We start from the raw sequence: 61078 nt of genomic DNA on the forward strand, positions 1-61078 counted from the left end.
TTCTATGCTGGGAAGCAGATGTGTTTCTAAACTGTTCTTCAACTGGCTTATGAATATGACCTTTATCTTAAAACCTGTTTATTCTATGAATTCTACAGCTTTTTGTGACTATTTACAATATGTATTGCACATTAATGGCTTCATCCAACATACAGTGAAATCAAAGCAAAGACTTCCCATTGACCTTAACAATTGTTAGACTAAGCCTTATGGTCCAAATAAAAGTAGCTGTAATGAATGACACAAAAATGTAATAAAGAACTCATTTATTGGCTTATTAAACTTATTAAAATAACCTAGTGTAGATTACTCTGTTTTCATTTACAAATTCAGATTCAAACAGTATCTACGTGAAGCTCCAGTACACTGATTGCTGTCATTTTTAAATACATTGTGGTACAAACGTATTATTTCTCTTCTTCTGCTTGTCCATTCAGGTCTTCATGCGCTGCTGTATATTTTCCATAATTTGCTGAAGACTGAGTTGCTCACTGGCAAGTTGCTCATCAATGAATCTTTGCATTTCTTCCCATTTCCTGGAGCCTTGTTCAATGCCTTGCTGAATCAGTGTGCGTGTTAGTTCCACTTTTTTTCTGAGTGCCTCTCTGCTTTTTTGGGGCATTTGGTAGATGGTCTGCCAGTCAAGTGGCTTGGGCACATCTATTCTAAGCTCTCCTTGGCGAACAGCTATATATGGCTTTATGTTCTCAGCTGTTATTTGCTCAAACCAACGAAGCAGCTCTGAGATGTACTGCAGGAATGCAGAGTAATTTTCTATAGTTAGATCAATTAACCTTTTGGCCTCACTGATTAGCTTTTCTTGGGAATGACTGAGCTGCTCATAGATCTCCTGGAGTTTTTCTTTGACCTGCTTGTTATGTTCATCGATTTTCCTCTTAGCAACTGCAGACCAATATCGGATTTTTTCCTGAGCAGCAGACGAGAGCTCCATGATCTTCTGTTTTCCTTTTCCTTCAATATCAGTTACGAGGTCATAATATTCCTGACGATAGTTTTCCACCAGTTCTCTTACTTGGTCTGTCAGGCGTTTAACTGAGTCAGCAATATCTCCAGCATACTTGTTGTGCCAGTCCACTAGTGTATCTATTAGATTCTTCAGCCATCCTAGAACCTTCTCTTCTACCTCGTAGTATTTCACTGACCATCCAAGTGTAGTTGGATCAAAATATTCCTCCCGTAACGCCTTTACATAGAGGAGCAGCTGGCGCAGCTTTTCTGACAGGTCCTGGAATGCCTTCTGGCTCAAATCTTTAAACTGAGAAATGTACTTTTTAACGTCTTCTGCCAAGGATCTCAGTTTCTGTGCATAGTCTGAAGCCATTGCATCTTTGTACAGCTGTTGTGTTTGGACTTTGATGTCTTCAAAATTTTTGGACTGCAAGCTTCTCACCACATCTTCTGCCTTCTGAAAAACTTGTTGCACTACTTGTTTCAGTTGCTTAAGCCTTCCTGCAAAGTCAGCTTCCTGGAGAGTAGCAAATGTCTTCCTGACTTTTTCCTGCAAACGTTTCAGCATTTCTTTAATTTGATCAAGGACATTACGACCCCTAAGAATTGTTTCAGAAGCAGGAACTCTGACTTCCAGCTCATTGATAGCTGCAATCAAGGCATCAAAGTATTCCTGAAGTTTGGAAAGGCATAAATCAGCATTTTTTGCCACCTTCTCTGTAGTCATAAAGTATATTTCTTCACCAGTGTACTTTTCAGACAGTCCAGGGACCTGGAATTTGGTGGTCTTCAGGAATTCGATGGCTGAGTCAATTAGGTGTTTTATTCTCATGTGATACTCGTCTATCACTTTAATTGTAACATCCAAAAGCTTTGCTTTTATACTTTCATAGTCAAACTGTCCAGCTTGATCTGCTGCTTCTTGATATACTTGTTTAGCTTTGCCCTTCATCTCCAGATATTTGTCAGAGGCCTCATTTGCCGCTGTGCGAAGCCGAGCATCTATTTGATCTATTTGCTTTACAGCAAATGTGTACGCTTTGTCAGCTTTATTCTGCATGATATTCTTCATCTTCAAGGTGGCAGCACTGATTTCCAGTCCCATATACTCCTTATAATACCGATTAGCGTACCTATAGACTGCATTTGTCATTTTAGGAACTTTTTCTTTTAGGCTAAACAGCAAGTCTTTGGCAGCATCCTCTTTCCAGTTGAATTTCATTTGAATACGGTCAGCTTTCTGGAAGGATAGCTCACTTTTTAATATGTCAATGTCTTTCTGAGGAGCAGACTGAAAATATAGAACAGAATAAGAAATATTAGGTTGTATATAAAAATTCCATTATTCTTTATGAGTGTAATTCAACATTCTCATTTTGCATTTTTAATTTTATCATATATTACACATACACTACACATTTTTGTCTACTGTGTGTTTGATCTCTTCTTGAAAGATTGCTTTGGAAAAAAATATATTGTATCAGGCTACTTTCTGCCTCTTCAAACAGCAGAACCAGAACATTATTTACTCTGGTGTTCTTAAAAATCTGACTGCAAATAAGGTTTTTCCTTCCTTTTTATTAAATGCCTATCATGTCTCATAAAACATGTGAATTAGTTTGGAAAATAAGCCTTCTACTGATTCCTGAAATAATTTAAAGTGAATTCAAAAAGAATTTTCTTCATGTGAAAATATTAGAGGATTTAATTTTCTAATAATTTAAATCAATGAGACAATTTAGCGAATTACTTCCAGTAATTACAAATCTTGGAATGAGAATTTGTTTACATAAGAAAATTCTCCAGTAAATAGTGAATTATTAATTGCTTGTGAATCCTGAATTAGTATATGATTTTGGAAGGTTAAGTTTTGAAGTTGGAAATTGTTATGGCATACCAATAATACTAATAGTAATGTGGTTTTTTTGCAAATCTAACAAGGTTTTTAATTCTCATAATGTATTGTGATAAATTAATGGACTAAAAAAAACCATTCTGCACATGGTCTCACCTCTTCAAGTGGTCTGATTCCTGTAACAGCCATAATAATAATTATAAGTAGCCAGATGGGTATATATTAAACCTGATGGGTGACTTATCTAAAAGTGACTTCATACTCCCTTCACTTTCAGTACATGTGTCTTCCTGGCAAAATTAACTGTGCAAAGGAGCTAAAACAACCATTTCACACAGAAGCTACTTTTAGTATTGGAAAGGACGGCATAGGAAACAAAAACTTTAATTACTGATTACATATGTTTTCTTTGGACATCTTGACATAAACATACACAAACTTTAAAAGGAAACTTTTGCTCTGTCTATACACAGGTTTGTTTGTTTGTTTGTTTGTTTTTTCTTTTTATTGTTCACGCCAAGCTTACCCGAGTTCGGTAGTAAACTTTTGCTGTGAGAATGTCAGTGTCTACTTCGACGATGTAGCCCAAGGTCCCAGCAGAGGGTGAAGACACTGAGACAGAGGAGCTCCTGTCAGTCTCGCGGTAACGCACGTGAACATCTGTAAAAGTTGGGCTGATGATGTCTAGTGATGCAGTGTTCTCCATGGTTCTACAACAACAGCAAATACACAGTCATGAAGGAATTCACAAAGTACAAGCCCAATGCAGTATGTCTATGTACAATTGACCTATTATTTTATAGATATATATGTCTGTAAACATTGCCTTTGGCATCAAAAGAAAATGTAGGGTTTTACTGTCCACTTCTTTTAGGATTTAGCCTATCATATTCAAAACTTCACATCACTCCAGTTTTCCTGTTTTAGATAAAACTCTGTTGAGAATTTTCATTAAATTAGGGCAGCAAAAAAACCCCCGTCGCTGTACCACTGTCAGCTTTCTACAGACTTCTAACAAGCTGACTGCAACTTTTTCCACTTACACAAGTATAGACAATATTTTTATCTGCTTTTGTACTTGCCTTCCTAGACTCTGTGGATATATCAACACAACACTTGTAGATCAAAAAAGGCAGTTAGAAGACCAAGACTGCAATCCCTAGTACTGCTGCTCGTGAATAAAAACTATTCTTTGATGGATTGTGGTGATAGAGGGATTCAGTGAAAAAACAACACAACTGTGCTGATGGTCAGATCTAGAACTGCTCTGGTTATAAAGTACTGGGTTTATATCTCAGCAGTTTTCTGAAACGGGGCTGCTGAGGAAAGCTATTCCAGAAATGCTGAGAGGGAACAGCTTTCCAGCTATCTCGAGAGGTAAAAGTCACTGCTGAAAATGATAGGGTAGCTACATAAGTTCTTACTAATTGCATCAAAGCGTTCTGGGGCATAACAGATTGAAACAACAATAAATAAGTAGCAATTTTGTCTATTATAACCTGTATTATTCGAGCAAGTCTTTACCTAATTCCTGAAACAGTAAAGTCTTCTTTGTAGTTTGCACTCATGTCACGATGTGAAAAGCTGCCAGTTGTCTTCATAACAAACACGCCGTCTTCATATTTGTAGTTTGAAACAACTGTGAAGAAGATTTCAGATGTGGGTATTTCCAGAACTTAACAGCAAACGTTACAAAATACATATCCAGTTGTATGTTAGATGTCCAGTTGAGGAGTGTTTCAGTCGTATGTAAAATTATGCATCAAGAAACTGAATGCTGATAATACCCCAAATAAAATACGAAAACATTTGTTCAGCTGGAGCATATTAAAATTCAGTTTTTCTCTGGCTTTAGAACAGCATCAATATAACATTTTGCATTCATGCAATCATAAATGGGGAATCTATTTTCTTGAGAGTTTAGAGTTTTATTCTGTTATATATTTTTAGTAGTATTTTAAAGTCTAGAACTCAATGCTATATGGTACTCCCTACTTTTCTGAGTAAAAAAAGAAACTCCTATTTCTGAGTTGAAATAATTTTTTAAGTCAAATATCTTTAGTTCTTAATGAAAAAGAAAGATATTTCTTTATCTGAACTATATCAGATAAAAAGTCATCCTGCATTCTCTCCTGTACATGTATTATCATAAAGAATGGGGGGAATGTTATGCTGTTCACAATTTGAAGTATGAAACTTCTACACAGAAAAGAGACATTTTCCTTTTTTTTTGTAGTATTCCATTAGTTACGCATGCATCTAGTCATTAGGCTTCAGGGTGACTGACTGAGAATCATAATAATTTATGAAAAAATGACGCTGATGATAAAAGATGTCTAATCTAATGTCAATGCTAACCAGACAGCAATGCTTTCTTATGCAAAGTCCTGGGGGCGGGAGGAAAATCTGGATAAAAATCAGCACACATTATTGCCTGCAAAACATATAGAGTTTTAATGTCTTACCATTCAAGTCATATTCCAGGAACTGCAATGTTGAGCTGCAGGTAGAGTCAATGGACTGTTCGAAAGAGTCTTTTTTGTTTGTTAAGTCTGTTTTCCAGGTGACATTGTACAAAGGGGAAGCAACTTTGAAAGATCCAGCCAAAGCACCAAACGATGGGATGTAAATTCCAGCAGGTAAGGATACTTTGAGAGAGGGGATTTCAATTTTCTGTTCAGGGATTGTAATTGTAGGCAGCTCAAAATCCGCAATCTTATTAGCTAGTCCATCCAGATCTATATGGAAACTGTCAAAAGAGATAGTCTTTGGAAGAATGAATTGAGACACGGTTATTTTGTATTCAGGTATTGTCACCTCAAAATATGGCATTTTATATTCCTCTAATGTAATATAGTTGGCTCCTACATCCACTTTGGGGAATCTCAGTTTTGGCAGTGCTGGTAAATTGACATCAAATGGCATTATGTTCAGCGTTTGTGGAATTTTTATGTTGCGCAAATCAATGGTGTATGCTGGGACCTGAAGAGTGGTGAAAGGAACTCTGAACTCTGGAGTGCTGAGAACAGGGCTTGGAGCCTGTAGGTGTAACTCGGGAACACTGATAGTGAAGCCATCAGTCAGCTTATTTACAGGGATGGGGAAAAAGTAACCATCTTCACTCTTTGTGTACACAAGGGATACTGAACCATTTAAGTACTGCTTTCTGTCAGCACTGGTAGTGACGTCCAGCTTCAAGATATCCCATAGGCTCTTCTCAGAAATGGGACACTTTATGTTTTTGAGGAAACCCACGTATCCTTCCAAAGATCCAGAAATATCAAACTTTGCCTTTGATTTTTCATTTGACAACTTCATATCGTGACTGAGAGATATTGATTGAATTTGGCCTTCACCCTTCCAGCCAACATTCTGGTTTGCAGGATTGATTTTCACTATGACAACTTGATTAACTGACGCTATGTCCAGGAAGGAATTTGGCTGAGTGGCTTGAATCTGAAGATCTGCTGATATACTCCAAGGAGCCAGCTCTAAGGTTGCTTTGCATCTCTGAGCCCCTGTAGTTGTAAAACGAGGTGTATATCGTGCATAGTTCTTCCCATCATGCTCCCAGACTGCATAAACACGACGGGTAGATGCTTCAACTGCCAGTATTTCTTTCATTTCGTTGTTCCAGAGTCCATCTGCTTTGGAGTGGGTCTCAAGCTTGAGAAATGACCGAGCTCCATTAGCATTCAGATAGGTGTTTGCCTCATGGTCTAGATTTCCAGAAAATGCAAGTCCGGTGTAAAATCCATCAATATCCCCATTTGTAGAACTTTCTACTGACAGGTAAGATGTAAGGCTCTCTAAAGCAAGTTTGTGAGTAATTCCTCCCTTGGCACTGGTGCTATATTTAGGAGTATTAAAATCGTACATTAATTGTATCCCTGAAGAAAGAGTGGGTTTAGACTTAGTATTTCCAGAAAGTTCTTGGCTGAAATTTACTTTTAAAACTGGTGTGCTGAATTCTACATTTGTTGCCACTAAAGCTTCCATGTTCCTCTTTGTGAGACTAATAGTGCTGTCATGATTTCCCCCTAGAAATTTGTTATTAGTCAGGGACAGTGCCGTGGCCAGCTTCAATCCCCTTTTTCTTACCAAACTGGTTGAACCATCCAGCTTAAACTGCAGTGCGTCAATGACAGAAGAGGATGAGACACTGAGTTGCCCAGCAATATCAGACTGATTGAACAGCCCAGCATTTGCAGTTAAAGTGATCACGCTGGATTTAAATGAGAAGTCACAGGTAATGTTTCCCATGGCAGGAATTAAGATGTGGTTTGATGGACTGTTGATTCTGAATCTAGGAAGCTTTAGAGTGCGTAGATCCTGTGGGACATGAAGGACTGGAAGCTCCAGAGAAGGTAAGACTAGTGTGTAAGATGGTACTGAAAAGCCAATAAATGGGACGGTGAATCCTGTTGTACTTATTTCTTTTGGGAGCATGTAACCAAAGGCTGGCATCTCAGCAGTGAAAGGAGAAACCTCAATATTCAAAATCGGAATAGTGTATCCTGGAATCCTGAATGTCCGTGGTAGTTTGTTCAGTGATGTCTGTATTTTGTATTTGTCAAATTTTGTTTTGGCTTCATTATACGATCTTGTGAGAAAATCTAAAGCGGTGTGTCTTCCTCTCTCAAAATGCTTGTTGAAGGAAGTGATGTATTTATTAAGTGTTTCGTGCACTGTTGCTAAAGGAAGCGGGATTACGTGCATGTCTTTGTTTTTGTCATACTGAGCATTCAAATTCAAATCAAAAGATTGTCTTGTCGTCTTCAATAAATCCTTCAAGCCTACCTGTTCCCACAGTGAATAATCTTTCAGCTGAGGAGTTTTGATTGCAGTGTAGGGAACCTGATACTGAGGGATGGTTAGAGGAATATTTAGGAAGTCCAGGTTGGCATCTCCATTCATTTCGATATGAGCTTCAATTCTGTCATCATTGTTGCCAGCAGACATATTATGGGAATATCTATACTGATTGAACCTGCCAGTAGCTTGCCAGCTGACCTGCTGAACTGAGGAACTGAGTGCAAGCCCATAGTTATTCAGGAAGTCAATTTTGCCAGTCAGTTTCATTGGGAAGCTGGCTTTCAAATTTCCGTCGTTGTTAGTTAATAGATGAATTTTAAAAGGCTGTGCCAGGAAGGAAAACTCATTATTTACAGTTCCAGAAATCCGTCCATTGAGCCGTGCATTGTGAGAGCCTGTTAGTTCTACTTTCATTCCTCCAAGCTCTCCTGTACCTTTTACATTCAGAATGCTACGTCCCACACGCTGTGACTCTATTTCGGACTGAATCTGAAGCATTGCATAATTTAGGAAACCACATTCATATTTCATTGCTTGGTTGACTTTCAGGTACTTATCGTTTATTCTGTTGTTGGCAGCAAATGTAATAACGGGGCCCTCAACCCTGAAAGAGGCGTGTGAATCATGAGTGCCTTCATCAGAGAAATTAGGAGAAGCCCATTTCCAGTTTCCTTTGCCAGTGGAGGTAACTGATATGTGTCCTGCTTCCACTTCTGTTGTCATATTATTGATCAGAGCAGCCTGACTGGAGAAATCAGCTCGTGGAATATTCAGTCTGTGGGAATACGTTGTTCCACTCTGCATCCAAATTTTTCTTTGCAGCTTGATCATTAAATTATTCTGTAGCTCTATCGAATTTTTCATTGCGTATAAGTTTGCTCTAGTTTCAGCTTCACTTTCTACTGAAGTCCCTAAAAATACCACTTCACTGGTGTGATCAACTTTAAGGAACCTGTGGTTGACCTTCATGGAATTTCTAAGGTTCAGCTGCTTCATCTCCGGCGCCAAGAGACGTGAATCTGCAATAATACTGAAAACTAGGAAGTCTAATTTGGATGTTGTTTGAGCTGAAAGGGTGGTCACAAATTCTGGACTGTTTGCAGATGTTGTAGTATTCTGAACCCCAGCTTGTGTAGACAGTGTAAAGAATGGAGAGGTGACTCTGAAGGCACCAGACAATTTGCCAAAAGTAGGGACAGTCACAGTATGTGGGATAGGTGGAAGCTGGAACTCTGGTATCTTCAAGTTAGGAATCTGGAGCTCATTTAGATTTAGCTTTGGAACCAACAGTTCCGGTATTTGAAACCGAGGCATTTGTATTTCTGGGAAAGAAATGTCAGAAAAAAGCGTATCTCTCATCTTCAGATCTTTAAAATACAAATCAGTTGCTGGCCACTGAAATTCACCAGACATGAGTCTGTCTATTGTTCTCACAATCTGTCGTTTGATTTCATTCAAATCAATTGTATAGGAAGGGACTTTAAAGGTATTTAGAACTGTAAATTCTGGAGTAGTAAATTTCATTGGGATTTTCATGTCCTTTAGTCTCTTAATATTTATCTCATAGGAAGGAATATGCAGATCAGTCAGTGGAACAATAAAGTCTGGTGTTTGAAATGTTGCTTCCCGAAGACTTCGGAGACTAACCTCAAAGGCAGGTATAGTGATTATAATAACGTTGATTTCAGGGACTTTAAATCCTGTTTCAACAAACTGGTTTAAATTTTCAACCCAATTTTTTAGATCATACTCTTCAGCCAAAGCAACAATTTTCTTAAAAGCTACGCTCCACTGGTCAGAAATGTATATTACAACAGAATTGTAGACTTCGCTTATCTTCTGAAGGAACAAGTGGAGTTCCTGGGAAATATCCATTTCAGAAATCCTATCTCGTATGTCTTCCAGATGTTCATTTACCTTGGCTTTCAGAGCAGCAAATGTTGTGGAGTTTATGAGGTCTTTGAACCAGTTAATTATTGCAGCAAGCTTGGTGTCCTTTAGTTGCTCCATGAATTTTAAAATCACAGCTCTAAAATCTTTCATATACTGTTTCAGTGCCTCTGCTTTCTGTGGGAGTTCCAAATTTCGGAGTTCCTCATTAATTTTCTGGGTCACTTCTCGGATTTTTTTATTTGTGTCATCAACAAACTGGTTATAGTCAAAAGATTTGAGCTTTTTAATAATCATGTCAAGGAACTTGTTGACTTTCTTTATCATCATTTCATAATCAAAGGTTTGCACTTTCTTGACAGAATCATCAATAAAAGCAACAACTTTATCAAAACATGACTTCACATCAATATTTTTCAGGTACATCATCAGTTTCTGGACAGTTTCTTTTATTTTGTACTGGTTAAGCAGGTCTATCATTCTGTCCATTAAAAAATATGCCTGCTTATCAATTTCATATTTTACAATCAGTTTATGTACATGACCTTGGAAAGCACTGATCTTCTCAGACACTTCATACTCCTCCATCCAATTCAGTATAAAGTCTTTGATTTGTTCAAGAACCTCAGTAATTTTTTCAATTGGTAATGAATGCTTCAGTTTGTCTAAAAATTCTTTAGCATCAAATATTTTAATCTGCTGTTTCAATTTTTCTGCAATACGCCTGACATCAATACTCTGAATTTGAATCTTGAGTTGTTCAAGGTTTTCCTGTATCCTAGCTGTAATCCTGTACTCATCATCTACATTTTTAATCCAAGCCAAAGTGTTGCTTCCAATTTTGCTGGGATAATATTGGCGAAAAAAAAATTGCACCTTTTGAATAGTGTCAACTATAGTCATTCTTATCTTATATTTGTTATCTAGATCTGTCATTGTTTCGACTATTTTGTCAAGAAGCTGTGCAATCAGTGTCTTAATGTCATACTGCTCATAATGATCTTTGATGTACTGCTCAATTTGTATCAGGTAGACCTGCAGCTGAGAGAGTGTTTCTCGAAGATTGTCCATGGCTTTTTCCAGCATGAGTTGGAGTTCATCAGAGGTTATTCTGTAGTCCTTCGTGAAAGCAACCAAATTATTTTTCATGCTGCTTATTCTGCTTTTCATATCTAATTTGTCCATGTAATCATTAATGCGCTGTGGGAGCTCATCCAAAGTTGCCTTGTATTTTCTCATGTGTTGTTCTATGTCAATGTTCTTCAGGTAAGTTTGTATGGCCTGCAGCGTGGATAGAATGGTGCCTCTGATTTGTTCAAAGTAAACTGGCAAGCGTTCCAAGAATGGTAGATTAATAACATGCATATCTTTGTTTTTGTCATACTTCACAGAGCCAGAGATGCTGAATTCTTGAGGCTCTGACACACTGTCCCTTAGTCCTAATACATCTATTAAGTTAACTTCTTCAGACATGAATGGAAGTATGACTGATGTATCCATTACAGAGAGGTCTGCTAAAGCTTTTCCACTAAGTTCCATACCGGTCTTTTCTGCATCATTGTAGGCAATGAGATCTTGTGAATACACATTATTGTTTAGCTGACTTTTCAATTTCCAGGCACTTGACTGCTCCGGTGGAGTAAAAAGCATATGAACTTTATTATCAAGCAGGGTAGTGTATCTTCCTCTAGACTTCAAGCTATGACTGGTAGATCCTCTGTAATCATGGGAGAAAGTGAAAGCAAGAGGCTCTGCTTTGAAGAGGAATTTGCTGTAAAGGTCTCCTGTGTGTTCACCCATAGCAATCAGCTTTCCATTACCGTTGGTATGTATGTCGGCAGTGATAGTAAATGGGGCCATAGTGGAACGCAAGGTATTGCTGAAACGGAGAGATCTGGAATCACAGTTTGTGTTCACAGTAAGTGAGGAAGCCAGTCCTGCCACATTCAGGTTTATTCTGTGACTCACTGCTGCTCCTTGGATATTTGCGACTGTATCCGTTTTAAAGTTTGCAGCCAAGTAATCGTACGTGATGGTGTAGGTATGCCTTATTTCATCTGCTCCATAGGCTCCTCTGACATTGCCACCCAAATTCAGCTTCAGAGGTTCAAGAAGCAGTTCTGCTTTGTTGGAAACTTCTGTTTTAGTGTATTTAATATTATTGCTTAGTTTAGCTGCAAGTGAGCCAGGCTGCAGTTGTAGGTCAAAAACATGCTTGTGAAACTTGTCAAAGTTGAAGCTGTTGTCCAGCTTGGAAGAAAACGTTAAGGACAAGCCAGGAATATTCAAGTCATTTGTGTACTCCAGCTTGATGTCTTTGAATGATCCTTGCAAATTATTTGAAAACTTGAGTCCTTCTTTATTAACTCTGAAGTTCAAAACATGCTTGTTGTCCATGCCCAGAACTGTACTCTGATATTCACTTCCCAGGGTAATTTCTGTCAGGCTCACTCTTCCACCTAGATTGAATTTTGCATTGTTTTTACTGTAGCGCCCAGAAGAGGACAGGGACATGGAGCCTCCAGCAGTATCGAGTTTGGCATTCATTTCACTCTGCATTGTCAAAGGACTAAACTGCACAGTTGTGGTTGCGCTGCTGGCTACACCGTATTGATTTACATTGAGCGATGACTTGTGTGCAGCTCGATTCCTTTGATCAGTCATAGAGATATCAGTGTTGAAAACAAAATCCTGGGAATTGAGAGAACTTGCGAACAAGGCATAAAACTGGGTTTGCTTGTAAGAGGCTTGGTACTCAGATCGAAGAGCTGCCATCTTCTTTGACAAGATTAATTCAAGCTCATTGACGCCTGCAAGAGCTTGATACTTCCCATTTGTTTCAGATGTCATTTTCAGCTGGCTGTTTTCATACTTCAGTGAAGCTGTGTTCTTTAATAGACCACTTTGTACATCAGAAACTGAAGTAATGGAAAATAAATCATCACTGTATTTGCCAGATATCTGATTGGTAGCCTGAAGGTAAGAAGAATCCAACTTCAGATTTGATTTTCCTTCTAAAACCCGTCTCTTTTCATTGTACGTGCTTGACAGAGTATAAATGCTTCTTGCAAAGACAGAAGCTGCTTCCAGTTGTCCTTCCATCTTGATGTTATTGATATTCATGTTATTTGTCTTCTCAGAAACAATGTCACCTGAAAGCGAAAGCTGAGGGCCCAGAGTGCTCGATGCTGTAAGCGATATGGTGTAGTTTGCAACTGGACTGGGTTCATAACTCTTTATCCTCGCCAGCTTAAAATCTGATGTTAAGAGTCTGTGCTTCAGGTGATTTTCATATGCACAAGTGAATCCATTTCTATTGTATGACGCTTCTCCAGAACCTGAAATAGGAAAAGGGAGACAAAATATAATGATGTAATTTATACCTTTTTGCCTTTAAGACTTTGTCTGATGCCACTAAGCTTTTATGTTACTGCCTCAGTTGCAGTTACTATTATTATACCATTTTGCTTTCAAGGCCAAAATGTTTTCACGAATCCTGAATATTTCTATATAAATTGTAATTATTTTGATATTTGGGGCCAAAGTTTTGAACCATGAATAGATTAAACGCTACACTACTCCACTAGATATAATTACACGAGATGGCACGAAGTTATGGCATCATTTAAACTTAAACTGAGAAGATGGACTCTCAAGAATAATCCATAATTAGCATTCACATATTTTAATGTTTCCTTTGTCATGCTTCGTTCACAGTGGAAAGTTTAGAAAAGACTGGGCACCTTGTCCTTTTGCAATCTGAGGATTCAAATTGCAATTTGAAAGCAACTAACTTAAAAATATCAGTTTTAAGACCTGTCTAGTCTGAATCCAGGATAATCGCTATGTTGTAATGACAGCATAAAGACATATATAAATGATAATATATATATATAAAATGTATATATAAAATATATATAAAATTTATATATAAAATATATAAAATGATAATATATAAATATATATATTTTTATATATATATATGCATATTTATAAGAAATACAGAGAGAAATAAACTACCTTCATACCTACACATACAACTGCACACTTTATTTTGAAAACAGTCAACTTGTCTGGAACACAAGTGTTTATAGAATCATGGGTTCAGTTTTGAAGGATTTTGTCTTTAGTAGAGAATATCTGGGGAATTATGTACCTTAAAAGTCTTTATTGAATTAATCTGAGCTGACCTTTAGTGCCTGAACAAACAGATTTATGTAATATCTTTAAAAAATAAAGAGGAAGTGGTCTGAGATTATACAACAACTTTCTTTAAACAAAGCAACAGGAAAATGAATGTGCGGTACCTGAGACGTGGAAAATAAAGTCATTAAAGTGGTTTTGCACCATTGCAGTATTAGCACACATTCTTACCTTTCACACTGTAGGAAAGTAGCTCAAAAACTGAATCGGCGTTGGTGGTATAAGTAGTTCTTATGCTGGATGATTTCTCTGTGGTGCTGTTAGCCAAAGTATACGCTGCTGACCAGTTGTAATAGTTGCTGTACACGTTAGCAGAGAGCTCCAAAGTGCCAAGTAAAGGCACACGAACAGGATAGGATTCTGGAACAGTGAACGTTGGGATTCTGTACTCCTGAGATGGCACACTTATTCCCATTGATTCCATTACCAGAGGAGGTGTTTTAACAGTCTGTGGCACCCTTATGTCACGGGATGATCTTCCACCAAATGGCAATGGGATATCAATTACAAAACTGTTTTTATTCAAGTAGTATCTGATTCGGCCTTCACTAGAAAAGAAAAGTGACTCTGTTAAAACCTGTAAGTCCATGAATGCACATACAGAAAATTCCATGATTCCTACTATTCCTGTGATACTGAGCTTATCTATATGCTTATATCAGCGTCTCAACTTTAGGTTTCGAGAGAAATGTACTGATCATAATTCATTACCAGAATTTTTGAAGTGCTCATCTATCAGAGTTCACTGAAAGCACTTCTGATATCAGTGAATTCTGTCAGTTTTTTTCCCTTTATTTCATAGTCAAGGAGAATGATAGGTCAAGTAGTCCAGAAACTCATTCTTTCAGTAAGACCTTGCATTAGAATTCAAAGGTTCTTGATCTTTTGTTCAGAGCTTAACTAATTTTCGCTCACAGGTGGGGAGCGTCATTCAAGGAGTTAAATATACAACTGTTATGAGTCTTGCGTTTGATTTTCTACTCTGAGAATCCAAATCTTCTTTATAAACATTCATGAAAAGATGTATTGGCATGAAAATGATTCTCAAAATGAAGGAATCTGAATGAAAATAGTTGACATATAGGAAAAATAATTCCTCCAAAACCACTTGTGCAATGTGTCATGTTGAGTACCAGAAAAAGGCAATTATATCCTAAAAAAAAAGTGATGTGTTCTTATAGAAATGCATGAAAGGTCTCATTAGTATTACAAGTTATAAGAACCCAAATTATCAATAATTTATCTTTTTGATTATAAGTGTTTCAAAAGTTTCATCCGAATATTCAGCATTTGTTTTATTCTGGATAAAAATAAACACAAATAACCATTTGAGTGGGAGCTAGGGCTGAAAAACATGGATCATCAGCTGACAAGTTTGTGGGAAAAAAGACTAATTATGAAAGGGCAAAACAGGAGGAAACTCTGCCTTAATTTTGGCATGAACAATAAGCTGGCAAAAAATGATTTTCTTTTTTGCCTAACTGGTCTTTTATATTTCGAAATCTGCTTTTTGCACTTAGAGCTACATGCTAAGGTGAAAATTAAGGAAACATTTAAAAACCCTGTGCCTTTACATCAAATGGTTAAAAAACCAACATCACAGAGCAGTAGAAATTCCTGTTATTTTAATTTGCACTGCTGAGAAGTTAGGAGAAAAACCAGTTTTTTCCTTGCTTATACACCATGGAACACCAGGGAAGCAATAGACGTGTGTGTCATTAACATACAGTTTCATGTTACTATAGCGAGAGATAGTACAAGGAAAAACCGTGCTGAGGGAGATAAAATGCAAGACTATTCTCCATCTGGTTTTGTAATCCAAACTTACAGTAGCTTCTGTTGTCCTTCACATTCATTTCAGCCATCAATATTTCCTTCGCTCATGGGAACACTATAGAGACATGTTTCTATTTATCACAGTAGGAGCTGTGGGTGTATTCTGAAGATACCACCAAGCAACACTGTTCCTTGAATTCTTATGCACAGGCAGAGCAGCAGTGTGATATGAACTCTAATTGGCAAGCACAATACGTGCTGGGAACTGTAGTGAGAGCAAAACCTGGCAGGTGCATGAGCATTTAAAGTCTAGATCCTCCCTGGCTGACTTATAGCCTATTTTCCTAGAAACAGAAGAAATACACTATTTATCTGCCTTCCAGCCTCTCTTTTTGTTTATCAAATCTTACATTTTAGTAATTTTTAATGTGTTGAAAGGTTTCTATCAAGTTGGACAGAAGGGTAAGAGTGTCAGGGGTAATTTCACTCATGCATGTTTTGTGAAACTCCTTATTAGGTGGAGGAGATGGGCCCAAACTAACACAAACATCCAGTCTACATGTGTACAACCATGGCATGTGCTGCTTCTGAGCAAGAGACTGATGGAGTCAGGCAGAAAGAGGTCAGGGTGCTATATAAGTGGAGGTTAACCAGTGCGTGTAGAGGAATGGGAAGAACTGTCCAGTAGGGCTACACAAGAAAAAATAGAGATATTAGGGTTATGGCCAAAGACAAAATGTCAGTAGGGATACAGGGCACAAATCTATGGGAAGCGTGGCTTCATTAGTTCTGTGGATCAGAGTAAAGATTGATCAACACTGTATTTTTGTTCAGTTCTCATTACTGTATAACACAATACTTCAGGATCTATTCATATGCTGCTGGGGTGACTGCTGCAGAGTCAAATCTGTGTTAAACCATGCATTGTTTCCTCCATATAATTTAATCTCTTTGTCTTAAAATTCTTTGTTAGGATTCCAAATTTATGCAATTCCATGTTGTTTTATAAAATAAAGTAAAATAAACTAAAATAACACAAAAATAAGAACAAATATCTATTTTCAGTTTCCTGTGCGGCTATCCTAATTTCTCTCCTTACCTTTTCAGGAAAAGTTCTTCTGGAATGGTGATAACAGGCAGGTTAATTTTCTGAATGTTCAGTTCCTGCAGGCCACTTAGTTTGTCTTGCAGAGCCTGGGCATAGGGAACATCTTTTGATGCCTTTTGTAGCCAAGTGTTGGCTGCCTGCAATGAGGAGACAAGTTTTTCAAAGTTAGTAACGAGTTTTAATACTTCCTAGTAAATTATCTGAAAGGCATTGCAAATATCCATACACTGAGCCTCAGGAATCTGACAAAGTGACTGGCTCGATCAAAAGTGGAAATGCACATCTCATCCAAGTCAGTGCTTTTACAAGTAGTTCCCATTTTGGCTTCCATGGGGGAGGCAAGAATTCACCAGGGCTATGTGGCCAAGCTGTAATATCTACTGTACGTTGGAACATACCACAATAAATTGTGACACGATGTGTCGCAGTGTCATATCTGTATGAGCCACTTTCCGATCCAGCAGTTCATTGGCACGCTTCTGTAAAGCTTTTGGGTAGTCTGAAAAGTCAACTGGGAAGCCAGAAGATATTTTTTTCACAGCAGCACTGGCACCTGAATTCCATTCTAGCTCCACTTTCTCAGAATCTGAAAATCATTCATTTAAAATAAAAGGGTAAAATTAGTAATATTCTGTTCAAGGATACACTATGAAATATTGTAATGTGATGTTTAAATTTATGCCTTCTACATGTGGATGGTGTTTTTTCTCTTACCATATCTGAGATGAACTCTTTCTGAAATTGAGTTTCCATGAGATGTTGTGCCTGCACTTATCTGAATATATCCTTTGGATGGTGAATAATTAACTAAAGCTTCACTTCTAAGTTCGGTTTGCAGGCGAGGAATAGAAATGATGCCTCTTAACATTGCCTCTTCTATTCCAGCATACCTGCAAAAACAAAAAGCAAATGTGAACATAAAACATTTCACTTTATTTTTTCACTTATGTTTCGGGAGCAATTTCCAGATTTAAAATCTATAGAAAAGGCACAATAGGTGCCACAAAAACCAGACTGGATCAAACTTGTAAACTTTGTTCCAATTCAATGAGCGTTTATAGCTTGTGCTAGTTGCTTTGGGAAATCAATGGTAAATCATTATAACGCTACTGTGCAGATACACACAATAATTCCCTATTAATTCCATAATACCGAAAAGGATGGAAATATGTACCTATCTTGGTAAAGTTGCACCCGAACCAAATTCTGAACTCTTTACTCAAGCTGAATTCTCTACTAAAGAGACTGTGGCCATGAATCACATAGAAACAAAATACTTGACAAAATATATTATGCTACTGGGCTTCATTTTCCTTTACTCACATTTATTTTATATCTCTGTAACTTTGTTGACTTAAGCAAACTTCTAATATTATGTTAGTGCAAATGAAAGGGAATTGAGGTCCCTGACATCCGTCCAAAGCTCCCACTGATATCAGAGGCAATTCTGCATGAACAGCAAAGACAAAGACTCCCTGGGGCACCATCAAGATCACAGAATTCCATGGAAGATTGAGGTTTATTAAAGAATGTGATCAGCTCATTTCACTATGGGCTTGTCAGGCAGACAATTTTAGACACCCTGGCAGGCTGAACATTTTTGTTAGCTCCCCTGTAGATGTTCCCGGAAATATTCTCATCATGAAGCGTGGGAATTTTTACAGGAAGCTCTCAGTTATTTTTGGTTTTGTTGCCCATTGAGTGCCCGTGGATTTCTTCACAGGGAGATGCAATAACTTTTTTTAGAGCTGAACATATCCAGTAAAAGGTAATACCTCTCTGGACAAGCCTTGCCTTGTTTATGTCCTTGGATTATCACACCTGTAATAACACTAGTACAATGTCATTCTTGTAGTTATGTGTGTGCATGCAGGGAAGAACCAGCTCAAGGAACTTGTACTACAAATTATATATATAAATATACAGTAGGAAAGATCAGTTAGCGTATTATATTTACTTACTTGATGTATAAGTGATGGATTACAAATAAAATATCTCAAGCTTTTTAAGGAGGGTTTGAATGACAAGTTTTATGTCTTTCTATAGAAGCAATTTCTCCAAAATGGAATAAAATTTCCCCAAATATTCTACCTTCCATAAAATCTTCAGCTATTGTATTCAAACATGTCTGTAAAAGTCTGGGTGGTTTTCTGAGTTACCTTATCTGGCCAGTAAGAGTAACTTCAGGAACCTTCTTGTTGTTAAAGTCTAAGACAAAAGTATACGCCTTCTTCCCATAAGTGGATTCGTCAGTAATTCTGAAGTTTGTACCAAAGTCAACATCAATATCTGGAATGTGGACATCACTGGTCAAAATCTTTCTGTGTCTGTTGTACCTGAAGGTCAATGTAGCCTCATGCTGCTTTTCACCTGGAAGATATGATGTACTTTGGTTATTCACGACTATGGAATCTGTTTGGACTTTCATTAAAAGGATAATAAGGATCAACTGGAAATTATAATATGTCACCTTGAAGGTCTAACACAACTTTTGATGACTCTGATTCAGAAACCGGGTCACCTTTTTTGTCCTCATCTTCTAAACCCACCATGGGCTCATCCACTAATCCTGTTACTACTTTTATTACATAAACTTCCTATCCCACAGATTATCCATTTGAAAAAATTGGCTGTTTATGCAGTTCTTCTCAACTTGTATGCTTTACTTCCATATTTCATCAGGGATTTTTCTCTTGCTTATATAGAACTCATTAATTTCTCCTTTCCTTGCATCCATTCACCAACATCACACTTCTATTTAAATCACAGGGGAGCATTTTGGAGATAAAATGATCAGCCTCTAATGATCAAAATCTTGCACAAATATTGTATATATGAAATGAAATGCGAATTAAAGCGTTGCCTTGTTTGGGTGTGAAACTGATATTGTATATTATACTGCAGAGAATTCTATTATGATTTATTCATACATATCCTTTTCCCATTAAATGACAAAGTTCAAAACTGAGCTAAAGCATACTGCTTTTCCAGACTCATACCTTCTGCCTGGACAGCAAACGTTAAGGTGTCTATCAGGTCATTTCCCTCTCTCTGCAGGTCATAGTTGGCACTTGCAGAGTATTCCTTCACTTCACCTGTGGATACTATTTCAACTTCAAATCTAAAAAAAGGAGTAAACACATCTTGTAAATAACTATTTCGTACATGACCACAAACGGGAGAAATCATACAGTTCTCAAAAGCTCTTTCTGACCCGCTCCCCATTTTTAAAGGTTTTTAAAGGTGAGCTTTATGTGAAAGAGGAGAGTGGACACTGAGCTCTAAGAGGGAAGTTTAGTTAACACAAAATAAACATAATTAAAGCTGATATAACGATATGACTTACCTAGATTCTCCAGTCAAGGGATAATATGGAGCTGCCTCTGTGGCACTGGCATTAGAGTACAGTAATTTGGTGCAGAAATTTAGACCAGCAATGAAAGGCTTGCAGGAAGTCCAGGTTTCTCGGTTCTCGATCAGAGGTGGAATCTCTTCAGTCTTGGCTGGAGACACCAAATGTAAGGTATTGCTGGAACAGAAAAGTAGAATCATTTATTCCCAGGACAGGTGTTCAGACACTGACCTATTAAAAAAGCTACTTTCTGAATAAAATATCCTTTTAAAGTAGGGGCTTAATGGAATAACACTTGGTGGTTAAATGATCAAAGGGTTCATTATTATAAGATTATTCTTGACAATTATATTTCTGTGTATTGAGTCATTTACCCTCTCTAAAATTAATGTACATAGTTCATGTAAACAAAATCTAAACAGTAGACATTGCTATTATAATAATTTTATGTGAAAGAAAACAAAATAACAGAAATGGTAAGAGTCTTGTCAAAAATTTCTTGAAATAGTGTCAAATTAAAGAATCTGTAAGCCTTGACTCACAGTCACCACTTACCTGGGTTATTTGCTTACCTTATGAAAGAATTTACCCCAGTTTTACAATGTCTGGGATTTTCTTAACTGAAAATTTCTCCATGCCTGCCCTAACCTCTCCATTCCATCACAATAAAAAAACAAGAAGAGAAGGGAAGGACACAGCCATGAAAGTTCTCAATCAGTTTTCATTACCTGATACTGAGGAGCTTTGTTGGAGTCCTTGGAGCAGGAATGCTGAACTTCAGATGCCCAGCTTTCATACTAACATGTGCTTCAATTCCAGACTCATGGAATATATTGGAGTTCATCTCCACGCCGCTTCTAGCGAATTCAGGCATGTTTATTCCCAGGTGTGTCACAAACTCAATCGCTACTGAAGGTTTAGCCATGAGATCTGCTTGCATCTATTTAATAAAAATACAATGACGTATTTATTTGCCCAATACTTATATAAAACTTAAAGGTTTTATAAACCAAACATAATATTCTTGATAATCTAGAGGTAGGCTTTATATAATTGAATTTGCTATTAAAAAAATTGATTCCCCAGTCACTCAAGCCAAGGGACCACATAAATGGTGAATGTAATATAGCAAATACAGTAAGACGATAACACTAAGGAACCTTACCTACTTCCTTTAATGTAAAAATACTCACGCTTCATAAAGATTTTGTACATGGAGCTACTTGCAAGTATTTCTAAATCAGAACACAAGAGCCAGTTTTCCATTGTAAAAAATCTTAGCAGTTTTCAAAAACAATGAGTATTTGACAAAAAAGAAATAGATCCAAGATTTGAGTTTCTCTAAACAAAGCCCAGCTTATTTTCAAGCTTTTGGTTTGGCCCTTGCAGAAAGAAGGGATAGAATGCAAAATTCTGGAATAGATTGCAAAGCTAACTAAAAGGCAAGCAGTACTAAATTTGAGGATTTTTTAAATATTTTTACTTAAATCCTGTATACGGTAAAAAATTAAGACTTCAGACAAACTGAAACTATTGAGAAATTTATACAAAATGTTGACTAAATTAGAGAAAAATAGTTACTCAAACTGGAAAAAAGGATGGAAATATTTTACTTTTTTAATTTTAACTGGACAATTAATTTTGTGTCACATGCTCCGTAATTGTTGCAGTTTTAAAATGTTTCCTGTCAGATCAAAAAATGTTTCATTTAACTCAATTTTCAATATTTCTTGTAACTGAAAATCACAATTTTCAGTCTCTATTTGCCACATCAAAATTTTTTATTAAGTGTTTTGAATAGCAAATTCACACGCTGTCGCTTTTGTACTGTTCTCATGTGAAAGCTGGGAGAGACAAATAATCAGAGATTAAAGGGATTATTTTTGAAAGGGTGATTAAAATACTTTTAGTTCTTAAATTTTATTGTGTCTCATACTTAATTTATTATATGCATTACTTCTTATGTTAATGTAAATGTAATCCTCAAATTTACTGGAGAACTCTAATAAAGTAAGTTGGGGTTTTTTTCCATTTCAGGCTTATTTCATAATCTTTAAAATTCTTCTGGTGTTACATTTTTAACCCGAAATGAGATTATAGATTATTAAGAAGAGACAAAATAAAGACAGTTGTTGAGACTTACACTTTTTTGATTAAGCTTCAAAGCTACTTTGGCTCCAGGTGTTGCTATTCCAGACAAAGCGAACTTCAGTTGCAAACCTGCTCCAGTTGGAAGCTCAAACTCATTGTCCATGAAGATGTAGTGGACAAATAAATCTCTGTCAACACCTTTTGAGATGGCTTGTGCAATCTGTGAATCAAGCATGGAAATGAACACTAACAAATCCACATGTAGGAAAACATACATTTTATGCTTGAAAAACTGATCAGGAAATGATTCTAACTGTATAACCCTGAAATTAATTTCATATAGAGTAAAGAAACTAATTTCTATGGATTCCTTGCTTCAAAAAATATACTAAAGACTGTTTATCAAAATCTCAGCTTTAAACAAATATGAAGTTTTGTCACCCGCCTTGATACACGTAGGTCATCTGCCTCGATATACACATACAAAGGGGAATTGTTTTAGATAGTACGTAATATTCTGGCTTCCCCAAAGTTAATGGCGAAACATTTTTTTTTACTTCAATGAAAGAAGGGTTTTACCAATTTTTCCTAAAATGCACTACATCTTCTTTTCTTTTTAGCATAATGAATTATTGCTTACTATTAGTGTACATCTTTATAATTAGAAATTTAGCAGTATAACATAATGGCCAATATTAAGATCTTGGGCATTGTTCCAAGAGATATCTCAATCATACAATAAGATCTGAGCCTTCTCTTTTTCCTTTCCCTCTACCACCTTCCTTCCAGGAGGACTCCACTTGTTTATTCAAGAGCCTTCACAGGTTTCTCAGAGTCTGTCAGAGTAAATATTTTATTTTAAATAGTTTTATTTTCATGCTGGTATCAAACACCCATTCCTTACATAGACAAACAACATAAAAAGATATTGTAGAAAACCCCCAAATTAATAATACGCATTGATGCATCCGAAACATACCATCTCAGGCACAGTCTGAAGAGTTTTAATGCTCTTTAAAATCATGCTTCCCAGCAATTTGAAATCATTGAGTTTCATGTACCCAAGTTCTTCTCCCAGGATTCTCAGATATGCTCTTCCTTCAGGAGCTTCTTTGTTGCGCAATTCTTTCAGCATTTTTTCAAAGTTAAGCATTATTCCTTTCACGACATCCTGAAAATTCAGTCAGAAAGTAGCAAAAGAGATTTATGAGAAATTTGTAAGATTATATATGTAAAACGGTCATTTAGTGAATGTCAGCTAATCTGCACATGCACCTCCTACAGATTTGTCTTCAGACAAAGGTCCCTCCCACATACGATTAAGTAAAAAAAACATTGTTGAATAGGACTAAGGATTTCTATTTTGGTTTATCGAGGAGGAGAAAGGTTATATACAATAAAAAGGGTGGTGCTATAACTAGTATGTATAAAGATAGGAATGCCATGCTGTGCAGAGAAGGTTTTCAAGCTGTACCTGATCCTGCTTGCCATCCTGGGAGTAACCAAAATAGTCAGAAAGCATCTTGGAAACCTGCTTTGGCACTTTGCCGTCAACCCAGTACAAGGCCCTGCTTGCGGTGTCTGGGAAAAATCCCTTCTCTCCAAATAAAGCTTCCAGTGTTGGTTCAAATCCTTTTCCATCCAAGCCAAGCTGAAATGAACAGAACAACGCAATAATTGAGACAGTTTCCTAATTTCTTTGGAGCTTTACAACAGACTTTTTAGGGAACAAACAATGCATTTAAAGTTTAGCCTACAAGTCCGTGCTTCTTAAGGGGATATACAGAATACTAGGTCTTACAATTAACTTTATCTCTGTAGTGAGGTCTAACAAAAACCCTACACATAGGCTGTAGCTCACTTGAAATCTACTACAACTACTTCAGTATGTCAGTAATGATTCATTAGCATGAAGTCAATTTGTTACAGATGGGTTCATTTTACTCTAGCTGAGACCTTTAATAACTCCAACAGAGTCGTCCATCCAGTCAGTGGCAAGTGACATCACATAACGCATGGCTTGCTCTAAAGCCTATTGAGATCAAATGAAAGTCCCCTTGTAAGCATAGTAGTCTTTAGATTTCTCCCAAAGCTTGTAAAAACAATATATTATTCAGAGAAAGTTGTTATAAGCAAACAGAAATGAGAAAGAAAACAACTGAATACTAGCAAAAGTTTTTGATAATTTTCATACCTCAAAGATATCGCTTGGGCCAAATCCATACACATCCAGTGTCGTTTTTAGCATTGACTCTTTAGGAACATAGCTGGCTGGATCAAATATCACATTTCCCTCTACTTTAGCAGAGACAGGATCAAGTCCAGGTAGAGAAACTCTTTTGGAGATCTGATAATTTTGTGAGAATTTTCTGAAATCTTTGGCTGTTGGAAGCTGGTTTCCTTTCAGAGCTTCTTCAACTCGTCTTTTTAGACTAGGAAAGAGGACAACAATCCAGATGTTACGACTATAAATGCCAAAGACACATTTAGTCTTAGTTGAGAGGTTTCTTGCGTCACTTGCTCACATTCATACAACTGCGGTGATCGTAAATGGCTACTTCTCTGCCCATATTAAAAATAAACATAAGACTGAAGGGAAAGACTGTAAGTTGGCACTGCTCTGACAAAGCCATAAATTTGGTCAGCTGATGTTATTGTTCAAACAAAGAAAACAAAAAAGCAAACGAGAAAAAAAAAAAGGTGAAAAATGCACTGCTAAATGACTACCACTGAAGTTCGGGTCAGAACTTTGCTCTTCCTAGGAGATCAGTATATATTAAATTTTACGTACTTTTCAATGCCTACTTCTTCAGAGTCTAGGATGTTGGCGATGTGTGAGGCCATAAAGCTTTTCACTTGCTCATTCCTTTCCTTTGTGAGGACTCTCAAAATCTTTGTGAGGTCAGCTGGGGAAGGATTTTTCATCAGTATGAGATAAGATGCAAGGCGCTTCTCTGTAGGTGCATCCCCTTCTTGGAAAGCTTTCAGAAGTGCTGAACTGTCCTGTACAAAGAGAGAAACATTCACACTGATGAGCTGGGTAGTCAATGATACTGCTAAACCCTTTTGGGAATATATAGGATGAAATGATTTCTAGGATGTATATTTTTCAGGACTGCATAACTATTTCTATACCTTATTTCTTTAACTGACCAAAAATGTTTCATTTAAGCTGTTTTGATCAAGTTTCTTTTGATAGAAAATGTCACAGAAATTATGGTTTTATTAAAAGTGATTTTTTTATCCTATATCTAACAGGTTACTTTTTTTGATTAAAATACTGAGTTTTGACTGTTGGTAATTAGAAGTGTTCTGGTCTGCAGACCAATTCTCAGACTTTGGTATGAAGATCACGCAATTTAGGAAAAAAAGGCAACTGAAATTTTCTGCTACAGGAAAATTAAATACATAGAAAGTAAAAAAAAATTGAAAAACTTAAATGCTTGAAATTAAACTGAATGTGAGGATGTGAGCTCCAGCAGTTTCCAGGCTCCCAGACTTGTTCAGCCTTGTCTGGAAACAAGTGCGTGTCTCTTAGAGCAGAAATTTGTTGATATTGAAAGTGTTTGACTGTGTTAAGCTGAAGTGCTCTGTGTGATAACACTAAATCTTTAGGAAATGCTTGATGTCACTATAATGTAAATATAGATCTAACCAGTACTACTAACAACGACAACAAAATGCCACTATAAAATAGAGACCTGATTTTTTTCTTAGTTAAAACAATTAAAATCTGGAGTAATTCATTAGTAAAAAACACCTTTAAATAAGTAGAATTCCATTTAAGACTCTCTAACAGGAGCAGATCGAAACTTTCCATTTAAATTGAGACTATCTATACAAAGCAACTGTATCTCAAAGGAGAACCACCCACTGAGTCAGAAGTCTGCAGAAATTCTCAGATATGTGGATGGACACTGAACTAGCTAAAGGAGTTCAGCTAAAAGGAAGAAAGCAAGACTATGAAATAATGGGAATGTTTTCACATATTCAATAACTTCTGTAAACAGTCAAGGCGAACTGGAGACAATTTATGCTGGTTATTGTGACCCATTTTACCTCTTCAGTAACTGTCATTTTCCTGAATGCCTGGATGGCTGCTTTCTGAACTGAAAGTGATGCAGCTTCATTTCTGATACATGTCTTAAGAAAAGATTTCACGTTGGGTTTAGCTTTCTCCATTACTGCACCCATGTTTCCAATAGCCTGTTAGTGATGAAAACATAGAAAGATGATAAGCATTTTTTCTCTACCAAGAGAAGCAGAGTAATAGATGTGCTACAGGCTAAAATAACAGCCTGCCTAAGGAAAGAAGGAAATAAAAATACCCGAAGGGTGAGGTATGTGAGTTCATCTTCACCAGAACAATCAGTGCCAAGCAGTGATACCATGAAGTCTGCAACATCTGTTATTTCCTCTGTCACAATCGGCTTCTCATTGTAGAACCTAAACAGAGAAACGCATTAGAAGCGAATAGAGAAAATGGGAAATATCTATTTATTTTTTATTCTCAAAGACCAAATTCCTGACAATAATAATAAAAAATCCTTAGAAAATGACTACTCTTAGGGTTTATCCTAAGCATTGTAATGTTTTGTTGAGATTATTATGTACTGCTTAATACTGTCATCACTTACTTAGTAACCGAATGACTCAAGCCATAAAGAGAAGCTCGACTTGGCTGATACTGGGCCATGTTAAGAATTTCCCGGATTCTTTTTGGAGTTGGAGAAGGTAATAGTCCCAGGGTATATGTGACCAGGTCTACCACAAGTGGATTCACGTTTCCAGTTCTCAGTATTTGAAGGACTGCACCATAGCACTCTGGAGTCCCACACTGAGTCAGGGCCTGAACTGTGATGGAACTGAAAGAAAAACAGATGAGTTTGTTTAATTGATTCCCTGTTTGCATTATCACTGCAAGCTGCATGATTGAAACAAACATTTGACAGGTGTATTAAGGTGTTTTGATGTACATGATGTATGCTTTCTGTGCGACTGGAAGCAAATAACACAATTGCTTATCAAAAAGAAGCTTTTTAGTTTTACAAGTTATGTCACTTATATGACGAGGTAGGTGTTAACGCTATCATTACGGTCACATATTTTTGTTCTCTACAACAGACTTTCCCACAACCTTAAGTACTATAATGTAATATATTGAACCAGACTGAGGCTCTTTTCCCACTATAGATTGAGGAAATAAAGTATGCGAAGATTGACTCAAATCCAGCTAGGACAAAAGAGTGAGAGCGGGGACTGGAGGGCAGAGTCAGACCAAAGAACTTCGCTTTTTCATGTTGCCAAAAATCTCACTTTCAAAACTGTATTGTTTTGGATAAGTCAGGCTCGGGAGTTTGGAATTACAGTCACTGTCCTTTGGTGAAACTGCACAAAAGATATTTGGCTATAATAACATATCCATATGATTACACCTGGCATACGTGGTTGGGATAGTGGTGGTGAGAAAACTCCTGTGCTGGGCTGTGTCATCCTCTAAGTTCTAGCTCAGCTTCTCCTATAAGATTCTATTGGGGAATGACCATAAGCGTATTAGCTCTTCACAGACAGCCAGAACCTTCATATCTATTTGAATGTTTAAGCTGTTCGCTTATATTTAATGTTCAGATTCCAATTAACAACTGAGCATTTCTGATGGAAAAATGTGAAATCCACAGGTTTTACTCTCTCTTCCTTATTTCTCTCTCTAGATCATTCTGATGATACTTATCTTGCTGAAGGACATCTAAATAACCTCTAATTTAAAACCATTTGCAGCAAATCATCAACTTTAGAATGGATTTACTACAGCATGGATATGTGGTATGCTTGCATAATGATCCGTTGTAACATACCTTGAAGTTTCCACCATCTTTGGTAGAAGAGAGTGGAGAGTTGTGTTATGTAAACTCCTAAGTCCAGAAACAAATTTGTAAAAGAGTTTCGCTCTCTGCTGATTCTGCTGAGAGGCTGCAAGTTTCTGTAGTTCCTGAAGGATTTTCAGAACAGCATCCCCCTGCCTGGGAAATCTGGCATCTGCACTTTCTAGTGCAAGTCCTTTCTCTCCCAGTTCATCTAGCAATTAAAAAAAAAATGCATTCTTTATGTCATTATCAAGGAACAATGTTAATTTTTATCTTCTGTCATACACTCAGTATAAATATAAATTCTGTAGATTGTTTTATATGAAAATTGTTGAATTTTAAGAGCTCAACAGTTTCTACTGGAATTTAAATAGACATTTAAAAAATATTAATAGTACCTATTTGCATAAATTGCTTTGAATTTTTATGAAGATGATTTCTTACCAACTTTTATATTAGCACAGTTTGGTTTTTGGCTTTTGATGAATATATCTTAGGATAAGTATGCTATGAGTAGGAATAACAACTGCATATCAAAAAAGGGCGTTTCAGAACCAAACGTGATCACAGACTGTTTATATTTGCCAGTTGAAGCTTCAAGTTGCACAAGAAGTGTTTTACCCCTAAAAAGGGATCACTAAAGTAATTTCCAATAAGATTAAACTTGCTTTCCAAATAAATCATAACTTTTTAATTGTAAAGAATAATTTCAAAATAAAAATGAAAGATAAAAGTATTTAAAATTACAGAGTGGTTTTAAACTGCACAATTTCCCACTTCCTACACAAACCTATTGATCAAATTTCATTAAAAGTTCTCGATTGTTTTGGTCCCCTCAACTTCATTGTCAGTGAATTCAGTATTTAAAAAAAAAATAAAAAATTGTTCCTGCATTTGACCTGTTTTTATATTTTGTCCCTGTATTGATATGACTGAGAATTGCAGCTATACCTCCATCAAAATTTTTGTTGCTGATTTTCGGGGTATCTTCAAGCTTCAGTGTCTGGTTGACCTCTGTCATCATGCCATAGCGATTTCTGGCAAACAAAGGAAAAATTAAAAAAATTAGTTCTTCAGTTGAGTTAAGGTACCTTTGAGGTGTCTTGCCATGACTTCCACCTCCTTGAAAACACAGGGAATATTTGGGTATGAAGTCAGGGCACAATGTGCTACACCACCACTAAAAATGAAAGTTTATGAAGAAAGAGTCTTGCTAAACAGCGAGCAACCTACTTGTATGAAGAAGGCAGAAACAGGTGTTTTTCACTGCAGACAGCATCTCTTATGTGCCTTTTCTTTGCATCAATATTGTAATGACAGAATTGAGTGCTTCTTAGAAGGGTAGATAATGGGATGTTCTGTAAAATAAATAGTTTGGCAGTGATTTTACTGATTAGTATAAGTAACAAACACCGTTATAAAGGCTCCTACAGTTTTCCTGTAATATTAATAACTACAATATACGGGAAACAAAGGTACGTAACTGGAATGATTCTCACACAAAGACAAAATTATGCCAGCATCAATCTCCAGTCTTAAGTCTTCACAGGCAAAAATCCCACTGAATTTTCCCTCAGGCCTTACTGAGGTGTTTGGCTTAGTAGTTACTTCATGACTGATCCCCTGCTGCCTACAACAAAGGACTCCTTCATAGAAGCCAGTCTGTAATTTTTAGAGTAGTTCAGGCCCCCCATAATAGCTGGTGCTCTTTTTAATTTCACTGTTATTATATGCATTTTAAAGATCTCTAAAACAAGCTGTAAAAATGGCAGAAATTACAAAATGTGGGTTTTTAGCATAATATGAAATCCTTGGGTTTTTTTTCTTTTCAGAGAAAACACTCAAAAGTACAGATACCAGGAAAAAATCTGCCAATATTCATGTAAAAACTGCACTTAGTCTTTCTGGATTCACAGGCCGCCTGAACAGCATGTCAAACCATTTACTTTGGGCCATTTTGAACCCCCACCCCTCCTGCACATCATATATACATTATGGTTTTGATGATATTTTACACGAATAGGGACCAACTCCATCTATGAAAAGCTCTTGTTTAAAAATTCAAGAGAAGAACATGAAAGAAGGTAATTACTCTGTCTGCATCTGCTTTTGTCTATTGACTGCCAACAAAACCACAGTCTGATCTAATGCAAAGGTGCAGAAAACCTATTTAAGCTTTTGGAAAATATATACAAAATTTACTTGGTGTAGTAGTTCTGGATGATTTTAAGTGATATGGTGAAGAATGTTTGATCCTAAAATTTTTAATGCTATACTTACTAATCCTTTTACAACAGCAATGGGGCTGACAAAATCTCTGATGGGACTGAAGTTGTCACAGGCTTTCAGGTCTCTGTTAATTGAAATTTCTTCTGCAACAATTCCTTTTCTAGATTTGAATTCAACTTCACTGTCACACTTCCCATATGCAGTATCCTGGAAAGAAGAAATAAGTCAGTGTATTTGTTCATGCTGCCAGGCATTTTCTGATCTATCTGAAAGGCACCTTTTCTCATCTGAATTTTCAGGTCTTTTGCAAATTTCATTCAGGATTAACTCTATTATGTGAGTTTTCTTCTATTTCTTAAGGAAATAAGGTGAATGCTTTTCAAAATACTTACCATGGAAATTGTTTTCACATTTTCTACTGTTTCTGTTGGCACAAGTAGAGCTGAGATGATGCCTCTCTTGAGATTCAGTACATTCAAAGGTTCATCCTTCTCTGGGTACAGCTTGACTTTTGTTCCATCCTGAATGCTGAATTTTAGCTCATGTCTGTCCAAAAAATCCCCAACATTAGTATGAAATCATGTTAAAGGCAGCCAGTAAAGAACATTATCAATAAACTGCTGGGCTACAGCTAAAGCATCGTATTTGTCTTGGTCTATCATTATTTACTATTCACTGTTGTTACTGTTACAGAATACTACTACTGAAGCCGCAAAATTCTAACCAAGGACACCCTGATATCAGCAGACTACGTCATTTAAGGACAAGCAAATATCAAGAGCAATTGCTGGAAGTCAGAATTGCACAAATTCATAGAATCATAGAATCACCAGGTTGGAAAGGAACCACTGGATCATCGAGTCCAACCATTCCTAACACTCCCTTAAACCATGTCCCTCAGCACTTCATCCACCCGTTCCTTAAACACCTCCAGGGAAGGTGACTCGACCCCCTCCCTGGGCAGCCTTTCCAGTGCCCAATGACTCTTTCCATGAAGAATTTTTTTCTGATATCCAGCCTGAACCTCCCCTGATGGAGCTTCAGGCCATTCCCCCTTGTCCTGTCCCCTGTCACCTGGGAGAAGAGCCCAGCTCCCTCTTCTCCACACCCTCCTTTCAGGTAGTTGTAGAGAGTAATAAGGTCTCCCCTCAGCCTCCTCTTCTCCAGGCTAAACAACCCCAGCTCTCTCAGCCACTCCTTGCAAGACTTGTTCTCCAGCCCCTTCACCAGCTTCATTGCTCAACAGCTCCAGCTTCGTTCAGAGAGGAGAAAAGCAAATTTTTGGAGTAAGGTAATTATTAACAACTGAAATAGGCTAAAAAATATAAAATATTGGGAATGATTCTCTACTAGTTGCAGTTTTTTAATAAAACCTTGATTATTTTCTGAAAAATACATTGTCTCTAGCTTTTTTGAGATCTATGGCTTGAAACAAGTTGGAGTGGATACTGTGGTATTGAAACGAGCGTGAAGGCGCATGAGTAAAACATGCATGCACAAGCACTGGAAACTAGTTGGGCGGAGGGAGCACTAGCAAAAACTCAGGAAAGCAGATAAGTAAGGAAAAGATAAGTTGCATAGGTCATTAAAGACTATGATAGGAAACCTGGACTTCAGTCTCAAATGCCCTTCTATTGCACAGTCTTTGTACCACGTCAGCAAAGAAAAATTATCTTAAAATGGCTGCAGATAGCTGTTTGAGAATTTGCTTACAAGAAGGAATATTCTGCTTGCAATAATCTTCTAGGGAACTACACAACAGTTTCCTGATGTAGGTGATATAAATGAAAAAGACATTCCAGGTGAAAATTCTGGATGGAAAAAAGCCTTAGAATCATAGAATTATAGGATGGTTAATGTTGGAAAAGACTTTTAAAGGTCATCTAGTCCAACCTCCTGGCAGTAATCAGGGACAATTTCAACTAGGTCAGAGTTCATCCAACCTGACCTTGATTGTTTCCAGGGTTGGGGCTTCCATCACCTCTCTGGGCAACCTGTGCCAATGTTTCACCATCCTCCTTGCAAAAAAGAAAACCATTTCCCTACTAGCAACTGAGAACTGTGCCAGGTTAGCCCTAAATTACAACAGGGAGAGTTTTGCTGTGCAACCAACTTATAAATTTGCCATTTATCATGAAATGTGTTCTATGTCTGGAAAAAACATGGTCAGGGCAGACACTAATATTAGAGCCTATTCAATGTTAAGGCTGCAAATACTGATGAATTTGATATTGATAAATGATATTGCTTACTTGGACATGGCACTTGCAAAGTCCTCTGAGTTCTTTGACTTTTTCAGCATGGCCCTTCCCTCAGTGTCAACACCCAATGTCTCCCTCAGGGAGCAATGCATTGTCCTCAGGATGAAGTGGCATAGCTGTGGTACCTCCAGTTCAACCTGAAACCACAAATACAGTCTCTTTATCCTTTATTTCCTTATTATGTTCCCGGAATCATCCCGTTGCAGGTTTGGTAAAGTGTCAGAATTGCTCGGCTAGCAGCTGTTGGGAAAAATTCCAAGATACCCTAAATAGGTAAAGATAACTTGAGGGAGAAGATACGAAAGCAGATATTTGCTTGGCTAATGGCATGGAGTAGAGAAGAGTATAGTAAAGAAGCAACTTGAAAATCTATAATAGAAGATTTATTGTAGAACTGAATGACAACTTTAGTCATTACACTGATCAGGGTTTAGATTCTATCAGGATAGCATGTGCTAAATAAAAAAATAATTTTCCCAGTTATTGCACTTAAGAAAACAAATTGCTATGGGAACATTTTTGGGCAAGATTGTGGGACATCGGGTAATCAGGTAGACATCCTACAGTCCTGATTGTGGCTTGACTTCTATCACCAGCAGGCTATCAAGTGGTCTTCATGGCATCAGTGAATGGCTTAGTTCAGCTCTAGAATTGTTTGATCGACATTGGTAGACTCAGCCTGGAAGCAAAAAAAAACTGAACTACCAGCAGCTCTTCTCCCTCTCCCATGTAAAAGTATAGCCAGATGAGGATTGAATTGCAGTGATGCAGTGGTATGGAGGACTTCTGCCTCCTTAGTGCCTTCTGTCTAGGACAGGGAGGCCTTACCCTTCAGGACTCTCAACATGAGCCTTTCAATAGAATGATCTTCCAAAAAACACCGAAGGAGGCTCCCCGGTTGCTCCCATGTATTCAGTATACAGTTCCAATGGTTGGTATTTATTTCTCTTTCCCTACCTTGCAAGTGATCTTTGAACCGCTTCGAGAATCTGCTGTTCCCGTGATCCCACTTGACGTTTCCACTTCATATGAGTAAACGTATTTTCTGAGGTGTTTAAATCTGGTTGCATCTTCTGCAATTAGTAAAACAAGAGTACTTTCATAACTTGGGCAGGATGTGAATACTTAGAACTTTACAATTAACACATTATTGTGTAACTAAAATGAATGCCACATATAAAGGAAGCATCAGGACCCTACCACTATTTCTTTTTATATTAGCTACAGAAGAATTTTCAGACAAAGAAGCAACGAATTCATGTCAGCTGGATACTTCCTTAAGCATAAATTATAGCTAAGAGAAAACTTCTATGGAGAAGCATAAGTTTTTGTGTCCACTGCGCTCTTTGATGAGATCTGACAATACGACCTTATCTGACCTTCAAACCATGCCCCATCGAACTTAATGACAAAACCAGGAGAAAACACACGATGTGGAAGTGGTTTAAAAATTACCCTACTTGTTCTAAATTAAACCAGTCAAATGTTGGTCTTCATTTTGGCTCTGATTTTTTCATCGTGATTCAAATGCAAGGAGTTACTTTATCTGAGTCACACGACTGAGACTGAAAGAAAATAAACCCAGAAAGAGACAGAACTCCAAAATTAGCATTCCTTAATACCATTTCACCTGAATCTACAGAGTACCTTTCTGTCCCAGGCCCTCCTGAAACATGATCTGCTCTAATACACTAATTAGATTTGCAAATTTTACTAGCATAGACTCTTTTTAAAGGACATCAATTTAGTTCTGTGAAGAGCACCCAGAACAAGGCAAAAGCCCTAATTTATGAGTAAGAATAAGGCAGGAAGGTGTATTGATAGAGATGTTTCTCCTTTTATCAAAGGAAGCCCCAAAACCTAATGGGCTTCCTCAAAGGGATTAATTTCACCTGTGTTTAATCTGTCTCTGTTGTTTTTCAAGGCAATTCGTCTGTAATTTTAAATCCTACAAGCAGGAATAAATGGGGTAATAGAGATATAAAGAAAAAAATATTTTTGTTCAGTGTGAAATACAGGGATATAAGATCTTCTTTTAGTGTCTGGAATGCATAATGCAGGCCAAAGAATGTCTTCAATTACAATTCACTCCCATTATAACTGCAGGCATCATTTTAAAATAAATATACGTTCAGGCATTTTAAGTGACCATATTAGAGCAGTTTAGGTCTGTCTGAACCAGAAGAATGGTTCCTCTCTGTTTAGGCTGAGCATCTCCCTGGGACTGTGACATTGTTGTGATGCTGAGTGAAAAGCAATTTCCTCTGTGGTTATTCATGACTATCTGAAAACATTATTATAAAAACTTTATCTACTTTTATAGAAAAAAAAATGGTAAAGTCATCCCAATGTAAACCCACATCTACCATCAAAGCTGTATCATTTTGCCTGCCTATACCTGTCATGAATGTAGTTTACTCTTCCTCTTATATAAAATATTTGTCATGTCACAGGCCAATGATCTTGCCATTTATGCCATGGAACTGCATACTTAGAAAGGAGAATAGAAAATTACTATAAATCTCGAATTTCCTCCCTGGACTATCACTTTTATAAGCTTTAGATGCTTTAGTAGTGTTTTAACAGAGATTACTTTCATGTAATGGCTGAACAGAATTGATATAATTAATACTGGCTATCATAAAGTAATAAGTGTCTTACAAAAACTTGTGAACCGAATTAAGTTATCTAACTAACAATAAAACTAAGTGCCATAAAAAAAAATTCAACACTCTTCCTGTCACTTCTGCCTATTCTGGACTATAGTGCTGCTTAATAATTCCTCAAATTTTTGCCACAACAGCATCTACTATGCTAAAGCCAAAAGTATAATTATTGCTTTATTTCCTGCTTTTAAATGGAAATAAATTGAAAAGCAATAGGGAAATGATAAGATTAGAAATGCAAATACCAAATAATTTATTATATCAACAAGACAGAAGCCAGCAGTGAAGCCCACAAGTCTTTGAATTGGTTTGAGCAGCTGAAATAAGCCAAATCGCCTGGAGATGGTGCTAAAGCACCCAACAAGTGAAAAAAAAAAACACCCTGAAGTTCCAAGGGATAAAGAACAAAACAACTAATTTGTTACTTTGACCCCATGGTGGAACATTGTGTATCTAACCAAGCAGTCAGGGCCAGTCAGAGTTCATTACAAAGATAGGGCAAAAAGTCAGCATTTCCTGAGTCTCCTATTTAAAGAAATTGCTGTCTTTGCTCACGGAGTTGATGATTTATTCCACAGGTATTTAGTTAGATAGCGAACTGCAATTCCGTGGGTTTAGAACCAACCACGAAGGGTAAACGAGAAGTGAGATTCAGCCCATGGTAAAGTGTAAGGTACATAACCTCACAGCTAAAGCTGCACATCTGATAAACAGAGAATTCTGGATTAAGGAATTTGTACCCTGGCAACTAAGAAAGCAGAAGAATAGTGGAAAGTAGTTTCTTAAAGGGAGCTTTCTAAAAGTTTAGAAATGTAATCTCAGCTTCTCTGATCTTAGGAAAGTTTTTAAATTCTTTGAGCCTCAGCCTTATAGATAATTAAATACCTAAAATAAATGGCAATACAGGCTTCAGAATACCACCATCACTTTTCTTTCAGTTATTTCATGGGAAGAGATTCACAGAATAGGAAAAGTTCAAGCTTTGAAAAGTCTATTCAGTTAATACAGTGACATAAGATAACAAAGGCAAATGCAAGGAAACACTTACTTGAACATCCTGGATTTCCACTTTCAGGCATTTCTTCTTCTGCAAAGAGTGAAAACAAGAATTAAAAGCTGGAAAAACACTTTATAGCTATAAAATAATGGATATGGAAACAAAAGCAGAAACACTACCTTTTCGTCCTAAGACCTTTCTAATCCATACCAACTTTTGAGTTAGTTTGGTACACTTACTTAAATAATAATGCTATTGTTAACATTGACAGTACAGTCAAATCTTAAGAGAGCTACAGTAGTTGCCTTGATATTGTGAAATAAGGCTTCAGAAAAGGATCTTTAAGTCAATGAATTAAATTATTTTGATTTAAACTGAGGAGGATCAGCTTCAAGGTTAACAAGTATTTTTAAAAGCCCTATGTAATGTGAAATAGAGAGTTTATGGGCACAAAGTGTAGAGGCAGACAGATGAAACGTACCATATAACATGGCTTACTTTAAAATTTTAGTCTGTTTGAGCACACAAAAATATTGCATAATGGATCAATGGCTCTATTTTGCTTTTTGTGCATTTGAAAAAGTACAACTTTTATCATTAATAGTATAATTCCCTGCTTTTAGATCCTTTCTTAATATTGACAGTTCATTCTTTGGAGGAAAATAGTACTGATTAGAAGCCTAGACAACTGTTTGCTCCAGTCTGTCTGTAGTATGTCCCATATGACTCTATTTAAAATGAAATAAAATAGAATATAATCTAGTAAATTTGCCACATTCATTCTATTGTATGTCATTCTTTAGGCATCACACATAAATGTCAGTACTTTTTGCAACATTCTTTGCCATTTCCAAGTTGTCATTCTGAGAATTCTAAGGTTGATCACTCTATAGATACAGAGTGTTATATTAGTTATAGTAACAGTAATAGCAATTGTAATACTGCTATTGCTTTTCCAGTAGTAACAACATTATTAATAGCCATTAGAAAAAGATGGAGCCTTTAAAATTGTGTACTATCATTTAACAACAGAATATTAGTTCAAAAAAGGTATGTCTATGATTATTTCAACCTGCAAATAAAACCAAACCTGCATAACTGGCCCCAGACTCACTTCACTCCTTAAGGTACCTGAAGTCTTAAGTAACACTACAGTATCATATGCTAAAAATCCACTTATAGGGAGGCAAGGATAGCTCACAATCCACAGCATCATATTGATCTAAGGTCTTTGCTGATCTTTGGAGAAAAACTCTACTGACCTACTTCTTTTACTACTAAGACTGATGACTATGTCACTTTTACACAAAATAGTTGTTCAGACACCAGTACTGCCTGCCAAATACATTTTGCTTTATTGCTCCATCATCACATTTGCTGCAAAATAGTTTGGCAAGAGATGGAATATATCTGTATGATATCTTCAAGCTACAATAAACGTGATCGAAAGACACCAAGCCACAATCGCGGCTTTCTTCTATGATGGGATTGTCCTGTGATGGTGCAGTCCTACAAAAGGAAGAGATTATTGCCACATTTACCCTCTCTAATTCTAACAGCCACTGTCCTGTTGGTTTTTGCGTTACTGTTGTTTTAATGGGTTCATAAAGAAAGCAGCAAAAAGCACTAAGGTAAAAGGCAGTACTTACGTGTGAGAACACCGCTGCTGAGCAGCAGCAAGAGCAGCAAGAGCTGCGCAGGGCCCATGGTGAGCCCCGAACCCTCTTGTTGCTCTTGCTTTTCCTCTGTTTTTCCTTTCCTCCCCCCTTCACCTCTCCTCTACCACCTCTGAGGGAGAATGAGCCTTCTGACTTGGACTTCCATTTATATAGTCTGTAGCAAGCAGCTGAGGCGTACGGTTTAGAAAGCTCGGAGCAAATTGCCAAAGGTCCAAAGGTGAGAGTCCCAGATCCTCACTGCGCTCCAGACAATGTTCGGCAGTCCCCGACGGCAGAAAACAGAGTATATACTGGAGATAAGTCTCTGCTCCAGTCCATTGGATTTTTTTCTTTAACTGAGTTTGAAAAGTAAAATCCCACAGATGGACTCTACCAATGTACTCAAATAAACTTCCCACGTCTACATAGGAATGATTACAATGCATAAATTAAAGCTGGAAGAAAGTCACTGCAGCATAGCTTCAGTATAGATGCTGAGAGGCTTAAGGGTATGAGTACCTGAGAAATGCAATTGTGATCTCTTCCCTTTACAGACAGGAAAATGGAAGTTTAAGATGTTTTCCTTTGTTGTACCAAAATTTGTCATAGACCTTTCTAAATACAATTTGACACTTACTTGCAATATTCTGGTAAACCAGATCATGTTCACATTGAAAGTAAGATCTATATAATTCTTTTATTTATATTCTTTGATTCCATTTCTTTTTGTTTCCCAATAATAGCAAAAATAGAAAATAAGATGATAAAAATTATCTGAATAAAGATAAACATAATTAAAATAGAATATGTATATTGATAAAAAAGAGTGGATTTATGTCATGAGAAATTCTAGTAGCTTGAATTATCTTCCTATCCATGTATATCAAAGATAATTGTAGTAAAAAAAATTGACTGGGGGAAAATAGGTAAGAACTTTCTGTTCAGTAAATTTAATTTTCATATATCTGATCAAATTGAAATGTTTTGACATCCCCCAGTCAAAATATTTCCTCTTAGCTTTCTAAATAAAAAAAATCAAATTTTGACTTAGGCAGTAATTTCTTTTCCCTGGAAAAGTTACCATGTTACCACGCATCAGGGCAGTTATCTTTAAAGTCTCTTATTTCTTCATACTCTTTGTCTCTTGGATTTCATATTTAGGTTACAATTCCCAGGACGCACTGTGATCATGGAATTCCTAACAGCACTTCAATCAGATGGTAAGCATTGACATACAATGGGGTGTACTTTCCAGTAAAGGAGACCTTTCCCTTTTAATTAGGATTTTGTCTGATGCATGTAAAAAATGTCAAAAGCATTCCATTTCAGAGAGATTTCTTGCAGAAATTTCTTTCCTGGGTTCACTAATATTGGAGACACCACTAGGAAAGCATCACTTAAGAATTTTCCATTTCACTTTCCGTCCTTGGCCAATATCAATCACAGACAATAGAACTACCTAATAGACGATTATTATTTTTTACTTCTAAAAAGCAACAGAGATTTTTGTTTACTTTTGTGTCCACGGCTCTCTCAGTATGTCTTGTGACGTCTAACCATTGTTTTAGTTTGAAGTATGACTCTACCAAATAGATTGTATAAAAAGATCATATATTTGCCCATAGCATTTGACTTCTTTCTGCATTCAAAACACCAAGAGGTTTTTGACTATAACTTCAAATCTATTTATTTGTTCACTTTAGAACCACAGGTAAATAGAGCTCTGTGGTGCCCAGCATTCAGGGATTTGTTAGCTATTTCCCTATATAATCCCTATATAATCCATATAATATATGCTGTGTCTCCTCACTGCCTTCAGGTGGCTGCGCTCAAACTGAGGGTCATTAATATGTCATTTCATGAACATAAATAGATTACAGAATTTATGACTCAGCCCACAAGCACGCAGGTAACATGGGTGCACCGCTCTTCCGTGACAGGTTTATATTGCTCTATTACCTAGTCAAGGGACAGAATTTTTTTTCACAACAGGTGCAACAAAATGCCACACAGTACTATTCAGTCATCAAGGAATCCCCATGCTTTCAGGCCATTGGAAGAAGTCGGTATTCGCATGGAGTTAGACAACATAAAGTTCTTATTTCATCTATTTCTGTGAAATTACAGGCTTTGACTTCGGAACACAGTTTATCTTCCAGAGCAATCTGCTTTAAATCATATTATTTCATTCTTTATGATTCTCAATTACTTTTGGCGAAGTCGCACTCTCTTCTGAGTGCATCTCTCAGAAGCGGAATGAAGACTTTGTTGATGGAATCATTTTTATGCCTAATGATTGTACCATACCTTTCACATTTTTTCATTCTATATGACAAAGACAGGCAGAAGGTACTGATGTAGATTTGAAAAAAGAAAGGATGGGAAAAACTTCAAACGTTACTCCCTGATGTTCTACATTGGAAGTCACTCCAGTCTTTGGTATATGCTTTATATCTCTAATCTGCAGAGATTTAGTCCTGATCCAAAATCAAACACATAAATGGAAGTTCTACAGCTGTCTTGGGATTAAGATATCTGAGCTGCTGTGTTCTATGTTTCTTTTCCCTTAAGAATTTTTTGCTTTAACCCATATTACTTGGCAATAGGGACAGTTTGGGCCTTGGTGCTCACAACAGCATTGTTCAGGTACTGACGGAGACCATTAAGTTTGTTCACCATTCCCTTCAAAATCTGAAACAACAATATAAAAAATTATTGGAAAGCATTAATTAAATTATATTTAGAAAGAAAGGAACTCTTTCTGCATAATTCGCCTCTTTTTTCCTAGGAGAACTTAGTAAGAGGAAAATATCCTAAAGGAGATAAAAATGTCATCAGCATCTGGTAACTAACCATTAGTGAAATAAAGTTTCATGGCTTATTGAAGAAAATGTAGGTCATTTATTAATGCTGATGAAAGAAGCCAGTTGGAGCAATCATACATTTCATGAATTTTGCCAGTAATGATTTTTTTCTTTCCTAGAAGTTTTGCCATTGGTTTAGGATGTTCCTCATGTCTGTACATTGGTATTACCTAAAAATGAAAAACACAGAATATGCGCAGACTCTTCGTGAAACACAAAGTGTAGTTTATATACATAAAGAACGACTGACAAACCGAAAGGTGTCTCATGTACACGCACAGACTGGGTGTTCAGAAAGTCCACTGCTTCAAGCATTCATCAGACATACCGTGTACAGACTGAATCAATGGTCCTATGAAATGTAGGAGGTGCGACAATACTAATGATACGCTGAATTAATTTTGTACGGAGAGATGATTTGTGCCTGGGTATCATGGATATGGAAAATCACTGACATGATGTGGAAGCCTTAGAAATTGTAAAATCAGAGAATAAACTCTATGGAAGGGACATCTAAAAGTTATCTAGTGCGACCCCACACTCAAAACAAATCTAACTACATCAGGCTGCTCTGGACCTTATACTGTGAAGTCCAATCGAATGATTAAGTCAGAATTATTTGACGTTCTATCATTCATGGGCTTCAATCTAGCTGTAGGTTACCGCTTCCTCACGCATACATGAAGAAGCTATGTATTTGAGTGCATTACTGTACTCTAAATGACTGCAACAGCTGCATTTCCATTGGAACTACAACACTTGCTTAAGAAGTAGAAGTTTCCTGCTTTGCCATCATAAAAGAGGGTGTAATCCTACATATAAGTGTCCTGTGTACAAGGCTACATGTAATTCTGGCTGAGAGCAGCCTTCCTGACGAACCTGCAATACTCTCTACCCACGATTTGAAGTTTGTAGAGACAGAAAATTTAACAGATAAATAATGAAGCGACTCCTGTGCATGTTGGGACACATATCCGGGAGCGTGAAGTCTTGGCTTCAGCTACTTATATATTGAAGACGTGGATTAAACAAAAACTTAATACAGACAGTAGGCACAAGGACTCGGGACCGAGTATATGTATTGCTTACTTCCACATCGCTGAAACTCACACTCGTAAGCCATGGTATATCATCTACACGAGTATATCATTTAAATGAAAATTGATTTGATGGCCACAGTCACCTGTAGAATCTAGAAAAATTAAGGAAACTGAGCACAGGAAGTTAATGCCAGCATAGAGTTGGGAGCGAGCAGGGGGAAGCATTTTTAATAGCTCCTATTCCATAACGTGTTATGGTGTTCTGTATTTATAGTATATACGGCATATCTTGATCACCTCCACAATACTGTGGAGATAACATTTACTGATCCCTTTCTTTTCAGTATAAATGTGTGTAAAATTTGTAATATTTATTCTGTTCTGTTTAGGGATTGTCATATGAATGGCATTAAAACAGAAAACCTATCTAACACTCAGACTTTAACTGAGCCTCTTAGAATGATAGAATTTCAGATTCAAATCTGTTTCTTGGCCTAAGAAACACTTTATTTTTTGTAAAGTCCTCATTGTAAGAGTTCTCATGGTATTCAGAGTCTAGATTTCATTCTAGAAATAACAATGTATTTTAGCACATATTGTCTTCAGTCTTCACGTTTTTCCACAGCTGCACAGAGGAAGCTGCATCAAATCATTCATCTGAAACTGAACCTGCTCCTTCCTGCACTTGTGTTTTGCAGTGAGGAACTGGTTTTGCTGTTCTAATTTTGGCAATGCCAACAATAGCTTTGCTAATACTAGCAGAAATACAGAAAATCCATTAACCCTCAATTATATAGTCTATACTTACTATATATAAATTATTATATTCATATTGCATTATATGTCCCTCTATATATTATATGCATATATGTTGTATTATCCTATATGTAATGCATAGCATTATGTTATACAGTATAACATTATGTTATACATTATAGACCATGATCTTTTATTCTGCTTATGATATTGACATTTCCTTTTTCTCTCACTGGAGACTGGTCAAATGTTTGGACAATACTTTTAAGAGAGAGACGTGGTAACGACTTCACTGGACACATCCACGAAAAATTTTGCCTTGTGCTTTTTGTTGCATTGCCTCAGGATACGACCTTCTTCATTTAACTCATTTAGATCCTTTATTATGCATCTTATTTTCACTTAATGACTTTTGCAAGGCAACAAGACAGTTTATGGAAAAAAATTAGGCTTGGTACTAATTTGCTTGTTTTCCAAAAAATCCTTGTGTAATTTCCCTTTCATTCTTTTTGCCTTTTTCTTTTTCCTTCTTATTTTCTTCCTTCCTTTTCTCTTCCTTTCTCTTCCTTCTTTCTTCTCTTCTAAGAAATAGACACATTACATGGTAGTCACACTTTGTTTTTTTGTTATTACTCCTTCAGGTCAAGGCCCAGCACTTCTGGTTCTTTGGGAGCTCCTTGGAAACATTGGGTTTAGTCTTCTACTGTGTTTCCCAGATCACAGTGTCATTTGTTTAGGTCTTAGCATGTCCCTCACCAGAGAAAAATGTTTGTATTTTCTGGCAAAACACCTATGGTGCTAACTATAACCCAATGGCAACTGGAGGAAAACGTGTCTCCCAAAGGAGGTGTTGGAGGTGCATAAACATACACCCTGTTTGTCTAAGAACCACTGCCAGAAGCCTGCTGAGGCATCAAGAGTAGAAAAATATTTGGCATAAACCATCTCCTCCAGAATTTCTCTCCTTGTAGGTAGTGGAAAATGTTTCCTTTTTACATATTTATTTAGTTCTTTTGAGTGTATTCCTAGGCAAAGGGTCGGTCTTATTTTTGTGCTAAGAAGAAAAAGTACTGATTCTGTTGAACATTTTATTCACATTCTCCTTTCAAAGTATTAAACCTCCCCACTTCCTTCGCTTCGTGTTGTGTTGTCCCTACGCAAAGAAATGTACTTTTCAACTGTGGTAGGATGGGATCTCTAAATTCAAGTTTGAATTCTGCCAAGAGATTCCTACAAAGATGTTGCAAACTTATACTTTATTGCTTCTAACCAGCAAAATGACACTGTGAAGTGTTCCATGTATTTCTAAGCTAGCATTTTTTCCTGTTTTCTTTTCTTCCATTTTCTTATTTATATATAAATTCCTTGCAAATGCTCCCTTCTAAGCTCGTCACTGGAAAACTAATCTTCTACTGTCTTTTTTAGTACTAATACCACTGGTTTTGGTACACATGTTCAGAGCATTTGCAAAAAAGGTAAAACTAAAAAATAATCCATATACTTTCACAGCGATAATCCAGGGATTTCCTGTAGGAAAATTACATGCTGCTGTTCTTGTAACTTCCATTGAAACAGTGGCATTTTCTTCATCCTTTTTTGTCCAGGTTGTAATGTTCCAGTATTGCTAGCCCAGATATTGCTGCCAAAATATCTTATTCCAGTGGAGTGTCATGATATAAATGGTTCAGTAAACTGTGTTTTTTGAGAACTCCAACTTGAAAATCTGTGCACCTTTTTAATTCATCTCTCCTATGGTTTCAAACCTCCATGACCTTCACACCACCAGAGATCATGCTGTGTCCACAGGCTTTCATGTACATGGGATGACATCTCTGCCTGAAAAATTCCAACTGTTTTCCCAAAACTAATTCACACCACCACTATGCTTTCTGTGATACTGTTCCACATCTCTGCATCTGGCTGCTTCTCAGAGATTCAGTTTGTTTTCCACACCTACAAATTTAGTTCAGCAACATAGAAACAGTTTCTTTCTTTTTATTCTTTTTTTTTCAAATAGGTACTTGTCACATCTTGATTTTCTACAGTATACCATGTTCCTCCAGTAGATACACTTCAATTAAATATAATACTTAGCTTTCTGCACTTCAATTAAGTTGAAGGTTTGAATGTAAGAATTATCATTCATAGAACTACTGACTTGCTGTTTTTCTTTTTGCTGGCTTCCTCTGCTCACAAATACACTGAGGAGTAATGCTTAAATCTTTCCTCGTTGTTTTAGGAGCCCAGTTTTCCACCACTTGAGCAGTTAATTTTTCTTTCTGCTTTTGAGAGCTGTTCAATAACCATTCAAAGTCAAAGAGTCTGACAGGTCATCTTCACTCAGTGTCTGAGCTGATTCATCAGTTTGATAGTTTTAACTGATTGGTTTCATGCAACACAAATTTCCATACAATATTACATGGAATTTTACTAGATCATTCCTGAGCCTTTCCAAGGCATTATCCTCCTTAGATAGGGAAAAATAAAATCTGTCTTCACACTAGCAATAGGGAATAGAAACACAAATGGACCAACTTGCCTTGCAGAGCATAGAAAGCTTTCACTACCAGCTTCCTTCTAATCATAGAATCATAGAATCATAGAATCATAGAATAGTTTGGGTTGGACCTTAAGGATCACCTAGTTCCACCTCCCTGGGATGGGCAGGGACACCTCCCACTGGATCAGGCTGCCCAAGGCCCATCCAACCTGGCCTGGAACATCTAATGTTAAATAATCAAAACTGCGGAAGATGCTCCTGTGACATATCAGCTGCTTGATAGCCACGAGGTTCGCTCTGCAGATACGACAGCTAAGGAAACAGCTTCACCCAATGTGTCATCTGAGGAGGAGAAGGAGATTTTTCTATTTTCATTTTACTAAGGTGCTGATGCTATACAAGGAAGGAAAAAAAAAAATGAGTCAGTACTTTTTGCATGACATTACCAGAAATGATAATGAAGTGCATGAAGCCACGAGAGTGATAGTGGATATGGCTGTCAGGTGGAGACCGAACTTTAATCTATATATGGACCAGGTTATAAATTTTATTACTGGATGACAAACTGTACCTGTTAGGCTTGAGGCTCTGAAAAGTTAGAAAGGAAGGGGCTATGTGATTCACCTTACTAGTATTGACATCAAAGGCTTTTCACTTTCAGGTCACCTTTGTCAATGCATTCTTAATGAGCAGTGGGTTCAGTTTCCTTTCTGAAATAAAAATGTTTTCAAAACTAGAAACATTATTGTAGTGGTTGTAATTTTAAATTTTAGTACAGGCCAGGAGTCACAGAGATTTGAGAAAAAACCCTGCTTTTATCCTTAGAGAGGCTTTGTATGGTATCACTGAAATATCTTCAGCTTGCTCATACACCTGAGTATTTTGCTAATTAAACAGCACAATTCTATTATGACAACCAAAATTCTTCTGTTTTAGAAAAGTCCTCTGAGAAGACAGGTCTTTTTACCCTCTGTCTGGGTACCATTTTGCTGGTAAGCATGCTTGTTCCTGTTCTATTAATGCTAAGACAAGGTATAAAGTGCAAAACCAGGTTAAAGTTCATCTTTCAATAGCAGCCAGGGCTCAGAAAAGAAAAGCCAACGTGCCATTTTTCAGATATTATTTAGTAACAGAAGGAAAACTTCTAGGTGTTAATTTCTCTTAAGTTCTTTTAAAACATGTTTAATTAAGTTAAATAAAACAACTAAATATTTATTTAGTTGCAAAGAATTAATATTACACTTTTTGGCACAAACCTCCACCATAACATCATGCCAACTGTGACATCATTCAATGAAAAAGGGCAGATTTCTTAGAGAAATGTAACATTAGGGCTCACTTTATCTGCAGGAATAATTTGTTGATAATGATGGAGTTACATTACTCTGTCTGATAGGAGGATTTGGCTCAGTTCTGAAGCTCTTTGTTCTTATTTGATGCTTGCAGCAGCTGCTTCTCTGCCAACTGCTCCACTCCTTAGTCTTTCTATTCCTTGACCTTTCATCATCTTTCCCCTTGCATCCAGTATCTCTGTTTAGTTTTTCATTGCATAATTGCACTTAGAGAATTTTATTTTCTAGTGCTTTTCTTTCATTTCTTCTTCCCATTTTCTGTGTTTCAGCACATTATCTATATCCCACACTATCCCAATGTTATCGCTACTGCTTCTTCCTCAGAGTTAGCATTTTGCTAAGTCTTGCTTTGTTGTTAAATGGCTGAAATCTCTTTATCTTCCTGTAACTAAGCCCTTGTAATCCATTATCCTATCCAGAATTCCTCTGCAAGAACAACCGAGCAGATTCTCATCAGACACCACTTCAGCTCCTTAAAATGACCACTTCCGTTGCTTTAAACCATATATAACCTTAGAGTGCTTTACTGTGTGGCTTCCTGAAATAATCCTGTGCCCATTTCTTAGGCTTAAGCCGCAATGCTCGTGCACTGTTTCCTACTCTTATGTAGACTTCAGGTCTGCAATGTTCAGATGGAAAGTTTAGATAAGATGTATTCCACTGTAATAGTATGGTTTTGGTGGGCAAAGAATGTGAACGTAGGTGTGAGCAATTCCAAATTGTGGTCAATATGTAAAGGTGGGCAAAAAAGAAAAGCAAACAGTTAAGAGACAGGAGAACAGTGTCAAAATATCATAACTATTATAGTAATGCAAACCATGGTGTCTTCTCAACAGTAATAGTAATAGAAACAGAGTTATTATTAAGGTCCCGTGATTCCAGTTGAAAGAATATATGATGGAAAATAAGAAGGATCAGAGACAGGCAGGTCAATACTCCAATTCTGAAAGAGACTGAAGAGACTGTAATTGTTTGCTTTGAAGATAAGATAACAAGAAATAAGATAAAGGCACACAAACAAATTACAAATACAGAGAAAGATGAAAAGCACCAAGAGTCTCCTTTTCTTGCGGTACTAGAAGACACTTCGGAGGGTGCTTATTTGTGGAATCAGTTCCTGAAACACAGCTGTCCAGTTATATTTCCAACTTTTTGGGTATCCAGGACATCTGTATCCTGGTTGGAGATAAGACATAGATCTTACAGCAGGTTTGTACCTTTCTCAGTTAGCAACTGAATGTCAGAGGAGAAAATCTACTGAGTAAAAAATGATGCTATATGCACAAGTTTATTTAATCTTGCTTTCAGTGATTCTGAAAGTTGACAATAAATCTGAATACAAAATCTAAACTAACTAAAGATCTAAAAATCCCTGGAGGTGTTCAAGGCCAGGTTGGATGGGGCCTTGGGCAGCCTGAACTAGTGGGAGGTGGCCCTGCCTATCACAGGGGTGTTGGAATTAAATGATCTTTTGGGACCCTTCCAACCCAAACTATTCTATGATTCTATGACTCTAAATAAACACAAGTGTTAAATGTGATCCACAGGTAGCTTTGGAGACCTCTGTTTTAAGCGTATTCATTTATGTACCTCTTGTTTTAGCTTCTCTCTTGAATGTCCCATCCTATCTGGACTAGAACCTTATCACAGTGGTGTTTTACAAAGACAAAAAAAGAATTCTTCTTTCCTTGACAAGATGGTGCTTTAAATACAAACAAAAGAGACTCAATCAGGCAGATAAAAGAATGTAATTTATGCATTTGCTAAAACTTGAGTATCTTTAGTCATTTAATATACCAGAGTGTCTTGCCTTATTTTCAGGTGCCTCTTCAAAAGGGTAAGAACTTCTTCTAGACACTGTCTCATGACTGTCATTACTTCCGCAATAAAAGGAAACTCAAAAAGCTTTAGATTAGGCATCTGAATAAACATGTAGATCTCCAATGACTGCAATGGAAACTTAGACATTTAGATTACCTGCAGAAACCCACATCACAGACAACTTAATTTTGAAATGATCCAAATTTTCACACTTAAACACATGAGAAAAGAATTTTCCTTCAGAGGAAGGTTATTGTACAACTCCACCTGATAGCTTCTAGCACGTCTCAGTCAATCCCCTTACATTGCTGGGAAAGAGTGTAGCTGTTTCTGTATGTCTACTTTCTATTCTATATAAACCCATATTTTAGTCTGACTACTAATTCATGAGGCATGATGCTAGTGGGGCTAGAAAATAAATTTCAAAGACTTATTTATATTCTCACATAAAAATTGCTCTCAACAGACTTAAATTGATAGACATTTGCTTTTCTGTTTTTCTAATTCCTTACGCAGCCAAATAAGAGTGTAGAATGTAGATTAAGGAAGAATGTAGAGTGTAGAATCAGGTTTTGTGGTGATGGATGGTAGAGCTTGAAACGTAAAGCTGAGAATGTAAAACTTCTCAAATTCTTTAAAATGACCATTGTGCTTAGAATATTAGATGCAAGCATTTTTATTATTGTTTCATGCGACTAATTTCAAGCAAAAAGCTGAATTTCAGTTATCTGACATTTACGTTGGGAAAATGTTTGAAATTCTCCCACAACTTTACACTTCAGTAAAAAAATATTCAGAAAGAAATTTACACAAGATTAACATTTCCACATCAGCTCTTAGCTGAGTCTGTGCTGGAAGCTTTCGGCCTTTAATCATTGCTGATGGACATCTAACTCAGCCACAGCAGTGAAGTAGGATTAGATTGAAAGACCAAATGATCAACCGTCAAACAGACCACAAACATGCAATTTGGATGGGAATTTTTCCCTGTTTCTCTAAAATTAGAGTCTGGAGAAAGAATGTGATGATGATGGTTAGGAAAGAGAATCTCCAGAAAGCTTCTTTCTTCTAAATGTATGTTATCTTTGGATGGGCCCCTGCATGAAGTTATGTATTTTGCAAAATAGAATATGAGGGGAAAAGTCTGAGGTGTGGAAAGGTGGTGTTCTAATAGGGATGGAACAGAGAAGTTAAGAGAGTGAATGGGCCACTCAAATATTTACATACCTAAAGATGCTCAGAAATGCAGATAGTAACTTTCATGAAGAGAAATTAAGACACCCCATACTACAAAAATGCTGATTTGACAAACAGATTTGCTGTAGTGGAGAACAAGAAAGAGAAAACAAGAAAAAGTTTGGTGAAAAAAAAAACCAAACAACCAGAAATGAAACTAATTCAAGGGGTAAAGGGTGATGAGGAAAATCAAGTTTGTTTATACTAAAAAATGAAATGAGCCAAGGATCACTTTCTGGCTCCGAGGCCAAGGATCACAGTACTGTCCATGTCCATCAAGTTAAATTCTCTCGTGTTACCAAGGAAGGTGCTCACATGCAGTGTGTGTATTAGGAACAGTACCTGATTTGAGATAAGTCTGAAACAGTGAATGGGCATTTTTCGGGAAGGTGCTTGTTAGGCTGGGCTAAAAAAATAATGTTGATTATGCCATTTAGCTGTGAGAAAAAGTAAGGCCCATTTGCCATAGTCCTGTTTAGTTTGCTAGTGTAGGTGTAGCCTGGGAGAGTAGAGTCCAAGGAGACATGAAGATAATATACAAAGAATTGCGAGATTAAAGAGAATGCCGTGACCTGAGGACAAAAGAAAAGCAGGGAGGAAAAATGCTGGGATTCCTCTCAATTTTAGAAAATAATTCCAGGCCTGAAAACTTGGGAAGCATCTTAGCAAGAAATATTTAATAAGCCCTTAAAGACATTATATTTCATCATTAAAGCATATCTGGTGAACAAAAGTATGTAACATTTGCCAAACATAAAGATATGAAATATGAATCTGAGGAAGCCTGAAAAACTATTCATTTTCAGGTGAGCTGGAAAACAATGATTCTGCTGCTTTCATACTCCAATAGGTCTAGATTATGTCAATTTAGGGATAACATTCAAGAAAGTGGTTTTATTTCCAGTGATTCTTCCTGTGGATCTTCAGAGATTCTCTTCTTCTAAAGGAGAAGGGTAAAGATTTCACAAGGGAAGGAAAACAGGTAAATTATTGATTAGCATTCCTAGGAAACAGAAATGTTCAGCCACTAACAGGCATTTATGAAAAGAGAACTGTTCTCAGTTCAAACAGAATGGAGGTGACTGAAAATTCAGATGAAGAGTATGATCTTAAGTATGTGGAAGAATCTAACTTCTTTGCTGCAATGCCATTTTGGAATTTCCATATTAAACAAAAGGCAGAAATTCGAAAGGAAGAGCTCCAAGCCTAACTGAATAACCTTGTCAGAAAATACTATTAAAATAAGCAGAACACTAACAATGAATAAGAAAAAGGAGCAGATCAGCAAAAAAAGTTAGTTCTTGGAAGGGTTAAAGGAGAACTGCTAAAACTCTAGAGGGAAAGTATGAGTGCTGTAAAACAACAACAAAAAAATGGATCTAGCCATTTCCATGGATCTAGCCTACAGTCAAACCAGAAGAGACTAGAAGGTCACTCAGGAAGATCTTAAGAACTAGAACATCAGGAATACTGTGAATTTCAGTAGTACAAAAGGAAAGGTCATTCATTTAAGAACAGATAGGAGGAACTTCTGCTTTAAGCTAGAAACTTGTATATTAGGAAAAAAGAGGAAGAGAAGAATTTGTATATATAATTTATATGTAGAATAACTGTGAATAGTGAGCTGTGACATAAGTGGAGAGCAGCTATCATCTTAGGCTCTAGCGGTGAAAGTATTTGTACTAGTGATAGGGATGCATTAGTTACCACTCATTAGTATATAACAGTAATTACAGATCGTTTCTCCTGGTACCGCTGGGCTCTCATGTAGAACATCCTAAGTACTTCTTGCCACCCATATTCAGGAAACTTGAATTCAAACTAGAAGGGAATGGAACAACCATTCAAATCAATATGGAAACAAAATTGTTTTTTCAAGAGGGAATAAAGCAGCCTGACACTTCTATCTTAGAAAAGCCTAAAAGGGCTATGACTGATACCTGTAAATACATAGGAAGAAAGAAGAGTCACACAGGTTTAAGGATGATGTTGTTACAGGCCCAAATTAAAGGAGTCTAAGGGGCATCAAGGCTGAAAACTGGAAATTATGCACCAATTTATGAGCCTTCGCAATGGAATCGTGCTATTTAAGAGGCCAAAACCTAATTTTTTTTAGAGCCCAGTTTAATACATTTATGACTAGCAGAAGAAAACACATTTACTTGTGATAGCAGGCAGGACTCTGGTCCTATAGCTTTCAGTAGTTGTTTCCAGCTCTATGTTTCAGGAATACTGTAGAATAGTGGTTAATTCTTTGACAAGATGAGTAGACTGAATCTACAGAGTTCCTACAGAAAAACTTTTCTGTTTGCATACGTTTACACCAAAGGTTAAACATTATCCTGAAAGGTGAAGCCCCTCCATTGCAAAATCAGATGGTATTTTTCCTCAAACACTAATGGGTTTTAAAAAAACAAAGAGACAAAAAATCACACTAGAATCCTACATCAACGATTTCAGGAGTGTTGCTTTTAAAATAAGAAGCATACCTAGTGTCGATGGCTGACAACTGTGCAGAAAAACAGAGATTATTAAACTGTTATGACATTGAAATATTCGAGTCCATTATTGCACTTGTTATGTTTTCTTATTAGATGTATGATTATATCATAGAAAACTTCAACAGAGAGGAAGACTAAAAGCAAAATTTTCAAAGGCACCATTCTACCAATGGAAATTAGGTACCTAAAGGGTATTAGACCTTTGCGTATTGATTCCACAACCTCTGCAATTAATGGTGTACATAAAGCTACCAGTATATACAAAAATGCGTGCAATCATAGTAATAAAAGTGGGAGTTCTGCCAGAGCAACTACTCTACAAATGGATATATTCTTTCTCTGAAAGATTCTTTCCCTTAAAATCTCTATTCAAACTTTCCCCGGCTAAAGAAATTGGCCTTATGGCACCTCTAACAAAAATCTAAGTTCTTATAATGCAAAAGAATTTTAAATCAGATCTGCTTTTCCACAATGAATGGAACTGGTAAAAAACATGAGTTTTCAGGGAGGTATCTAGGCTAGCGTGATAGTGTTGTCCTTCTAAACAGTCTGATAAACCCAAGTTAGTCAGCATGCTCCCAAGAACTTTGCCTTTATAAAACACTGATCTTATTAAACATTCTCTAGTACTAATTAATGTAGAGGAATGACACTTAAAATTATTCCTCTAAATTATGAAATAAGGTCTGGAGCAAGTGGTGGACAGGATTTAAGGAGAGTCATTCTCACTGATTTAGATTTCCACACTGTAAGAAGCCACTCATGGATCATCCCAACTTTCTTCAGCCACCTCTATTGACAGTCACACCTTGCCAGGGGCCATTTTACCCTTCACTGGCTTTTCTCCCAAAATGTTTGTAAGTAATTTTTCCTACGGTGGAGATTTTTATAAATAAAACCCACCTCTTAGATCACTATTTATTAGAATATGTGTGAGAAATTGTACCATTCTGTGGCAAGAAAAGAATTACGAGGAATAGAAGGCATTTCAATGAACTGCTGAGTGACAGCAGAACTCGTCATACTCTCTTTGAGCTTTAATTTATCTTTCTGTCATAATTCAGGCAATGTGAAGGCCATACAAAGAGCTTCATAAAGCACTTAATTTTGTAAAGGAATGTTGACACTTTACTGGTAGAAAGTCCTGCCTATTCTCATATTTGCAGGGGTTTATTAACATACTGTTCTGTCATTAGCCATGAAAAATTTTATTAATATTTTAAAGATTTCTTTCCGTTGGCTTATAGTTAGCGACTTATGTCAGCCAGGGGATGATTTCCAAGCGATGTGGGGGGACAACATGTACACTGTGTTTCACCAGCATAAATTCAACAGTGAAAAACTCATGATGTCATAAAGAGAGTTAAAAGAGAGACATTCCTAAGTTACGTATTTATTGGTGTTTGAAATAGATAGAGTCATAAAAGTTAATGATGGAAAAGATCCGAGCCAAGGTTTTGAAAAATGGTGATAATTAAAATGAGGCTGCTAACTGCTAAATATGAGTGCATATTTAACCAATTAAAATAACAACCACGGAGAATTTTTACAGAATCTAGTTGCCTCCATTAAATTTTAAAGCACTGATTAAAAAGTTAATTGCTACAATTCAAGTATGAATTTTGATTTTTAACAGTAAAAGTGAGGGAAGGCCAATTTTAGATTGTTATCAGCCATGAACTGATAAGAAGAAGCTAGAAAGGGACTATTCATAAAGGCTTGTGGTGATAGGACGAAGGGGAATGGGTATAAACTGGAGAGGGACAGATTTAGGCTACACATTAGGAAGAATTTCTTCACCATGAGAGTGGTGAGGCCCTGGCCCAGGTTGCCCAGGGAAGTTGTGGCTGCCCCATCCCTGGAGGTGTTCAAGCCCAGGTTGGATGGAGCCTTGGGCAGCCTGAGCCAGTGGGAGGTGTCCCTGCCCACGGCAGGGGGTGGAACTGGGTGATCTTTAAGGTCCCTTCCAACCCAAACTATTCTACGATGCTATGATTCTATGGTATCAAAGTTGAAGGCACGCAAGCAGCAAAACCCAACTTAGAAGCCGGAGCGTATGCCAATCTGAACTCAGTTTAACTGAAGAAGGGGTTAAGGAGCAAAGTGCATGGGATAAAAAGAAGGAAGATCAAAGTAAAGAAATTCAGCATAAACTTGTTAACAGATAACAAAGGCATTAAAAAAGAAACTAAATAAATAATATTTTGATATGAGGGAGTTTACCAAGCTACGGTTGATTGACATAATCTATTTTACTAGATAAAAAAAGAGCGAGACCTGATGGAAAGAACTCTAAGGGATATCAAGGCAGTCTCCTTTACGGCTGGCATGGTCTCATCACCCTTATGTGGCACCACCAGTCTATTCCATGGAAATAGACAAGGATTTTTTGTGTCTTAAAAAACTGAATATTTAAATGCCTTATTATGATTCTTCCTATATTAATTTTTGTCAAATGCACTGCAAGCATTACTGACGTCTCTGGACATTGTTGGCTTTCTGAATTACAGGATACTCACTTGACAAATGCATAACCTGAGGACATCGACAAATCAAAGCCAACAAATGTGACCACTGCTTCCAGGCTGGTTCTTTGTTTGGTAGGCCAGCTGAAGACAGCAGATGATGTGTCCAGAGCTGACAAATAAGCAAACAGTCATTTGAGGAAATGATGGTCAGCATCTTGAAAAATACGGACAGGCACACAAACATTCACAGGAGACTGTAGCCTCTTTTTTAGAAGTTAGTGTGAGTACAGTGGACTGCACTGAGCCCACAGTGAAGTGATCTGACATGGAGTTAAAGTATTCTTAAGTGTTCAGTTTAGTAAAATCTATGCAAGATTTCTGTACCACACATCTTCCATTAGAATAGGGTTTGCAAGCTGAGTTATATAAAAACTTTCAATCACTTTGCTTCCTTTTTTTATCCTTCTCTAATATTTTTATGAACACAATTCCTCAGTTTCTTCTGTGACATGAGCTGGTTTTCCATAAGGTAAAACCAGATCTATCCCGGGGTTCCAAACACAGCAAGAGTTCATCCACAGATAACCAGTTGCTGGCAGACCAGTCCTATTATGCACCTTATGGCCAGAGAAAACGCTGACTTATTAGAACTTCATACAGAAGGAACAAAATGAAGATTCCCATTTTTAAATGATTATGTTCCTCATGATGAGCACACAAAAAGTAACAGGATTAAAACAGTGTACTTTATAAGCCTTTGGGTTCCTCTGATGAGTGCTAACATGTTTTTCTATCCTTTTATACCCAGAGAACAAATCTGACCATTTGTTTCCAACAAACCAAGTAGATATTCTAATCACAATTGTATGAATAGAAAAAGGAGCAAAGCAAAACATAGAAAAAAAATCTGTGGGAAATTACTGATTTACCTTATTCCAAAAAAAACCCCTAACATTTATGCACACACTAGATAGTAAATTCTGTCCTTGTTTATGTAGTCTACTCCTGTTTCACCTAGGAGGGTATTTTCCTACTGAAGTGTGAATATTTCACTTTACTTGAAACGTCCTAGGGTTGTAGAGGGACTCCCTACATCAGAAGATTCCATGTAATAGCAAGACATTTTATGTTAAATCACCTTCAGTTTACTGTTCGGTTTGTTTTCTCTTGATTCACATCCTCAGGCAACATTTTAATGGCATTTAGTTACCTACAGATATGGAATGAAAGTAGGGTTATTTTCACCTAACTTTGGCTATCTATTATCTTGAATTGGCTGTTTGGATTAATCAGAACAAACGTTTCTAATACTAATCTATATATTTCATCTAGCACCTAGGCTCCTCCCATACCTAATGGGAGAAAAAGGGACCTCTAGGCAGAACTCATCTCCTCCTAAAGTTAAATCTAAACGAGGGCAGGTGACTCAAGCTAAACATACCTGCATTTTTCCACTGAACATTAAGCTATCTTGGACAACTGGTTCTGATTTTAATGGAACCCACTAAATATCTATAAGAGACACTCTTCTAAATTCCAAAGTATAAAAAAAACTTCATAAAAATCTCAGAAAGTGTTTATTTTCTCATTTTGGTGTCTAAGAAATTTTAAAATACGCTCCTCAGAGGTCTCAAGTCTTGCTGAAATCAAATGAGATTATAAAAAATCTTAATCACCTAGTAATTATTTCATCTAACTTTGTGCATCTATCCTATTCTAACTTTGATGAGTCACTTAAAATAGGTGCTTAATGATTGTGTGTTTACAGTTACATAAGTTGAGCTGAATTTCATCCTCTGGGTGTTCTTAAATGGTCTAAACTTTTATTACTCCTCCTCCCTATAAGACAAGCTAGGGAAAATGAGATTAAGTTACTGCTCCATGGATATCTAGGTTGTTTTCATATATGCTTTTGATATTTATTTCATCATTACCAGTACTTTCTAAACCAATAATAAAACATTTACTACTTGGGAGACTGAATAAAATATAAATTGCCTTTTATAATCTGCAATAGGATCCCTTATCTGCTCCTTCAGGAAGGCAATGTATGGGAAATTGCACTGCTTGTATCCAGGACAATGAATTAACTCCAAAATAAAATTCAGTTCATTTGTAAAGTTCCTAACTCTTCACATAAATTATGAAAGAGAGGATGTGGCAGTTTCACACGTGTATGATATGCCCTCTTACAATTGTACAAACCAGGAAAAATAGTTTTCTTAAACTAAAAATAATGTAAAAACGAGTGCAAAGTTAAACCTTGTATTGAGTATCTTTCTCCCTGATTTAAAATCCTTTCAGTATAAGACATGGCAGTGGAAATGATTAGACAAAAGGTGATTACCTCACAGGCTTATCAGACCTCTGTTAAACGGTTTTTACTCTGGTTAGAGTCATCAGTCCTCCAAAGATAGGATTAGAAAACTCAAAAAAAGCAATTTACATAAAAGACACCTCTCTCTCTCTCCTCTCTCTCCCTTTTGAGGCATGAGGCATCTTTTCAGTGGCACTTACAGGTAGGAAGAATGATTTGAAGACTCTCCTTTGATAAGAGAGACTGAAAAGCAACATGCAAATTCGACTATTACTTAAGACAATTTTCTGATTTGCAGCAACTAAATTAGTAGAGTTGCTGTTTTGCAGGACAGAGAAAATGAAGAGACCACTGTGCTCAGCCGTAGTCACTCTGTATGCAGGAAAAATGTTCCCATACTAAATCAAATCCACAAAACACATACCCTTTTTTTTTTTTATAAGCAGTCAGCAGTGGGATACTCCTCTCTAACTCAAACGTATGCACAAATGCCAACTGATTTGTAGAGACAGCTATGAAATGGAAAGCAAATTAATTAAAATCTTCATCTTCTCCCATCTTTTTAAATCGCAGTTTCAAAATTTCCTGACACTTTCATACGCACTCTCTTAACGCCAGTTGTTATTTTTCACTTTCTCTTGGAAGAAGGTGGAATAAAGACTGTACAAAAAGAATCCAGCTCTCACTTACTTAAACATTAAAAAATACCTCATAATCACTATAAAGTCCTGTGCCATTAGATATATAGCACCGCTCTGCCACTTTTTCTTTATTAATTATTTCCTTCTGAATAGCAATCACTGAATCCAGATGTCTGAATGTGAGAGATCTTAGCTGTGGCATCTGGGTCCTTCGTAGATTCCAAAAGTAAGTCTGCTATTGGCATTTAAACTGAATCACACTCCGTCTAAGTATTTATACTGCCTTTGGCTTGCTGCGTTATTGTGCGTTTATTAATAAGCCGGTGTGCTTACATTTTGACTTGGGAATACTCTGTGCACTTTGGAAGAAATCCTATCCCCATTGAAGTCAATGGGAGTTTTGCCATCAACTATAAGAGAGCCAGAATTTCAGCCTCTGAGTTTTGTTCACAGAGAGGAATAGAGCTTGCCTAAGGCAGGCTCTTAAAAATCTTTCAGTCTTGTAAGCTTTCATTACTTATCCATACAAAAAAAATCTGCTAAGGGAAGAGGTTAAGCTGAATAAAACAGTTGCTCTGTCTTTATATTATCAGGACACTCATAGATCTTCGATTTGGACAAGGACTGGCACAGAACACACTCAGACTGAGACTCTCAAACTGCTCACAGAATGGGTGAGAGCAGGTAAAGGCTACTGAAATACAAAGATATTTGGCCCAAAGTTATAGTCAGGGTCCATTGGGTCCACAGCTGTACTAGGTCCTTGCTCAAAGCAGTCATGTGCCTCGTTGCCGCAGACCCTCCCACTGGTGGGTTTGCACTTCTGCTCCCTTACAACGCTATGCAGAAGCCACAAACATTTATAGCTAAAGATGCATCCCCCCCCCCCCAAAAAAAATAGGAAAGGAAATGCACTGAACTCAGATCTTTTAAACTGAGGTTCATCACGCATTGTGAGATTTTAGAAGGTTTTTAAAGACAGAAATCTTTTCCTGGAAAACATTTCACAGGTTTACGAATTTCTCATGAACAAATTCTAATAGAAAGCAAAGTATTTTGAGAATCAAACTTTTTTTCTTTAATTTTAAACCACTGTTTTACATAAAAAGGGAATGAAAAGTGCTGGGAAAACTGTGTACTTTTCCGTGTCCTGCTTATTTTTTCAAAGAAATCTAGGGCAAATTTATTTTAGTTAAACATTTATTTGGTCTCCAGCGTTTCTACAAAGATTATTTTGCTATCCTCACCATTAACTATTTGTATCTCAGAATGCCAGTAAGTGCCACATTATTCACCTACAAAAAGGTGTAAGGAAGCATTGTTTGTTAAAGATAAATCGCAGGACTAGTTTTCATGGTTTAAAATCTTGTGTTTTGCTCCTCAGTATAATTTAGGTCATGACCTGTTCCTACTGCTCTATAGTGAATTATAAAACATATCAATCCCCAGTACCCCAAAGAAAAGAAATAATACTATGCAAGGTACATGGCTGTATTTTTTTTCATATGCTTGAATGCTTATCCACTAGGAATAGAATGAAGGTTTAGTCAGACAGCCAAGTTACCAGAGTAATTCTCCATGTGTTCGCTCCTAGCTTGAAGCAAATGAAACTTAATGTCAGGTTAAGCTCACATCTCCTTAAGGTTAAGCACATGAATGTCAACAGCTAGATCAGCTTAGCTGACATGAAACAACTTCTGAAGCCAGAATAAATTGAGCTTGTATCTGAGTTGAAAGTTGAATGTTAATATTTATTCATTTTTATTTAATAAATATAGTATCTTGGTCATGGATTTCTGAAACGGACCAGCATTTGGTTACAATCCTTATGATCTGTCTGCACTTTACATCTATTGCTCCTCAAAGCTGCATAAGTTTTAAACTTTTTGGACTACCAGTATAGTACAAAGCTCCGTCTCATATATTTTATATTTCTTTTTCAAAGTTACAGGATATTCTGATTACAGAAACATATCAGGCTCATATATTTTAAATTACCATTAAAAATTGCCTTTCTTCTTAGTTCTCTCTGATATTGCTTCAAGCATCTCTTAAAAAGCCTGCTTTTCTCTACTTTGCCCACTGTCAGCAGTCATCCAGCACCGATCACCTGTCATATGAGGTTTTTACTTTGAACTGGCATATTTTGTCTACTTTTGCATTCACTGTTGTGTATCTTGTATTCTGATCAGTCTTTTTCTGGGGATCCACATGAAAACTGTGGGAGAACTCATTACTTCTTATTGTTCTCTCCACTCATACAGGCAGAAGGGAGTCTGAGGAAACCAAGGAAGCGGTAATGAGCGGTCAACACATTCCTACCAGGAAAAAAGTATGCAAGTGCATAACAAAAGTGGAGGAAGGAAACAACTTCATATCAATTTTCAAATAATTCCTAACTATGGTACTGGTTTGGAACTGAACTTTGCCTTTGGCACAGACTGACAATAAGGCGCTGCAGGCTTACATGGTGGGTAATAACCAAACTGGAAAAATATTTGGATAAATTGAATTCATTCAGCCACCTATTCTTAGGACTGCCCTAGCCACTCTTTCTCGATTCACCTATCGTCAGTAGAAAGACATACTTTCAAACTGGGCATACCTTCACCAGCAAGTACTGTAGATCAAAAGGAGTAGAGGTGCAGAGCAGAACTGTTCATGCTGAGGACCTAGCAGGCATAGCATGCACTTTCTGTGGGCCTCAGAGAAGTTGTGACCTGGTCCCACAGACAACACAAGTTAGGACAGGAGAGTTTGAGGTGCACACCTGGTTTAAACTCATTTGAAAGGAATCCAGCTTGTGCACTCCAAGACAGTTCCACAAAGTAAATGAAAGCAGAGTAAGTGGGATATGTGCTTTAGGAGAATATGCTGGATCCAAATTAAGAAGTGAATGTAGCTTCATCTTCAGATCAGCTGAAGTGATTCACTAGTTTTTTGCACAACCTACTTCTTATCTCCGCCTCTTCCTCATAATAGAGATAGCTAGAATAAGAACATAAAGGAATGTCTTGTATCTCCTCTCACCTCTGCAACACTGCCAGCTCTCACTGGGAAAGTTCAATAGTTTTGCTACTTCCTCAGCTGTTCAATGATCCGGTTCCTTCTTTTTTAATTTTTTTTCCTTCTTTTTTACTTACTTGCATTTATTTTGTGTACTTTGGAAAGCAAAAGAGGCACAGTGTCTCTTCCACTAAAGAACACTAAATATTAAGCATTATGTCTAAGAAAGGGGCATCTTAAACTAAGGTTAATTCAAGCAGTCAGAACGTTAACACTATTATTATCATCTCCCTAGAAATTAAAAAGATGGTCTTAGCCTGTCAACATTACCTTTGTAAGAAATGGAGCTCAGCTTTGTATTCTTTGCTTGGTCAGGACTTCTTATCTAGGTCGGAATTTTGCCTGAGCATGAAATGCTGGACTATGCTACACAGATAAAATAGCTGAGCAAAAGTAAAAATAAAATGTTCTTCAAATTTATTTACTAAATTATCTAGTAAGAGGAGAGGTGATGGATCATGTCGCATTTTTGTCTATCAGCTAAGGGACAGAGCAGTCACCTGAAAGCTGAGCAAAGCCTGATAGAGCATGTATGGACTGAGGAGAGTCTGGGATCCCTGACTTCCATTTTCTGCACAATTAGTTTAACTCTCTAGACTGTTATACACAAGTCTGATGCTTCCTCCAGCTGTACTTCTCAATGAAACTGCCTGTGACTGCTGTACTTTGTGCTGAAACAAATGCTGTTCATGTGTGCTAGATGTGCCGAGACCACAGACTGAACTGACCTCCCAAAGGAGCTGACATTGAAATACCTTGTTAGTAAATTATGAACAGTCTTA

General features: G+C 36.9%; 1 protein-coding gene across 1 annotated transcript; it reads right to left on the bottom strand.

Annotated features, from left to right (window-relative positions):
- Positions 1-249: 249 nt before the first annotated feature.
- APOB (apolipoprotein B) lies at positions 250-36163 on the bottom strand. The gene is made up of 28 exons (XM_054062816.1): positions 36128-36163; positions 33371-33486; positions 32405-32550; positions 30545-30698; positions 30204-30359; positions 29157-29281; positions 28875-28960; positions 27915-28134; positions 26697-26924; positions 26388-26505; positions 26119-26265; positions 24851-25062; positions 24254-24491; positions 23534-23710; positions 23039-23230; positions 22112-22279; positions 20697-20908; positions 19963-20145; positions 19616-19737; positions 18776-18986; positions 17331-17506; positions 17015-17202; positions 16608-16753; positions 13904-14280; positions 5290-12867; positions 4349-4463; positions 3351-3534; positions 250-2260 (listed from the first exon to the last, which is right to left on the bottom strand). The coding sequence occupies exons 1-28, from the start codon at positions 36156-36158 to the stop codon at positions 434-436; spliced, it is 13833 nt and encodes a 4610-aa protein (XP_053918791.1). The 5' UTR covers positions 36159-36163; the 3' UTR covers positions 250-433.
- Between the last annotated feature and the right edge of the window lie 24915 nt (positions 36164-61078).

Source organism: Cuculus canorus, chromosome 3, assembly GCF_017976375.1.
Source record: "Cuculus canorus isolate bCucCan1 chromosome 3, bCucCan1.pri, whole genome shotgun sequence".
NCBI classification, from domain to species: domain Eukaryota; kingdom Metazoa; phylum Chordata; class Aves; order Cuculiformes; family Cuculidae; genus Cuculus; species Cuculus canorus.

What these genes read in the sequence shown, in the direction of transcription:
- APOB (XM_054062816.1), bottom strand. Translation starts at nt 36,158, where the DNA reads ATGCCTGAAAGTGGAAATCCAGGATGTTCAA. An exon ending in TTGCTGTTGTAAAAGGATTA is followed by an intron (nt 29,282 to 30,203) that starts GTAAGTATAGCA and finishes TTTATTTTACAG; the next exon opens with AACATCCCATTATCTACCCT. An exon ending in CCCTTGACTGGAGAATCTAG is followed by an intron (nt 19,738 to 19,962) that starts GTAAGTCATATC and finishes TCCTTTTTTTAG; the next exon opens with ATTTGAAGTTGAAATAGTAT.